Genomic DNA, 72,089 nt, shown 5'->3' with positions numbered 1-72,089 from the left:
TCCCTGTGACGTTGCTCCATCTCTTGATGTCGTTCAGCGTGATGGGTCTCATGTTGGCATAAGGTTTGGTTGAGTAGAGATAAGCGGTCTATCTCAGGGGCACCCTCTTCAAACATGTCTTCAGGATTCCTCCTGGGCTGAGCTATAATCGTTCATTAAGGCGCGGGAGTCCTTTATTTCATGCTGAAATTCCTCCTAGGCCTTTGCTTTACCCTTGTGACCTGCCATCCCAAGTGCAGTTCACCAGCCCCTTGTTACAGAAATGATGATATCTTGAGCTAGGGAGCTCGGATCATCAAAATTTTTGATTCAAATGAAAGCCCTTAATCCCCTCTATGAGGCTATGTAAAATATCTCTGACAGTAAATGATCAGGGCTTTGCTGTAATCACTTTTTGTGGGCTGACTGTGTAGGACTGCTGCCTGTCCCACAGTACCTCTGGGCACAAAAATGAGTGTATCTCCCAAACCGTAGGGCGGAATGGGGAGGTTTTTAGTTCAGATTGAAGGGGAGGATGCCTCTTTGAAAGAAGCTATAGATCCCTTTCTCAATCACACAAGAAGGCTTTGCTGTAATCAACTTTTGCGGGCTGACTGTGTAGGACTGTTGCCTGTCCCACAGTACCTCTGAGCACAAAACTGGGTGTATCTCCCAAACCGTAAGGAAAAATGGGGAGGTTTTTAGTTCACATCGAAGGGGAAGATGCCCTCTTTGAATGAAGCTATAGATCCCGCACTTGGTCACATAAGAAGGCTTTGCTGTAATCAACTTTTGTGAACTGACTGTGTAGGACTGACTGTCTACAATACCCTGCAAAGACTCCCTCAAGGAGTGTACCTTATCCCAATGGTGAGGGTCTTATCCCAGACATTCGGGGTCTCAAAGGTGGCTCTCAATGCCACATAAAGCCATGCATCTTTTGCATCCATAGTTCATTGTTGAGACCATTTTCATAATTGCATACCCTGCCCTTCTTGCATTGCATCCACCATACATTTCCAAGTGGTACATGACATTACCAATGCATGTAGAGGGCTATAGACTCAAATGGTCAGGGCTCGGGCTATTCCATAAAATGTACCTGCACCTGCAATAATTCTTTGGGCTCCAGATCACCGGGAGGTGGGCAAAGTTCCCCTCGGGCCGGGATGTGCACCCCTTCAGGGCCTTTGATGGCAAGGGGGGGCCACCCCTCTTTTGTCTTGCCACCTCGCCTGGCATCAGGCTTTTCCTCACCCGAAATATACATGGCAAAAATTTATTAATTAAACACCCAGCATGAGATGCATTTCAAGAATCCAAATTTTGGGCTTTTCATGAAGTGCATGGAATTGGAATGGGGAATAAGGATAGAGATCTTACTAGTAGTGACTCACTGCCTACTCACCCTTATACAATGGATTTTTAAATCAATTCTTGGCTCAGCCAATTCACAAGAAGATAAACCGGTTATGGATAAGCAAAATTATAATCTCAATGAAGCTTCAGCATGAGTAAAATCCATTCCAGTGCCATAAGATCAAAGGGAAATGACTGGGATTAATATTCAGCATGCATTCAATGTCTGGGACTCCTATTATCTACTTTGACTCATACATTCTCTCAAACAAGTGGATAGGATTCAATAAGAGGCTTAAATGGAGAGAATGAGAGCCAAGAATCGGTTACCTTGAGTCTTTTGGAGAAGAAGGCAGCCACTAATGCCACTTCAGTCCTTCTTGAGAGCTCCACTTTGATCCCGCATGCTCCATAGCTCCAAAATGGTTGTGCTCCGTCAAGAAAGGGTGAAGTCAAGCTTGGGAAAGGATGGCTTAGGACCTTCCCATGAAGAGCTCTTGCTGAAATTGAAGCTCTACTCCCATAGCCATGGCTGCCCACAAGTGCATGTCTTCAAATCTTGCTTCTAATCTTCTTCTCATGCTTCTTGATGGCTAAAATCTTGAGCTAGGCTTGAAGAGGGACTCATGGGGACCAAGAAAATACAAAAAACTTCAAGATTTCTGAGCTTGATGCCAAGGTTCCATGGCTGCCATGGAGTGCACCAGATCAGGGTTTCTTGAAGTGGAAAGGGGAGTCCAAGAGCTGAGGAGGAAGCCTTCAATGCTGCCCAAGAGGCTTGCCAAGAGCCAAGAGTGAGATCAGGGAGGAGAGGAGGGCTGGGGCGGTTGTCCAGCAGGCCAGGAAGCAGCTCGTTTTTTGCGTGCAAATTTTGGGGCTGCTCCTAGAGGCTCCAGGCAGGGTAGGCCAAGCTTGATGCTGCTCTAGATGTTGCTCCAGCTGAAGGGAAAGCACTGGGACCAGCCATTCTTGCTGAGGAAGAGGGGGAAGCAAGATTCGTGAGGTTCTTGGGCTGGAGGTTCCATGGCAGCTTGGAGGAAGGAGGAGAGAGAAGGTCTTCTTGAAAAGTAACTGAGATTTTGGCCTTCTCTAACTGTGCTACCCTCCTTTTTGCCCAAAACCCTAAAAAAAAACTTGCATGAAAATTAGTAACGACCTGTCAAATTTGTCTGCCTGCCTCCAGATGTGTCCATGGTTCTTGGGAAAGCTCCAAGAAAGGCTGCCATAGTCTTCAAGAGGGCTGACAGCCTGCCTGAGTACTCCTGTGTACCTTTGAAAGAGATGTAACTGGAGTTTCCTAACTATGGGAAACTGTGAGAGCCCTAAATCTATGGGAAAAGAGGAGGATCAAGGACAAAGCTCTGATACCACTTGTAATGAAAGAGACCTAACTGTCCTAACTAAGGGGAGGGAGAGAGAGAAGGACTGCAGAAGAAGAGGGAGAGGAAAGAGAAAGGTAAGAAGAAGAGAGAGAAAGAGGGAGAAAGGAAGAAGAAGAGGAAGAAGAACAAGAAGCCATGGAAGCTTGAGAAAGCGAAAAGAGAGTTTCTTGATAATTACTGTGATGCCTCAAAATACCCTCTTACACCTTATATACCGTCAATGTGACTGGTATGTTCCCATGCCCTGTTCCTGTGATCCTCGTTCATTGCATGCACAAACTTCTAGAATGTAAGAGTGGACTCTAATGAAAGATTGTGTATACCTGGAATAGCAAATAAACTCCAAAATACAGATCATCAAACAAATGAAACCCTCTTACCCTGTTATCACAATAGTGTTGAGATATCGAGCTCCACTCATGATATGCCAGGGTGACCGTTGTGCATTTATGTCACCGACTTGTCAGTTGCAGATGCGGTTGGTACACCGCCCATGAATAATAGCTACATGATAGCTATCCTTATCTACTCTAGTTCGTGGCTCAGTTAGTATGCCACCTTAGTTAGTTGAGTTTGGTTTGAGACCCATATATAGGGTTCTTCTATTTCCTTGTACTAGAGTTCTTTTGGCTTACACAACTAAGAAGAGGAAAATTGTTTTCAGCCTCCACCTGTGTGTGTATTCCCCCATTGTGCAAGCAAGAAAGCTACAAGTGAGACTCCTTCCTTCTCTCCCACAATCTTGACAAATAGAGACCCCAATGCCTATTTTCTTTTCTTTTCTTTATTTTTTCCTACCCTAATGCAAGGTCCAAATCACAAAGCAAACACTTGTGCTAATCCAACCTACTTTTCCAAATCCAAAAAACCAAAAACCTACTTGCTAAGGAGATCAAATACCTCTTCAAACTCCCTCGCTTCCTATCTATCTACCTCAAGCACCGGCTTGGGAAAAATGCTACTTCAATGCTTGATTCAAAGCATGCAAGCAATCAAGGCTTGAGTCCGTTGGTCCTGGCAATGAAACCAAAATGTAAAGGTGGTCAACTGCCAAGACCCATGGACCGCTTATTGTTTCAAGCATTCCAAGCCAAGAACTAATGGCTACCTTTCACATAGCCAACGTTCTATCCATCTTCGAGTGTAGTGAGCTTACCTCCATGCCCAATTGAGTTGCCTCCTCTCCCGAGCACTCCGGTAGCTCCACGATCCAAGTGCAAGCTTCAAGAAAGCTCCATCCTACAACTCCACGCTCCAAGATCCATTGGTGCGAGCAAGACAAAAGAAGAGAAGAGAAGAGAAGAAGAGAGGAGAAGATGGAGAGCTTCTCCACCACGGTCCCTCACCCTCACACACTCACTCCCTCACACTCTCACACTCCCTCTCTCAACCACAAGCTCAAGCAAGCAAGCAAGAAGAAGAAGAAGAAGAAGAAGAAGAAGAAGAGAGCTACTTTTGGTTACACACAAGAATGAGTTTCTCATTCACTTTTTAACTTTGTATACAAAACCCTAAATCCCTTTTGGGTGGTCATCCCCTTATTCCATTTGTTACATGGCCAGCCATGGCCCTTTTTCCCATTGTCCTCCTACCTTCCTAGCTTCCTTCCTATCGCCCATCTACCTTTACAATTTGCACAGGTGAGAGCATGATGCTCTTAAAATAAATCATGGTGCGCCTTGCACTCTTTTACAAAATTATTGACTTGCACTTTTTCTTGTGCGCCTTTCTCCTTGATTTAGGACTTTTCTGTACTTCTTGTGTTTCCAAATTCTTCTTGGCACACATTCGTCTTCCATTTCTCTTTTGCCTTGGCCTTGTCTTCTGCTTTAGATTTTTTGGATTCTCCACCTTATTTGTCTAAGGGTTAACATCTCCCTCTTAAGACATTCACCACTCCCTTCCACACTCGAAGCAATTAGTGCATTGCTCATGCTCAATGCAATTACCATACATTCAACTTAAGGCATTGCACTTGAGGCAAACCTCTAACTTTTCTCAAGGCAATCATGGTGCAGGCCCCATCTGCACCATCACCACCCCCAAATTTGCACTCTAGGTAATCCTACCACCTCCAGTCAAAGCAACTACTCTTGTAGCCTCCCTACTCATGACAAGTGCCCAACTACTCAAGGTATTCAAACACACCTCCCACCTCTCGAGGTAAACCTTGCATGACTAGACACTTGAGGCAATCATCATCTTTTGCCTCAAGCTAAGTTTCTTTACTTGAATAAGAAGAAAAGAAACACTTTCCTTTGCTTCCCAAATTAAAGAAAGTCATGAAGTGTGGCATGCGTGACTCTGCCAATTGCATCTCCTCTTGAGACACTTTATGTACTCTCCTCTCAATGCTTTGCACTTGAGGCAAAGATTTGCCTAACTTGAGGCAGCCTCAATTTTCACCACCAGCCCTTCTTGAGGTGATCTCACACCGAACACTTGAGATGGTTCCCATCCACTTAGCATGGTCATGCCCACTTGTACTCAAGGTACTTATATAGTGATCCCCCTCAAGGCACACTAGATCTCTCTTGCACCAAGGTAATCACTTGTAACCCAATTCAAGATAATGCCACATCACCTCTTGAAGCAATTCCTCCATTGACACTCTAGGCAGTGCCACATCAATACTCAAGGTAGTTGAAATGATCAATACACCCACCTCCCTTTGGTACAACCATTGCCACTGCTTTCCTCAACAAAACTACCCCCTCCTCAACATATAGAATACCACCACCAATGCTCGAAGCAATCACTAGCTCAAGCCAGTCCATTCAAACTATTGTTGCAAGCACAAAATATGTCCACCAAAAATGTATTAGAGAAATATATTTATTGCAATTCCAATGCCAAAGGACAAGTGAAGGAGATGAGATTTCTTTTAAAAAATGTTTCCAAGCTCATTTATGGATGCTGGAAATGTGCCCACCAGAAATGCAGACAAATGTGTTTGAAATCCTAATCTTGAAGGATAGGTGAAGGAGGTGACGTTTTTCTATATCCACCCAAAATGCTAACACACAATGTGCTCCATAGTTGATGTCTACCATGGCCCATATGTTACACTACTCTTGAGACATGTATCCCTCCTCTATGCAACATGGTGCCTTAGTACCCCATCCAACCTAGTCCCCCTTCTTGCCACCCCACCATGACCTCCCCCCCAAGCCCCTTGTCACTTTGGCAAATAATTTCCAATAGCTTACTATAATAACCATTAGTCTTGGATCATTTTTCTCTTCTTGGTCTTCCCTTTGCTCTTTCTACTCTTTTAGTTCTTTCTTCATGATATTTTCAAATTCACCCATAGCAAAAGGCATAGAGACTACTCTCAATTAGACCAATAGTTTTACTCTTCGATGTCCTTCGAGCTATTGACTTCGTTACTCTCATCTGTTTTTTGTTTGCTTTGTCGGATGTACATAAACCAATGGAGGATGAAAGGGAAGAGGAGGAAGAAAATAAAAGCTAAAATTTTGTTTTAGATGAAATGGATAAGGAAGAGGCATCAATATCTCAAATTGATTTCAAACCTAGGCATTTGTATGGATGGAGTGTGAGGTGTTTCCCTGGGTGAAAGAGGTATTGGGAAACTTGGATCATTTTCAAGCTCCACATTGAACGAAATGCATTTATGTGAATTTTACAATGGGGACAAATGCTGTTGGAGCTATTTTAATGAAAAAAGGGAAGTTTCTCAATATATATCGTCAGACTCTTTTGCAAGCATAGTGATGAGAAAGGTAGAGTTTTCAAGATCAAGAAGGTAGAGTTTTCAAGATCAAATGCACAGTATCTATCAATTGAACCACCAGCCTTGTGTGAGCCTTGTGCTTGAGTTTAAAAACTCATTTAGTACCAATAGCCTTCTTGCTAGTCAGTAACAACTATCTTAGGACAATTTTGTTGCATGTATAGCATCCCTTTCTTGCTCAACTACTTAGTCCACTACTGGAGGCAAAACATGATCAACCAAGGCTATGATCTGGGGTAGGTGGAGTACCAACAGCTTGTTGTAATACATTTATTTCTACATTTATAGTAGGATCGGATCCCAATACAAGTGGCAAAATACCCTCAAAGACATAACTAAACTCATAAGCGACTGATAGATGATTTTTGATGCCGAGAAGTGCTTAAAAGTAGCCAAAAATTACGAATATCAGGGGAAAAATAGACTTCGTTGAAGGCGGCGGTGGCAATCAGTACGATTTTAAGCGGCAAGTCCCTAAGGCACCAGTGCTTATTTTCATGGAAATCAAACGATGGCAGATGGTCGAGCTGGAGTGTTTCTAGATGTAAAATGACATCAGGAATCCAACGCAAGTCTCGGATCTCCGTTCCGAGGTCGTTTAATCTCCCAAATAATCCCCGCAAGGTTTGGGGTTGTGAAGTAGCTATTGGATCCGGAAACCAAGAAGAGTGTGACGGGGCCCAGCTTTGTAGATTTCGATGCCATGGAGCCACCCGTCCAGATGGATCTCGATTTTGATGTCATTTTCCCCCTCAAATCTGAAAAAACCATTTGATCGGAAGTGTGAATGCAAAAGCATAAACTAGATAAGTTGGTTTTGAGTTTTAAAGCTCTAATTAAAAGAGCTTAGCCAACAAATCCTCATGAAAATGAAATGATAGGGGGGGATAGTCAGTTTTTTGCACCCCCTCTTTTCTCCCAAAATGGTGATTTGCTGATCTGAAGATTGAAGAGGAATGCTCCTGGGCCTGGAATGCTTCTATCCTTTGCCCTCCATCGCTACCAACCGATCGAGAAATGATGCACTGAGTGAAGAGAACAAAGACTAGTCTTTCTCTCTCCTCCCTCTCTCTCCTACATAGAGGCTATTCATGTGCAAGAATTCAAGAAGATGGGCTGAAGAATGCTTGTCCGTTGTGTGATCTGATTGCTTCAAGATGAAGAGAAGGGAGGTTCAACGCTGAAGAATGGTTGTTGGTTGCTTTGTGGGCTACTCAGAATAATGATTAAAAAACCCGCAACACACGACACCCGTGTTACCATATTTCCGATCACGTTACCGCAGCACAGAGGAGCGGAAACTGGGAAGAAGGAAGAAGAGCAAAAAAGGCGCAAGAGCAAAAAAGGCGCCTTGGCTGGCAACCAATCCCTGAAAAATTCAAATATTCGGACACGACCCTCAAGAGGCTTCGGTGTTGGGCTACGGCAAAAGAGGAAAAGGTGCACCATTAAAATATGGGAGCACCCCCAAATCAGTGTAAAAGAGTGCTACGCTCGCTCCTGTGCAAAGTGTATGCATTAGTGGGAATAGGGTAAAATTAGAATGGTGGGAAATGGGAAAGAGGGCCTAGGCTACGACCGGCCATGTAAAAAAGGAAAAGGGGATGACCGCCCGGAAGGGATTTAGGGTTTTGTATATAAAGTTGAAAAATGAATGAGAAGCTCATTCTTTGGTGTGTGGCAAAAGGAGTCCTCTTCTTCTTCTCTTCTTCTCTCCTTCTTGCTTGTGTGTGCTCTTGAGAGAGGGAGTGTGAGAGTGTGAGGGAGTGAGTGTGTGTGAGGGTGAGGGATCAAGAGGGTGAAGCTCTTCACCATCTCCTCTCCTCTTCTTCTCTTCTCTTCCCTTCTCTTCTCTTGCGCGCGCGGCTATGGAGGATGGAGCTTGGAGATGGAGGAGGCTTGAGGATGCTTGCACTAGCATCTAGGATCGTGGAGCTACCGGAGTGCAAGAGAGAGGAGGGTATGCGATCGAGCATCAAGGTAAGCTCACTACACTCATAGGATCGACGACGCGTCGGCTAGGTGAGAGATAGCCATTAGAGCTCCTTGAAACGCTTGAAAGAATAAGCGGTCCGAGGGTCTTGGCGGTTGAGCGAAAGCTCCCACATTTTGGTTCCATTGCCGAGACCAACAGATTCAAGCTTGAGCACTTGCGCGCCTCACATCGAGCATCGAAGTAGGGTATTCATCCCTGAAACAGAGCTTGAGATAGGTAGGAAGTTGGGTGCTTTTAATCTTCGGAACAAGTAGTATTTTGGATATTTTGGTCGTTTGATGATTGAAAAGCATGGAGAATCTATTCCAGTTTTTTGCCTTCGATTTTTGTTCCATTTAGCGTAGGTTAGAGCTAGGAGATCGAACCGGAAAAGGGTAGGGTTCACTGTTTCAAAACAGGGGAAAAACAAGGAAAAAGTCATGCAAATGCACAAAATACTTGCTAGTGAGGACTAAGATCGACAAGAGAGGGATCAGGGGTGTCAACGCCACAGCTGGGAGGGCATATAAGAACCGGGAGGCCAAAAGAGAACTCATTTGTGCCATTTCAGTGTGAGAGAAAGAGAGAGAGAGAGCTAGAAAGCCCCAAGCCGTGTGATTCGATCGCAGCACTGACGCACTCACCAATCCATTCAGGTATATGAATCCCTCTCTCAAACCCCCTAGATGGTATCTGGAGGTTTGTGCTTGTAATGGTTGAGTAAATCATAAGAACCGGGCAAGATCGGCATCGCTTTGTTTTCGTCGCGCCGTTTTCGGCCCGTCCGAGCTATTGCTTCTAGGCTGAGACCCAGAATCGGCCTTCGGCCCCTTGCCATTCGGGCACTCATCCGGAACCCTAGTCGGCTTTGTGCCATTCGGCCCGTCCGAGCCAGAAGTTTTTGACCACGTGGCACATTCGGCCTTGTGCCATTCGGCCCGTCCGAGCGACCCATCCGAATTCCAAAATCAGAACTCGGCCACACCTGGGATTCGACCCTCGGCCAACTGCGGTTCTCGACCTGTCCGAATTAGCCTGTCCGAATCGGTCAAACCGGCCATTCGGCCCGTTCAAGTAAAAACTGTCCGAGCCAGAATTGGAGATTTGGCCCTTGACCCCATGCCATTCGGCCCGTTCGAGTGACCCACTCGGACCCTGCAATTCGGACCACTTGGTCCGAATGCAGCTTTTGTCAAAGTTGTCAGAAATTTGACCTGATCGGCAAACGCGCATTAGTGCAACTTGTTGAAACCCTTCGGGCGTTCAGAACTTGATTCTGGCACCCGGGATAAGAGAAATTGTAGTACACAGCCGCTTAGCGGTGGGCGGTAGACAGTTGAGGGATCCACGGACTAGAACACAAGCCGCTGAACCATGAAGACCTGATCGATCAGATGTGAACAAGGAAACAAACAAGGAACCCTAAACCCTGACTAAACGACCGGGAAATGGACCTACAAGCCTATCAGGCCAGAAACGAGCAAGAGTGAGTGGGGTGCCAAGGAATTGCTTGCTACACTCACATTGAATTTTGCACTTGAAGTACACTTAAGGAAACTGAAAGCCTGATTGGGCACAAGTGCACGAGGAACAACACACTCACCGAGTGGCGGTAAATTAAGAATTGTATTCAGTAATTAAGGGAAATCACTCAAATAAATCGCTCAAGGAACCCACCAATAGGAGAGGACCCAGGACGTAGACAGACACGTAAAGCATAGAAGAGAATCAAGCGAGGAGCGCCAACAACAAGGACCTATCACGACTAGTTAACCCGATCGACAGCGCAGCGAGGCCTAAGAATCCGACCATGACGGAGGAAGGCTCAGACCATCGGTTTACCGAGGAGCTCGATGTGAGCGCATTCCCAGATGCTATACAACAGATGGTGAGTAGTTACGATGCGCATGCCCGGTACGAGCACCGTGGCAAAACGGCAGATGCAATCATTGCAGACCTAGAGGAGGAGAGAAGGCTAGCCTGCAAGGCATTGCAAGGCATAGCTGAGTATAATAGGGATCAACAAGCCTGCATGGAGCTGCATGAGGTGCAGCGAGTCCTAAACTTGGCTGGCCGGAACCGAACGGACCAGGAAAGAGTACTAGAGGGAGACCTGACGTTGAGTGAGCTCCTCATGAAACGGCTACTCGATATAACACCACAGTAGAGCAGAGTGCCACTACACTAGCAACGTCGCTGCTTGCAGGGTTAGGGGCAAACCAATGCTCAAAGAGCCAGGCCAAAATACCAATTGTCGCCAAGCAACTCGACAAGTACCAGCCACATGATGATCCGTACAGCTTTGTCGAGCAGTTTGAGCAAGTTTGCGAAGCCAATGGCCTCAACGACCAGACTCAACGTTCGCAAGCATTCGGTAAGCGATAAGGGTAGGACGTGGTATACAAGCTTGGATGCCATAGAACGAGGCAACTTCAATAACCTCAAGGATCTCTTCGTCAAGAGATTTGCCGAGCCTGGATACTCCAACAACCTGCTAGTATGCTTGATGAACATCAAACAGAAGGAGAAGGAGGGCATCCGCAACTATGTGACCCACGTGAGAAGCCTCTTTAAAAGAATCCCATTAGACGAGCGACCGACTGACAGGGCAGTATCAACTGTATTCATCAGCAGAATTCAAGATGAGGAGTTATATAAGGCACTGGCAAGCAACTCAAGCTTGCAGCGAGATGTGGTGACGAGGGTTTTTGAGGAAGCCATTAGAGTCGATGACTAGCTAAAAGAGCGGAGCTCTAGGAGCTCAAATCTAGAAGAAACCAACCTGTGGAGTTTAGAGAGAACGCGAGCCTCTAGTGAGCGGTTGAACCCATCACCCCAAGATAAGGGGAAAGCCAGCGAGACAGACCAAGGCCTGGCGGAGGTCAAGATGGAATTAACCAAGATACAGGACATGCTGAGACAGCCAACGCGCCCGCACATCCAGTGCCTGTACTGTGGAGGAAACCACTTGCCGGCCGAGTGTCAAGACCCTAGGTCAAGACCTTGTGCCAACTGCGGGAGGTTCGGCCACCATGCCGCACAATGCAGACTACTAAGAAGGTTTCCATACTCGCAACCCTACGGCCAGCCTTATCTAGCTAACAGGCCGCAGCCATTCTTCGGAAGGGGAGCCCCATTGGCTCTACCCGCACCTAACGATATGAAACCCGCCATCCCTAGAATGGGCATAAATCCCACCGGCATTCCTAGACCGCCTGGTCTTTATGTGACCCACCCACCACAAGTGACGCTCTAGTTCATTACGTGGAGGAGCCAAATGATGAAGAGACCTACATGTACCCTTACATCTCGCATGACGACGAGGGTAATGCGGTCCTCATGGATTATCGACTCGTGCCGGTGATGGCGTTGGGAAGAGGACGGGGTAGAGGCCTAGGAGGGTAGCCACAAGATCCAGTCACTTGCTGGACTTGCGGACACCCTGGTCATGTCTCATCACATTGCCCTGAAAGAGAGCAGCAAAACAGGGACAAGGCTGATCAAAGATGCGCAGAGTGCAAAATCACCCATCTTTTCGTTGATTGCCCAAAGCGGAAGCCGTCCTCCAGCGCAGTTAATTTGCCATCCATCCCATTAGGGTTGTTTGGTGTCGAAAACCCCGATGGGGAGGCCACACCTATTCCCTTACGAGTTATGACCCGAGCCCAAACCAAGCAGGCCGGCATCTCTCTGCCAGGACCTAGCAACCTGGACGCAGCCTCAATAGGGAAGAAAAGCTGCAGGCGGAAAAAGAAGAGGTCGGATGCGAAGGTCGCATTGAAGACCGAGAGTGCTACAACTTTAACTGCTGGGAAGAAAGTCTCAGACGCAGAGGCAGAGACTTCAACCCCTAAGATAGCCGAAAAGGGAAGCGCTAAGATAGGGGAATACCCGCACCCCAAGCGACAATTGAAGGCCATAGAAAAGGTGAAGGAATGGGTGAGGGAGGCTCAACAGCACCTCAAAGATGCGAAACCCATCACGGAGGATGAGATTGATAATCTCTCCAGCATCAGCAAGCCAATGTCACTGCCTCAACCTAAGTCGGCTGAGGCTACTATGCCATAACCAGTGCCACTAAGACCAAGCCTAGACACAACAGAGCTGCAGATCAGCCAGGCCGTTGGCCTGGATAGTCTAGGTTAAAGGAGGGACGAGTATTTAGCAATCTCCTGACCATACTAGTGACCACCCCTGTAACATTTGGCTTGGGAGATCTGCTTAAGCAGCACCCTACCCTATGGCAACACCTTAGGCAGTGGGTTGAGGGCTCACAAGAGCAGATCACGGTAGACCCTCAAGACCAGGATGCAGAAACACAATTGCCCAGCCTCACGCTGCACTCTGTACCTAAATCTTTGCATATCAACGCCTTTTGGGAAGGCTCTGAGATGCACGCAGTCCTGCCGGTCCTAGCCCTGGGTGACGCAACAAGGAAGGGAATCATAGACACGGGAGCTGGGGTTAGTGTGCTTAGCCACGTGGTGCTACAAACTTGGGGAAACCCGCCTGTTGAAGCTGCTAGGTTTAACGTCATGCTAGCAAACAGTATGAGAGTGAAACCATTCGGGGTCCTGAAAAATTGGCCAGTGAAGATCGCAGGAGTCCAGTTCTCCGTTGACTTTATAGTCATGAAGGGAGTGGACTACGATGTCCTATTAGGCCGACCCTGGATGCACAACGCTAGAGTCATCGAAGATTGGGGTAACGGCTTGATCTTCCTTGGCAATAGAACTAACGCTGTATGAATAGAAATGGACACTTGGAAGACCTCACCAGTCGACCTGGACGCCATCTCTGCTATGCTCAAAGGGAACACTCAGGTCAGGAAGCCCTATGAGTCCTTGACCAAGTATATCCCATACCCAGAGGATGAGCGAGATTGGATGCACGTCCTTGCTACAATCGACCTGTTGTTCTCTGACCAGGAGGCATACAAGCAAGCCATCAAAACGGTCAACAAGGCAAATGGAACACTTCCTACGCCACTCTACATGATGGCAGCAAGCCCCCATGGAGGGCCTGAGCCTGTTACCTTCCAAGTGCCTTCCAACAGAAGGGAACTCCAAGGAATACTGGAGTACTTAATGGACCGGCTAGCGGGCAACTCAGCCGCCAACTTCAAGCCGCTCCAGGACCTCTTGGAGGAGTCCGAGTGGAAGTGGACTAGGGTGCACGAGCTGAACCTCAGGTATAACTGGGCCTTGGTCCCCGACCAACGAGACAAGGCAGAGCAAGCCTTGGGAGACGATGAGCAGTCGAGCGATAAAGATTCCAGTGATGAATACAAAGATTTCCAATCCTTCGGTGATGAAAGCGAGGGTGAAGTGGATACCATAGAGTACGACACTGAAGGACGAGAAATTGAGCAGATACGGGCAGACGCCAAGCCGCAGAAAAAACAGGCCATTAGAATGGACCAAGGAGTCATGTGTATGAAATGTGATCGTGCTTGGTTGGAATGCATAGGAGCCGTAGAACTTGAGCAAGCCGGCCTAGCCCAACCAGGAACGACATCAATGCTTAGAACTGAATCGCCATTTGAACTGCAGCCACCAGGGGAGACCACCTCTTCTAGTGAAAATGGAGGGATTAACTCTGAATCGGAAGTTACTTCTAATAGCGACCCAGAAATCCCTAGGCCACCCATGACCAGACGCACCAAGGGGGACTTACCTGTCCACCTGAGGCGCAGACGGTTGCGGCAGGATGAGGCAAAGCATCCCAAGGATGCATGATCAGAGGAACAAAGGAAGCCGCAAGACCTCCCTAAACGCTTCACTAAATTCAAAAAAGGGGATAGAGTAGTGGTTCTGCTAGGTGCCAAGCGCCAAGGGCAAACAAGCGAACCAATCAAAGGGCCAGCCAAGGTCAAGGAGGTAAACCTAGCCCTGGAAGGGGAAGTACCCCGACCAGTGTTCATTGCCGAGGACTTGACTATACTGAAGAAGAGTTCAGTCTTGTCGCTCTTTTGTGGGAATACATAGACGTATTTGCTTGGTCCTTAGATGAGCTAGGAGGGGTAGATCCGAGTGTTGTGACTCACAACACACCCATGACATCGGATGCAACGCCAGTCAAGCAGTGACCGTACCCCATGAATCCAAAGCACGCTCATGCTGTCAAGGAGAAAATCGACATACTGATGAGAGCTGGATTTATTTACGAAATTGAGCACACAGACTGGGTGTCACCCATAGTCATTGTGATGAAGAAAAACGGCAAGATTCGAGTGTGCGTCAATTACAAGAAGGTGAACGCTGCTACAAGAGAGACAACTACCCCTTGCCATACACTGAGCACATGCTTGAGAGAGTGGCAGGTAAGGAAGCCTACAGTTTCCTGGATGGCTTCTCAGGGTACAACCAGGTGCAAGTGCATCTTGCAGACAGGCACAAGACCGTCTTTGCCACTGAGTGGGGAGTTTTTGCGTACGTGGTCATACCCTTTGGGTTAACCAATGCCCCCGCCACCTTTCAACGCTTTATGTGCACCATATTCAAGGACATGCTTCACAAGGAGTTGGAGGTCTTTGTTGATGACCTATGTGTCCATTCGACCTGGATTGAACATCTACACAAACTCCGCACTGTCTTTGAATGGTGTCGCTTATATCGCCTCTCCCTGAACCCCTTGAAATTTCAGTTTTGGGTGAAGCACGGATGCATCTTAGGACACTGGTGTCGAAGAACGACATTGCCACAGACTTCTCGAAGGTCAGGGTTATCATTGACCTTCCACCCCCAAGCAATTACAAGGGATTTCAATGCTTCTTAGGTCACACAGGATACTATCGGCGGTTTGTACTGAACTACGCACTGATCGCTAGGCCGTTATACAAGCTACTAATCGTCTTCGAGTGGACCAAAGCATGCCAACAGGCGTACGAACAATTGAAAAAGGCTCTAACGACGGCACCGATTCTACGAGCCCCGGACTAGACCACTACCTTCCACGTACACATTGACGCCTCTAAGTTTGACATAGGAGCAGTGTTGTGCCAACCAGGTGAGCATAACTTGGACTACCCAGTGAGCTTCGCTAGCAGGCAACTCACTGAGACGGAGATGAATTATTCAACAACAGAAAGGGAGGGACTAGCCATGGTGTTTGCCGTGAAGAAATTCTGGCACTATCTACTGGCCACACCTTTCATTTTCTTCATGGACCATCAAGCCCTGCTCTACTTGGTAAACAAACCTTGTGCTACAGGACACATAGCTCGATGGCTCCTCCTGCTCCTAGAGTTCGATTTCTCCGTGGTGGTACGAAAGGGAAAACAGCATTACATGGCTGATCACATGTCCCGTATACCCACAGGAGAAGCAGCTGGACAAGGCATCATGGACGAGTTAGCTGACGCCCACTTATTCCACCTGTCCAGAGAGAGAGACCTATTTAAGGCTGATCTGACGCCATACTGGGCAGATGACATAGTCCAAGTGCTCGAGCACGGACTACCTGAGCGACCAATAGAAAATGCACGACTTAGGCGCTTGATATTGAACCTCCAGCCCTACCAGCTGATTGCAGGCCAACTCTATAGGTTGGGGCAAGATGGATTGCTGCGAAGGCGTGTGTGTGAACATGAGATGCACGATGTGCTCTCAGAAGCGCACAACAGCATTGCAAGGGGACACTTTAGCGGAGACACAATAGCACGGAAGGTGTTGCAGTCCCAACTACGGTGGCCCACACTTTTCCGCGATGCCAAGCAATTTGTCAAGCATTGTGACGAGTGCCAGTGGGCAAAAGTTCCGATTCGTAAGGATCAAATGGAGTTAACCCCAATTATTGCTCGTCAACCCTTCGAAAAATGGGGAATTGACTTCATAGGACCAATAAGCCCCGCAGCACAGTACTCGCAAGCCAAGTACATCATAGTGGCCATGGATTACCTCAGGAAATGGGCAGAGGCAAGAGCAACACAAAAAAACGATGCTAGAATGACTGCCAAGTTCTTATGGGAGCAAGTGATCTTGCGCTTTGGTTGCCCCATCGAACTGGTTAGCGGGCACACACTTTCAACGAAGTGATAGCACATCTCCTATCCACCTTTCTTATCATCCATCGCAAATCCCCGCCATTCTATCCTCAGGCTAATGGCCAGGCAGAATCGACTAAAAAAATTCTTATTAACATCCTGACTAAGGTGGTCTCAGCCTTGAGAAGCGACTGGGACAACAAGTTGATGGCAGCCTTGTGGGCCTACCGCACAGCTTATAAAACAGCCGTCGGTCAAACCCCCTTTAGGCTGACCTATGGCACTGAAGTAATTCTACCGGTAGAATTCTTTGTCCCTAGCCTGAGAATAGCACTCCAAGAATGATGGGAAGAGAAGGAAGCATGGACGCAATGCCTGACCGAGCTGGAACGCCTGTCAGAGACTCGTCTTCTAGCCACCCACGCGCTCATCTGCGAGAAGACTCGACAAAAGATGTGGTTTGACAAGCATGTCAAGCAGTGAGACTTCGAACAAGGAGATCTTGTTCTGCTATACGCAGTGAAAGGACACAAACAGAAGATGAAGTTCCGAGGACTAGGCCCTTTTAGGGTACGCATGATTGGTAGAACCGCGAATGTTGAGTTGGAAACACTTGACGGTGAAGGAGTAGGCTTTTTTAACAGCAGCCGCGTGAAGAAGTACTATCCTCCTTCCCATCCATTACATGAGCCACCCATGCTAGAAGCCCTGTTGAACGTCCGAATGGCAACTCTAACCGACCTTACGGATTAGGACGAGGAAGCAGTGGCACCGGCATATCTACGAATCACAGTCACAGCAGGCACGGTGTATTCTTTTGACGCCTTGATTGATGAAGGGGCCGACTACAACATCTTGTTGCATGACCATTGGACACGCATTGGTCAACCGACGCTACAGCCCACTAATGCCAACCTCACCCCGTTTGGGGGTGCTGCCTATTCACTCCTAGGGAAGTGCAAGGCACTCATTTCCATCGAGACTGAAAGTTTACTAGCCTTCTTCCATGTGTTGCCTAACACTAAAGAAGCCGCTAATGTGTCGCTATTGGGTCGCACCTTTAAGAAGCTAATGCACTGTAATGTGGATTACAACCCAAACCGCATTCATCTTGCCATCGGCGGCACCTGTATAGTAACGACCTTCAGCAAGGGCTGTCATGATTCCTCCACCATCATGACGCCACCGGTAGAAACCCCTAGGACCACGCCCCAGACCCAGTCTAAATGGGAGAAACCTGTGGCTTCGCGCCACGCACTCGACCCCAGGCCCAAATCCACCAAGAATGCTCACAAGGCCAAGGAGCCCAAACTTATGTGGGTGCCAAAAAGGCAGGAACTGCATTCGGGTACACCACCCAAACGGGACCCTAACCGCCAGAAACGTCAGTCGTTCCGGCCTAGGAGGCACTATAGACGCTATTGCCATAGACAAACAACCATGCTGCAATAGATTCGTAAGGATCTCTTGCGGACACAGGGATACTACGAGGGTAACCCGTGGATTTGGGTGCCTAAAAATGGCTAGCTAAAAAGCTCATCTACAAGTGATATCGCCCTAGAAAGGAAGGCTTGCACACAGGGTAACCAACACATAATCAGCATGCCATTGCCAGCAATGGCTAGTAAGCCTCAACTCATCTATCGACCAAAGCAAACGACACAAGCCTTAAACCTGCTTAATCCAGAGGGCTTAAAAAGCCCTATGACTGCTCACTCAGAACCCAGCCCAACCCCCAGGCCCCCAAAGCTTCTTGCAGCACCTCAATGTGCTTCTGCGTACAAAGCCCAACCTGTGACACCACGGAAGGAGTCACCATTGTCCAGTCCAGTTGCACCATCCCCACTAGCAGGTCTTAGACCCTTGTACATGGTCCGACCTTTCCTCTCCTTGGCTAACGACCTTGCTGTGACCTTTGCGGATGACTTAATAATCTGCATCAAAATGTTGGACGATACTTTCACCACATTCGCTAGAAGCTATGAGAGGCTAGACCTAGGCCTCCTTGACAGAACCCTTGCTTCGCAGGTTCGTGCATTACCATGCACATGGGAGGAATACGAACTTATAACTACTAAATCCCCCAAGATCGCTGCAGAACTCATAGCTAACCATGAAATCTCAAAGGAGCAAGTGGAGCTTAGATGCCTAGTCACTTCATATCGAAAGCCTCCCTGCTCTGTTTCCTGAACACGAGATGCACGAGCTCATGCAGATGGCAAGCTCGCCTTCACATTCTTACAGCAGTGGTTTGCTCTGCGAATCCAATGGGAGAAAAAAGGTTGCCGAATAATGACCAATGCTGAGGAACGCAGGGCAATTAAAACCATTGAATACGACCCCACTTATGTGGCACCCATCTTGTTTAGGGTTTTGGCCATCACCCGCAATCAGCAATTGGACGACCATGTGCTCGCCCACCCCTATATTGACCAACTCCTCACCAAAGAGGAATTACATGTCGCCAGCCGCCTTAATACTGGGGATCTCTTTCATGATGTCTTGACCTACATCTCCCAGGTCTCTATCCAACCGGATGCTCTCGATTGTCATGCACAAATGGAATACAACCCACGATTCTACATGTGGCTTCTTCACACGTAAATTCCTACCCCAACAGCACCAACGCCACCCTTTACCTCCCAATCCTAGGAAGGATTCTTCTATCAGCCAGAAGAAAGGTGGTATGTACGTGGGAAACCCGGTAAAAAGAAAAGTGGGAAATACGGTGGAAGGAATTAGATAGGAAATGAATAAAAAGGGGGTATGGTAAAGTAACAGTAGTGAAAGACATAAGCATTAGTATGAGAAAAATGGCTTCCAAAAATTCAGTTAAGAGTTTAAAAACAGCAAAGTGCTACATGGAAAACACTAACGGAAGTTATGAATTGTGGCAGGAGAAGAAAATGTCACAGCAAGACCGTGCCCATTGACTCCCATTCACTAATGAGGAAAGGGAGCTATATTGCATCCAATTGGAAAACCGCGGCTTCGGCCAGTTGAAGTTCCAAACCATCCACAACATCGGAGTCGTGATGACGAGGGAGGAGGCAGCCAGTGTTGAGATATCGAGCTCCACTCGTGATACGCCAGGGTGACCGTTGTGTATTTATGTCACCGACTTGTCAGTTGCAGATGCGGTTGGTACACCGCCCCTGAATAATAGCTACATGATAGCTATCCTTATCTACTCTAGTTCGTGGCTCAGTTAGTATGCCACCTTAGTTAGTTGAGTTTGGTTTGAGACCCATATATAGGGTTCTTCTATTTCTTTGTATGAGACTTCTTTTTGGCTTACACAACTAAGAAGAGGAAAACTGTTTTCAGCCTCCACCCTTGTATGTATTCCCCCATTGTGCAAGCAAGAAAGCTACAAGTGAGACTCCTTCCTTCTCTCCCACAATCTTGACATGGTATCAGAGCCTTGTTCGTGATAAGGAGCTCAAGAAAGCAAGCCAAGCTCGTGGTGTTCTGGTAAGAGGAGCAGTGTTGCTTTCATTTTCTGTTCTGGGAGCAGATCTCTGCAGGTAGCACAGCCGGAAAGTGCAGGAGTGCATTGTCTCAGGTTGAGACGCCCTTCGCGGTGAAGCAAGAGGGCAGTATATGTTGCGGGAAAGGGCTTTAGCCCTTGGCGACCTTGTTTTTTTTATTTGAGGCCATTTCGGGGCCAGTTTTGGAGGCGGAAGTTTTCTGCATGCACTCAGGAAAAGGCCCAGTTTTATGCTGTGCAGCCACTGTTCTACAGGTCGATGAATAGTTACTGTAAAAATTGCATTGTATGCTTGTGCGCAGAGACATTGGGAGTTACAGAATCATCCCTGTTGCCTGTTGATTCAAAATCGTCACTAGAAAGTGACTGTGTGGTCAAATACCACTTTCGCCAGTTTTACAGATTTTCCCTTGTGAGGGTGAAGCTGTGGTTTTTGCAGTGACAGAATTTTTTGCAGTCTTCTGTAATGGCATCTGATTCTCTTTCACAGATTGTCACTGAAAAGCTTGACAAGAACAACTTCCAAGCATGGAAGTTTAGAATGACGAATTTCCTTATGGAAAAAGGATATTGGGAATTTGTTGCAGGAAATGAAGAAGAACCAGTTCTTCCTGATGTTCCCAATCAACAGCAAATGCAGGCATTTAAAGCATGGCATGAGAGAGCCAAGAAAGTTATGTATTGGCTGTCTATCAGCATTTCAGACTCTATGATTGTGCATATTCAGGATGCAAGTACGCCAAAGGAGGCATGGGATACTTTGTCAAAAATGTATAGCACAAATACGCAAGCCAGGAAAATGCAGCTCAAGCAAGAGTTGCACAATGTGCAAAGAGAAAATATGAGCATCAACGACTACCACATGAAGGTGAAGAAGATTGCAGATGCACTTGCTTCCATTGGGTCACCAGTGGAAGATGATGATTTAGTTTTTGTGACCTTGAATGGTCTAGGAAAGGATTATGCACAGTTTCGGACATCCATTTCAGTTCGTGAAAGATTTCCTGATTTTGAGGAGTTGATTGCTCTTCTAATTTCTGAGGAACAGAGAAATGGTGGTGCATCTTCTTCAGGAGGAACTTCAAAAGAAGCTGTCTTCTACTCAAATGCTGGAAGAGGTAGAGGCAGAGGTAGAGGAGGCCGATTTGGAGGCCGTGGTAGAAATCAGAATATGCAGCAAACTCAAGAAAACCAGTCCTATGGAGGAGGACGTGGTAACTCTAGAGGCAGGGGGAGCCAAAGAGGTCGTGGTGGATGGCAAAGAGGTCAAAATGCAAATAGTAATGTTGAATGCTACTACTGTGGTAAAATGGGTCATATGGCTAAAGACTGCTATAAAAAGCAGAATGACATCATAAATGGAAAACTGCAACAAGGGAATTATGCATCTTCTAGCAGACAGGGTGATGACAGAAATGAGCATTTGTTCATGGTGCAGCACATGAACAATTCTGTGACAAATGCAGAAGAAAGCAACGATGTGTGGTATGTTGACTCAGGTGCATCAAACCACATGACAGGTCATGCAGAATGGATGGAGGATGCAAGGAAAATGGAAAAACCAGGATTTGTGGAGACTGGTGATGATACTGCACATCCGATTGTGCAGATTGGAAAAATTCCTTTGTCTATGCAGGATGGGAAAAAGAAATACATGTCCGATGTATTTCATGTCCCCAATATCACCAAGAATCTGGTTTTTGTTGGTCAAATGGTTGAATAGGGCTTGCAGGTCAGATTTAATCCTCATGGATGCTTTGTTGAGGATATGAAAAATAAAGGTCGCTTGATAGCAAAAGGAAAGAAGAAGGGCAGAATGTTTACGTTGGATGCAGACATGTCTGAATTGAGTGCAGCAATGTTTGCACATGGGACCGGTGTAGTTGCAGATATTGATATCTGGCATAAACGCATTGGTCATGTTAATGTACAGCAACTTAAATCAATGCAGGCCCAAAATATTGTTGCAGGATTGCCTAAATTCAAGGTTGCAGAAATGCATAAGGTATGTGAAGCCTGTCAGTTTGGAAAACAGGCAAGGAAACCATTTCCTAGACATGTTCAAGAGAGTAAGAAGCCATTGGAATTAATCCACTCTGATGTGTGGACTACTAAAGCTGCATCTCTTGGAGGCTGTCATTATTTTGTCAGTTTTATTGATGACTATAGCAGAAAAGTTTGGGTGTATTTTATGAAAAAGAAAAGTGAAGTTTTTGGTCATTTCAAAACTCTTAAAGCTATGGTTGAAAAAGAAACAGGCCTGCAAGTAAAATGCCTAAGGTTAGATGGAGGGGGAGAGTACCTCTCAAATGAGTTTGCAAGGTTCCTGCAGGAGCATGGCATAAAGCAGCAATATTCATGCAGTCATACCCCACAGCAAAATGGAATTGCAGAAAGAAAAAACAGACATATTGGAGAGGTGTCTCGTGCCATGCTCAATGAAAAAGACCTGCCAGATTTTTATTGGGCTGAAGCAGTTGCTACAGCAGTCTACATAATGAACAGGACTCCCACTGCAGCAATACATGGGATGACTCCAGAGGAGAGGTATACTAGTAGGAAACCAGATATTTCTCATTTGAAAATTTTTGGTTGCATTGCCTATGTACATGTGCCAGATGAGTTGAGATCCAAGTTGGATCCAAAAGCTGAGAAGTGCATCTTTATTGGTTACTCTCTGCAGCAAAAAGGGTATAGATGCTATAACCCTTCTACTCGTAAGTTTACAGTGAGCAGAGATGTTGTTTTTGATGAGATGAGTGGCTGGTATAAACCAGTAAATGTGATTGATGATGTAGATGCACAAAATGGTAATGCTGCACAGAATTCACAGCAGCAGTCACAAAATATTAGTGGACCTGGAGCGTCCTCTAGCAGTGGTTCACATTCTTCGCCATGGACAGGCAGATTGAGATCAGGAGAATCTTCTCAAAGTAATGTAGATAGTGGTATGCAGGTATCACGAAAAGGAAAAGAGAAGGTTGATCAGCCCATGTTTGATGTGAATGCAGGTCACTCTTATGTGGATGGTGAATCCAGTGGCTCAGAACAGAGCATTGATGATGAGTTGGGTATTCCTTCTATTGTTACACCTGGAGTAAGGAAGACCAGGGATGTTTTGAGAGCACCTGGGAGTGAACCCACTTTGCGCAGGTCTACCAGAGTTAGGTATCCTGTGGATAGGCTGAAATATGATGGATTTACAGCCATTCACTATGCATATATGGTCAAGGTGATACATGAACCAGAACCCACTTCTTTTGAGCAAGCCATGGGAAAAGAAAAATGGGAGAAAGCCATGGATGAAGAAATGGATGCCTTGGAAGCAAATGCTACATGGGAATTGGTACCTTTGCCTAAAGGTAAGAATGCAATTGGCTGTAAGTGGGTCTATAAGGTGAAGCACAATGCAGATGGTTCTGTGAACAGATACAAGGCAAGATTAGTAGTCAAGGGGTATGCACAAACATATGGCATTGACTATGAAGAAACATTCAGTCCGGTTGCAAGGATGGCAACCGTAAGAGCAGTCATTGCTATGGCTACATCAAAGGGATGGTCTTTACATCAAATGGATGTAAAGAATGCCTTCTTGCATGGTGATTTGCAAGAAGAGGTCTATATGGAGCAGCCACCAGGTTATGTGAAAGCTGTTCATCCTGAGTTTGTTTGCAGGTTGAAGAAAGCCTTGTATGGCTTGAAGCAAGCACCTAGAGCATGGTCTGACAAGATAGGACAGTATCTTGTCACTATTGGCTTTCAGATTTCCAAGGCAGATTTCTCACTTTATGTGAGAAAAACAGAGAAAGGTATTATGCTACTTGTCATTTATGTTGATGATTTGATTATGACAGGTGACAGTGATGAAGATATCCTTCATGTGAAAATGCTATTGAAGCAGAAGTTTGAGATGAAGGATTTGGGAGAGCTGTGTTATTTCTTGGGCATTGAGGTGATTAGATCACCAAGTGGGATACAGCTCTTGCAGAGGCAGTATGGATTGGACATGTTGTCCAAATATGGGATGACAGGCTCTAAGCCTATTTCAGTTCCTTTGGAGCAGAATGTGAAGCTGAGCGCAGATGCAGGTGAGCTTCTGGAAGACCCTACTATGTACAGATGCATAGTAGGAAGCTTGATTTATATGACTATTACCAGGCCAGATTTGAGCTATGCTGTTGGATTGGTAAGTCAGTTTATGCAGGCTCCAAGGAAACCGCATTTGGATGTGGCTAGACGCATACTCAGGTATGTGAAGTCCACATTGCAGTATGGACTATTTTATGAGACTGGGGTTCAGATACAGTTGCATGGATACACTGATGCTGATTGGGCTGGTAGCATTTCTGATAGACGATCTACCAGTGGATATGTGTTCTCTTTTGGGAGTGCTGCAGTCACTTGGAGTAGCAAGAAACAGCCTACAGTTACCTTGTCGAGCACAGAGGCTGAGTACAGGGGTGCAGCAATGGCTGCATGTGAGGTAGCTTGGTTGCATAAGCTACTTTATGATATGCATCAGTCTACAGATGGGCCAGTTGTCATTTATTGTGACAACATGAGTAGTATACACTTGGCAAATAACCCAGTCTATCATGCTAGAACAAAGCACATTGAGGTGCATTATCACTATGTGCGAGAGAGGGTTTTACTAGGTCTTGTTGATCTAGTTTATGTCAGCACAGAGGATCAGGTAGCTGACATATTCACGAAGGCATTGGGCGCAGAGAAGCTGCGCAATTTCAGAGACCTGCTTGGTGTGCAGGAATTGGGATTGAGCTCGAGGGGGAGTGTTGAGATATCGAGCTCCACTCGTGATACGCCAGGGTGACCGTTGTGTATTTATGTCACCGACTTATCAGTTGCAGATGCGGTTGGTACACCGCCCCTGAATAATAGCTACATGATAGCTATCCTTATCTACTCTAGTTCGTGGCTCAGTTAGTATGCCACCTTAGTTAGTTGAGTTTGGTTTGAGACCCATATATAGGGTTCTTCTATTTCTTTGTATGAGACTTCTTTTTGGCTTACACAACTAAGAAGAGGAAAACTGTTTTCAGCCTCCACCCTTGTGTGTATTCCCCCATTGTGCAAGCAAGAAAACTACAAGTGAGACTCCTTCCTTCTCTCCCACAATCTTGACAGCCAGAAGGGTGGTGGAACAGTGCAACCTGACAAAATATATTGAAAAATTCTCGCAGGAGCCTGATCACTTCAAATGCGTGGAATTCCTCAGGACATACAATTCGGACCAGGAAGCGGGCACTGTAACAGTAGACCGAGGAGAGGGCGCAAACAAGGTACCGGTCCGATTGGACCCAGTCCTGGTGGTAAAAGCTCTGGGATTGGCACCTAGGACAGAAAGGCAGCAAAAAAGGGATGTTTACGCCTTGCTAAAAATGAAGAAGGAAGAGGTACTTACAAACGATGGCGTAAGCATCCAAGACATCCCCGACACTGACGCCAGGCTGCAGGCCAAGTTGGTGCACGTGCTCTTCTCCAGCCAATGATACAACTCCTTAGTGCATCGGATTAGTGTGCCCATGTTGGAGAATGTAGCCCACACTCTAGATGAGGTGGATTGGAATGGCTACGTGCGGAAGACTATCGATCAAGCGGCCAAAGCACTAGCCCTGGGAAGTGCACCAACAGGAGCATATTCTCCTGCTTCTAAGGTGACGGAAAGGAAGAAAGCCTCCTCCAAGGCCTCTTTCATCGGCTACGGAGGAGTCTTAACTGCACTAATTCAGGAGGCAGTAAAGGCAGCACAAGAGCCGGAGGAGGGAGAAGGAGAAACGCCGGAGAAGTCGCCCCCTCGACAGAACAAAGACAGGTCCACCGACAGAACAGAAACAGAAGAAGAAGGGGAAGGAACAACTAGTAAGAGGGCAATCATGACAACAAAGAAAAAGGCGACGCAGGGGAAGAAAATGGGCGATGAAGGCAGGAAGAAAGAAAGGGAGGACTTCGAAAGGGCAAAGAAGGAGTCCCTGAAAGAAGCAAAAGAGAGAGAGAGGATGAAAAAGCAGGAGGAGCTGAGGGAAAGAGAGGAGTTACAGAAAGCCAAGGAGGTGTCCAAACAAGAAGCTGAAGCAGAGAAAAGGAGGGAAAAAGAAGGAGGAGCAGAAGAAAAGGCAGGAGGAAAGGAAGAGGAAAGCGGAGGAAGAAGAGGAGGAGCTGCGAAGGAAAGAGGAGGAGGACCTGGAGGAGGCCACACGACGGTCCATCGAACAGCAGTGCCAAGCGGACAAACTAAGGAACCTAAGCCCATGCAGAGAGGAGGGGCCTAGATCCAGCACACAGGTGCCAGAATTTGTGCCACCCCCAGTCTCCGAAGGCAAAGGCAAGGCCCCGCTTCATCCAATCCCTACCCTCCTGGTACCTCCCGCGGAACTCACCACCGTCACCCCCAGCATCCCCACTAGCGCTGATGTGTCGAATTTCATGGCATGGATGCAATATTTTATCAACAAAGAAATGGGCTAGGGGCAGAGCACAGAAACTATGGCCACAGGACAGAAAAGGCCAGCCGCAGATGTAGAGTCCAGGCAGGAATCCAAAAAGCAAAAAGTCGAAGCCTCCACCTCGCCTATTCACACAACGATGATGCCACCGGCTAATTATGACGAAAACGTCGTTGAGCTGCTCTCCCAGTTGGAGAGAGCAAAGGAGGAATGCAAAACAGCCGTGGCAGAGTTGGCAGCTGAGAAGGAAACCATGGCCGCCTTCCAGTTGGACAAGACAAGAATGGTAGCCTTGCAGCAGCGCAAAATTGCAGAGCTGAAACAGGAACTGAAGGCTAGGGATGAGAAGGAGGAACATTGGAGGCAGCTACTCGAGAATGAGACGCAAGAGTTAGTAAGCATGCAAAGAGGGCACAAGCTTCTTATAGGGCAGTATCAGGAGCTTGCTGTAAAAGCTGCTAAGGTGGATGCACTCAGGGAGGAGCTAAGTGCTAGGGACGAAGAAAGGCAACGAGGCATGGAGGAGTAGGAGGAGGAGCTCAAGCGCCTAACAGATCAGCTGACCTCGGAATGACAAGAACAAGAGAGGCTGGTCAGGGAACTAGAGGATTATGGACAGAAGATCATGATGTTGACCTTGAGACAAGGGGAAGGCCTGGAAGTGATGAACAAGAGGGCAGAGGAGGGGGCCGCGCATAACGAGAGGAGGGTGAAGACACTGGCACGCCGCCTTGCTTTAACAGAAAAAGAGAAAATCATTGCAGAGGGCAAGGCAGAGGCAGCCCAAGTGGCCTTCAGCGCTCAACATAAGATCTTCCTCGACACCATCTTGGATGCCACCCACACAGCACAAGGAGAGCCGCTGGAAGCAGTACAGAGGAAGCTTGGCATGGCGAGAAGAGCTCTACACGCTGGACTACAGATGCCACCGCTGCCAGCGGAGGTGAGGCTGAGTCTGGAGGAACAACGAAAATACCTGACGAGAGCCGGCCTAACCCCCCAGGAAATAGATGCCCTCGAGTTCGAGGAAGAAGCAGTACACGCAGAACGGCAAGGGGGAGAAACCAAGCTGGAAATCGATGTGAATCGCTTCAAGGAAGATGTGGTCCCGCAACCCCCCTCGCCACAGGCCCAAGATCCACCACAAGCAGACCCAGCTGCTGCAGAAAGAAAAGCCATCTCTAAAGAAAGGCAAAAAAAGCTGGTGGAGGAGGCCATACAAAAGCTGAGAGCCAAACCAGCCGTGCTATCATCCGCACCTCTCCCTCCATGCCCAGATGATCTCTCGGCGGGATTCCATGCAGAACTGGTGGTGTGGAAGGTGTAGGAACTAGCAAAGGAGCCATTCTCCTTCAGTTTCCTCCTACCCAACAGTCTGCGGAGGGTCTTGCCCCTCAAATTGATGGACGAGGTGATCGCAGTCAGTGGCCGGCTGGGGAAAAGATGGCTGGAAGAGTGCGAAAAGACCCTAACCTCTTGGGGCACTGAAGCAAACGACTACTGGCACGATAAAGTTTTTTAAATCCCCTACACTGTACAAAACTATAGGGACCAACCCCTGTGGAGGAGACGAGTATGCGACATAAGCATGCTCGCCTGGATGGCTTTTTGTAATACCCTGCCGTTCGAGCGGAATGACCCTACTTATATGGCGTACCCTCGAAGGGTAGGCGTAGATTTTGATGCCACCCTCCACAGGCGCTATGACTTCCTCGTCATTTATAACTCCACTGTAGCATCCTTCGACAACGCCCTTCTTTTTACCGCAGAAAGCCTAGACGAATCTATGATGCGCTTCCTTGCGGACTTTTCCTCATGCCCTGACCCCGCCTTCATAATCACTTGTAACTATCTTAGGCTACTTAGGCTACTCCTTAAGCAGGACTCGACTCCACAAGAGTGTGGCCTGCCTCCCCTATTCTTCGACCCTAATGCTATAGATAATTGTGCCATGGCTTGTCTCATGATGAGGGCTACCCTCCTCCCTTCTTTTTGCCTAGCCCTCCTAGAGGACATGAACGACAGCCAGTTCACTAGATGCAACCACCCCTTCCTCTCCACTACCTCCCTACATGTACGCATGAATCTAAAGAATTACATGCAGAATCGCCAATTTTTGAGCAAGTCTCTCTGCCCTTCTTCTCCTCCTCATTCCAACTAAGATACTTGGAAAAAAAAAAAGAAGCACCTAGGGATCTCCCTAGCCCCCTCCCCCACTTCACGCCTAGGGCACATCAAGGGCAAGACTTTCAGACCTGTCACCCTAAGGCTCGCACCGCACCACCAACGAAGCACAAGCTGGGTCCTCAAGTGTGGGACGTTACCAAGGGCTTTCCCAAGGTTAGACCCATCTCCCAATTCCACTGCCACGAGCACAACACTCTGCATGACAAGCAGCACACTCTTTAGGGAGGGCACAACTTTTCTTGCAGATTATATCGACTCTCAAGGGCTGGCTACACGTGGAAGACCGTCACCCCTGGCACCCCTTAAGGGCCCAAAGCGTTCTGGCCTCCAGCCAATCGCTTGGTGCTGATGGCCACTATGATCGAACCAGCCGAAGGAGAGTCCGCCATTGGCATAGATCTTGGACATGTATCGTCCAACGATCCATGCCCTGCGCCTCAAGATCCACGAATAGCTTATTGATTACACCGGCCTGAGGACCTGTCAAGATTGTGGGAGAGAAGGAAGGAGTCTCGCTCAAAGCTTTCTCGCTTGCACAATGGGGGAAGACACACAGAGATGGAGGCTGAAAACGTTTTTCTCTTCTTAGTTGTGTGTAAGCCAAAAAAACTCAAGTAACTAAAGTGGCATACTAACTGAGCCACGAACTAGAGTAGATAAGGATAGCTATCATGTGGCTATTATTCATGGGCGGTGTACCAACCGCATCTGCAACTGACAAGTCGGTGACATAAATACACAATGGTCACCCTGGCGTATCACGAGTGGAGCTCGATATCTCAACACTCCCCCTCGAGCTCAATCCCAATTCCTGCACACCAAGCAGGTCTCTGAACTTGCACAGCTTCTCTGCGCCCAATGCCTTCGTGAATATGTCAGCTACCTGATCCTCTGTGCTGACATAAACTAGATCAATAAGACCTAGTAAAACCCTCTCTCGCACATAGTGATAATGCACCTCAATGTGGTTTGTTCTAGCATGATAGACTGGGTTATTTGCCAAGTGTATACTACTCATGTTGTCACAATAAATGACAACTGGCCCATCTGTAGACTGATGCATATCATAAAGTAGCTTATGCAACCAAGCTACCTCACATGCAGCCATTGCTGCACCCCTGTACTCAGCCTCTGTGCTCGACAAGGCAACTGTAGGTTGTTTCTTGCTGCTCCAAGTGACTGCAGCACTCCCAAAAGAGAACACATATCCACTGGTAGATCGTCTATCAGAAATACTACCAGCCCAATCAGCATCAGTGTATCCATGCAACTGTATCTGAACCCCAGTCTCATAAAATAGTCCATACTGCAATGTGGACTTCACATACCTGAGTATGCGTCTAGCCGCATCCAAATGTGGTTTCCTTGGAGCCTGCATAAACTGACTTACCAGTCCAACAGCATAGCTCAAATCTGGCCTGGTAATAGTCATATAAATCAAACTTCCTACTATGCGTCTGTACATAGTAGGGTCTTCTAGAAGCTCACCTGCATCTGTGCTCAGCTTCATATTCTGCTCCAAAGGAACTGAAATAGGCTTACAGCCTGTCATCCCATATTTGGACAGCATGTCCAATCCATACTGCCTCTGCAAAAGCTGTATCCCACTTGGTGATCTAATCACCTCAATGCCCAAGAAATAACGCAGCTCTCCCAAATCCTTCATCTCAAACTTCTGCTTCAATAGCATTTTCACATGAATAATATCTTCATCACTGTCACCTGTCATAATCAAATCATCAACATAAATGACAAGTAGCATGATACCTTTCTCTGTTTTTCTCACATAAAGTGAGAAATCTACCTTGGAAATCTGAAAGCCAATAGTGACAAGATACTGTCCTATCTTGTCAGACCATGCTCTAGGTGCTTGCTTCAATCCACACAAGGCTTTCTTCAACCTGCAAACAAACTCAGGATGAACAGCATGCACATAACCTAGTGGCTGCTCCATATAGACCTCTTCTTGCAAATCACCATGCAAGAAGGCATTCTTTACATCCATCTGATGTAAAGACCATCCCTTTGATGCAGCCAAAGCGATGACTGCTCTTACAGTTGCCATCCTTGCAACTGGACTGAATGTTTCTTCATAGTCAATGCCATATGTTTGTGCATACCCCTTGACTACTAATCTTGCCTTGTATCTGTTCACGGAACCATCTGCATTGTGCTTCACCTTATAAACCCACTTACAGCCAATTGCATTCTTACCTTTAGGCAAAGGTACTAACTCCCATGTAGCATTTGCTTCCAAGGCATCCATTTCTTCATCCATGGCTTTCTCCCATTTTTCTTTTCCCATAGCTTGCTCAAAAGAAGTGGGTTCTGGTTCCTGTATCACCTTCACCATATATGCATAGTGAGTGGCTGTAAATCCATCATATTTCAGCCTATCCACAGGATACCTAGTTCTCGTAGACCTGCGCAAAGTAGGTTCACTCCCAGGTGCTCTCAAAACATCCATGGTCTTCCTTACTCCAGGTGTAACAATAGAAGGAATACCCAACTCATCATCAATGCTGTGTTCTGAGCCACTGGATTCACCATCCACATAAGAGTGACCTGCATTCACATCAAACATGGGCTGATCAACCTTCTCTTTTCCTTTTCGTGATACCTGCATACCACTATCTACATTACTTTGAGAAGATTCTCTTGATCTCAATCTGCCTGTCCATGGCGAAGAATGTGAACCAATACTAGAGGACGCTCCAGGTCCACTAATATTTTGTGACTGCTGCTGTGAATTTTGTGCAGCATTACCATTTTGTGCATCTACATCATCAATCACATTTACTGGTTTATACCAACTACTCATCTCATCAAAAACAACATCTCTGCTCACTGTAAACTTACGAGTAGAAGGGTTATAGCATCTATACCCTTTTTGCTGCAGAGAGTAACCAATAAAGATGCACTTCTCAGCTTTTGGATCCAACTTGGATCTCAACTCATCTGGCACATGTACATAGGCAATGCAACCAAAAATCTTCAAATGAGAAATATCTGGTTTCCTACCAGTATACCTCTCCTCTGGAGTCATCCCATGTATTGCTGCAGTGGGAGTCCTGTTCATTATATAGACTGCTGTAGCAACTGCTTCAGCCCAATAAAAATCTGGCAAGTCTTTTTCATTGAGCATGGCACGAGATACCTCTCCAATATGCCTGTTTTTCCTTTCTGCAATTCCATTTTGTTGTGGGGTATAACTGCATGAATATTGCTGCTTTATGCCATGCTCCTGCAAGAACTTTGCAAACTCATTTGAGAGGTACTCTCCCCCTCCATCTGACCTTAGGCATTTTATTTGCAGACCTGTTTCTTTTTCAGCCATAGCTTTAAGGGTTTTGAAATGCCCAAAAACTTCACTTTTCTTTTTCATAAAATACACCCAAACTTTTCTGCTATAGTCATCAATAAACGTGACAAAATAATGACAGCCTCCAAGAGATGCAGCTTTCGTAGTCCACACATCAGAGTGGATTAATTCCAATGGCTTCTTACTCTCTTGAACATGTCTAGGAAATGGTTTCCTTGCCTGTTTTCCAAACTGACAGGCTTCACATACCTTATGCATTTCTGTAACCTTGAATTTTGGCAAACCTGCAACAATATTTTGGGCCTGCATTGATTTAAGTCGCTGTACATTAACATGACCAATGCGTTTATGCCAGATATCAATATCTGCAACTACACCGGTCCCATGTGCAAACATTGCTGCACTCAATTCAGACATGTCTGCATCCAGTGTAAACATTTTGCCCTTCTTCTTTCCTTTTGCTATCAAGCGACCTTTATTTTTCATATCCTCAACAAAGCATCCATGAGGATTAAATCTGACCTGCAAGCCCTGCTCAACCATTTGACCGACAGAAACCAGATTCTTGGTGATATTCGGGGCATGAAATACATCGGACAAGTATTTCTTTTTTCCATCCTGCATAGACAATGGAATTTTTCCAATCTGCACAATAGGATGTGCAGTATCATCACCAGTCTCCACAAATCCTGGTTTTTCCATTTCCCTTGCATCCTCCATCCATTCTGCATGACCTGTCATGTGGTTTGATGCACCTGAGTCAACATACCATACATCATTTCTTTCTTTTGCACTTGTCACAGAATTGTTCATGTGCTGCACCATGAACAAATGCTCATTTCTGTCATCACCCTGTCTGCTAGAAGATGCATAATTCCCTTGTTGCAGTTTTCCATTCATGATGTCATTCTGCTTTTTATAGCAGTCTTTAGCCATATGACCCATTTTACCACAATAGTAGCATTCAACATTACTGTTTGCATTTTGGCCTCTTTGCCATCCACCACGACCTCTTTGGCTCCCCCTGCCTCTAGAGTTACCACGTCCTCCTCCATAGGACTGGTTTTCTTGAGTTTGCTGCATACTCTGATTTCTACCACGGCCTCCAAATCGGCCTCCTCTACCTCTACCTCTACCTCTTCCAGCATTTGAGTAGAAGACAGCTTCTTTTGAAGTTCCTCCTGAAGAAGATGCACCACCATTTCTCTGCTCCTCAGAAATTAGAAGAGCAATCAACTCCTCAAAATCAGGAAATCTTTCACGAACTGAAATGGATGTCCGAAACTGTGCATAATCCTTTCCTAGACCATTCAAGGTCACGGAAACTAAATCATCATCCTCCACTGGCGACCCAATGGAAGCAAGTGCATCTGCAATCTTCTTCACCTTCATGTGGTAGTCGTTGATGCTCATACTTTCTCTCTGCACATTATGCAACTCTTGCTTGAGCTGCATTTTCCTGGCTTGCGTATTTGTGCTATACATTTTTGACAAAGTATCCCATGCCTCCTTTGGCGTACTTGCATCCTGAATATGCACAATCATAGAGTCCGAAATACTGATAGACAGCCAGTACATAACTTTCCTGGCTCTCTCATGCCATGCTTTGAATGCCTGCATTTGCTGTTGATTGGGAACATCAGGAAGAATTGGTTCTTCTTCATTTCCTGCAACAAATTCCCAATATCCTTTTCTCATAAGGAAATTCGTCATTCTAAACTTCCATGCTTGGAAGTTGTTCTTGTCAAGTTTTTCAGTGACAATCTGGGAAAGAGAATCAGATGCCATTACAGAAGACTGCAAAAAATTCTGTCACTGCAAAAACCACAGCTTCACCCTCACAAGGGAAAAACTGCAAAACTGGCGAAAGTGGTATTTGACCACACAGTCACTTCCTAGTGACGATTTTGCATAAACAGGAACCAAGGATGATTCTGTAGCCCAATGTCTTTGCACACAAGCATACGATGCAATTTCTGTGGTAACTTTTCACCAACCTGTAGAGCAGTGGTCGCAAAGCATAAAACAGGGCTTTCTTCTGAGTGCGTGCAGAAAACTTCCGCCTCCAAAACAGGCCCCGAAATGGCCTCAAATCAAAAAAACAGGGTCGCCAAGGGCTGAAGCCCTTTCCTGCAGTATATACTACCCTCTTGCTTCACCGCGAAGGGCGTCTCAACCTGAGACAATGCACTCCTGCGATTTTCGGTTGTGCTGCCTGCACAGATCTGCTCCCAAAACAGAAAATGAAAGCAACACTGCTCCTCTTACCAGAACACCGCGAGCTTGGCTTGCTTTCTTGAGCTCCTTACCACGAACAAGGCTCTGATACCATGTCAAGATTGTGGGAGAGAAGGAAGGAGTCTCGCTCAAAGCTTTCTCGCTTGCACAATGGGGGAAGACACACAGAGATGGAGGCTGAAAACGTTTTTCTCTTCTTAGTTGTGTGTAAGCCAAAAAAACTCAAGTAACTAAAGTGGCATACTAACTGAGCCACGAACTAGAGTAGATAAGGATAGCTATCATGTGGCTATTATTCATGGGCGGTGTACCAACCGCATCTGCAACTGACAAGTCGGTGACATAAATACACAATGGTCACCCTGGCGTATCACGAGTGGAGCTCGATATCTCAACAGGACCTTCAGATCCAAGGCACAAATCTTCAATCAAAGCCACGGGGTTCAACCCAAACTGAGTTCAAGGAATTTTTACCAGAATAAATTTCCCCACACCATCATTGCATTGCTTCAAGCGCTTCTCCTACTCACAAGACGACTGGCCACAACCGTGTGACAGATGCTGAGTGTCTCCATGGAGCTTACCATACGCCGGACTCGCTCTGGGTCATCATCCCTAACCACCCACCTACCTGTTCCACCTACCAGCCGACCTAACGTGCCCCCTTGTCCCACCGCAGTGCCATGGGACTGGCACTTGGCTAGGAGGGGGGTAAATGTTACCATGTTTCCGATCATATTACCGCAGCACAGAGGAGCGAAAACTAGGAAGAAGGAAGAAGAGCAAAAAAGGCGCCTTGACTGGCAACCAATCCTTGAAAAAATCAAATATTCGGACACGACCCTCAAGAGGCTTCGGTGTTGGGCCACGGCAATAAAAGAGGAAAAGGCACACCATTAAAATATGGGAGCGCCCCCAAATCTGTGTAAAAGAGTGCCAGGCTCGCTCCTATGCAAAGTGTATGCATTAGTGGGAATAGGCTAAAATTAGAATGGTGGGAAATGGGAAAGAGGGCCTAGGCTACGGCCGGCCATGTAAAAAAGGAAAAGGGGATGACCGCCCGGAAGGGATTTAGGGTTTTATATATAAAGTTGAAAAATGAATGAGAAGCTCATTCTTTGGTGTGTGGCAAAAGGAGTCCTCTTCTTCTTCTCTTCTTCTCTCCTTCTTGCTTGTGTGTGCTCTTGAGAGAGGGAGTGTGAGAGTGTGAGGGAGTGAGTGTGTGTGAGGGTGAGGGATCAAGAGGGTAAAGCTCTTCACCATCTCCTCTCCTCTTCTTCTCTTCTCTTCCCTTCTCTTCTCTTGCGCATGCGGCTATGGAGGATGGAACTTGGAGATGGAGGAGGCTTGAGGATGCTTGCGCTAGCATCTAGGATCGTGGAGCTACCGGAGTGCAAGAGAGAGGAGGGTATGCGATCGAGCATCAAGGTAAGCTCACTACACTCGTAGGATCGACGGCGCGTCGGCTAGGTGAGAGATAGCTATTAGAGCTCGCTTGAAACGCTTGAAATAATAAGCGGTCCGAGGGTCTTGGCAGTTGAGCGAAAGCTCCCACAACGTAGTATGCTTCAATGTTACAAAGAAATTTGATTGTTTTTGTTGTTTCATGGTCCAAATGTTGTTCATATGCAATGAAATTTTGTTTGAGCCTTGTTTACATCATGATGGAGGGCTGGAATTACAGAAATACAGAACCCGTAATGATTTAAAGTCGTTATTAATTCTCTAAAACCCGTAAAATGGCATTTTTTAGTGAAAATTCGTGGTCTTTTTGGGTTTTGAGTTGGAGAAAAGTGATGAAAATGGAATAAAACCAGAGAAAATGTTAAGTCTCAGTCAAAACAATGAGCCAATACAAATAAATCAAAAAATATCTATTTTTCATGAATAATAAATAGAAAAAAATAGTAAAAATTTGGAAAATTTGGATTTTTCGCGCTTAAAAAATATTAAAAAAATAAGATTTATGTGTGTGAATGTTTGGAAAAATTAAAGCATGAGTTCAAGCCTGAGTTTGTCCTTGTCTTTTATGTTATAGTCCGTGTTTATTGCTTTTTATATACAAAAATAATACAAAACAACCATTTACACCTATGCATCGTAGCAACACCTAAACGGTGAGAGGGGAAGGAAGTTTGTACGACGATCTAATTACTGAAAAGATAAAAAATTTGATTTCCCTCTGATCCAAGAAAATCACAAAAAAATATTTGTCTAACACTTTGTTGATTTTTTGTACATTTGGAGGTTTGAAATAAAGAAGAGGGTGGGAACAACCTCTTGGAAAATCCATGAAATCACTGGATGGAAATATTTCATGGACCAGTTTACCAAGGGGGGTGAAGAGTAAAGATCAATGGAGGAAGGTGAAGGGAAAATGTGTAATGTGAAAAGGAAAGACATGAAATGGATTTGGAGCCATCCAAAGGGCATGTGAGGCTCATAATGTCATGGCTTTGGAGCCCTATGATAATTCAAACAAATGGGACCCTTTTTGGAAGCATTAGTGAAAGAAAAATAGGGCACATGATTTTGTAAGATTTTTTAAAAATACTTCCACTCCGATCCAAAAAAAAAATTCAATGAAAGTTGTAGTGCGTGAGCTGAAGTTTTGGCTGGTATTCTTTTATAATTGTTTGAAGCTACGAGTCGAGAGATATGACCGAAATGGTGGACGCCAACTTTTTCCAACTGCGGTGGAGACACCTCCCAATTTTATACACACCCCCACTTTCTTCCGCACACTTAATACTTCCATAAAACATCATTCATTAGACTCCCAACCATTTTCCCTCTCTTCTCCTCTCTCTCAAGCTAATAAACCATTAGAATTCCCCTCCTAAATCACCCTCAAATCATCCTTAATTGTAGTAGTAATGTATGAATTCTCACTACTCTCTCTCCATTATTACTAGATATGATCTTATTTTATGAAGATTCTCTATATTTTTTTTATAGGAGAGCTCTTGGACTCAAGCTATGGGGGGGAGAATAGAGACAAGTCATCTATGATGGAACTTGATTAAGTACAAAATTGGTCAACAAAACATCTAGATGGAGCTTCCACATTGGTGGAACTGCCTTAATGCAGCTTTGGTGGTGTTAATTCCTATTCTCTCTTAACCTCCTCCCTAAACACCCTCAAGGCCTATATAAAGAGGTCTCCTCCTTTGTAATTTGCAAGAGAGAGCCAAGAGGCCTTCTTCAACCCTATTGAGCCTTCCCCATTCTCTCTCATGAGCTTATGTAGTTCATTCCCTTACTATAGCTTATGCATGCTCTACAGTGTAACAAGCCCATGCTATTGGTGTCCATATTGTGTATATTGGTTATGTCTTGAGGGTTCTCCATCTCTTGTGCCCTCTTAAGTTTTATTGATTCATCTATTTTTTGTAGTTTTCTCTCTCTCTCTGTCTCTCTCTCTCTCTTAGTTTTCCTCTCTTCTCCCTCACAAGCTCCTCTCCCTCTTGCATAGCATCCTAGTCCACTCTTCTATGACTAGGTGGTGCCCTTACCTCATTCACTTTGTGGCTCATAGTATAGAATCTACCATACCAAATTTCCTTTTTCACCTCTTTGTGCATAGAATTTAAGGATCGTTCCATGATTAAATAGAGGTGACTAGTAGCACGGAAGTTTCAGTGCTAGTCCCTAAAGCAGCGCAGTACATAACGCCTAGTTAAGATTCATGAAAGGGCTATTTTCTGCACCTCACATAGCTGGTTTTTAATCGTAAAATGGTTATGCACAATTATCATACACCTTGCATCAAGCAAGCCATGTGGTATCTCCTGGAATGCATTAGACTTATTTGAAAAACTTTGACCAACGCTGAGAGGACAGGAAACCTAAGCTGTAGGGTTAGACGGGTGTTTCCATTGGGAAAAGTTTTGTGAGGCAAATTAAAATCTCTTGGAATGCTGAATTATGAAATACTGGAGTTTTTACAAATATATATGTGTTAGTGATGCATCTTGGGGCTAATCCCTGAGGTGTAGGAGAGTCGCAGTGGAGCCATGGCAGTCAGCCGAGAGGTGCTTCCCTATGTGTATATTAGGAGGCATTATGCCTATATGTTGTGGGATCTCCCTCTGAGGAGATGGGAAGGTGAACGTTGGACTACATATTAGATACAGACGCAAAATAGTTATAAGCATTTAGTGCAAAGTGAGTTTTAGATGCTCTTGGCCAAGAATTTAGAGTTGAGTGTTGATGAAGGGCTGACGACACTTTTGTTGGAGTCTTCAATACTTGCAATTGAAAACCTCTCATATGTGGTCTCTCCCTGGGGTAATGCTAGTCTTCTTATCATGCACAAGATGTAGTTTGATTAGTTTGGAAGACAAGTTGAACTCTAAGCAAGCTGAGAGTAATGTCCTACACTTGAGGACCCAAACTATGTATAGATCATGCTGCAGATATTATGTGAGTGCATGTGCATACTTAGAAAATTACATAGGTAGAATATTGCTAGTCCGGTTCCTCGTAGCAATGCATGGATGAAGAAAGGGTTCAATGGGGCAGGAAAAATTATTGTTGTTGAGGAGAAGTACACTTGAAGTCTTCTTGAGATAGCATTTGTGATTTTGACAACATGATGTAGCATAACTGAGCTCATTGATGCTGAGATTAGATTGTGGAGGCCGAGATTAGATTTGTGATTGGGTAGTGGGGGCCTTCAATGTCGATGGTTGATCGCCATTGTTGAGTATACCTGAGAATAGAAAAAGGAAGTGCACTACATGGAGGCGTGCCTACCTCAATGTGTAGTATTGCATGGTGTTCATTTAGTGAAACTTGGAGTTGGGTCGATGAGCCTCAGGTAAGCCTGTGGTGTTGTCCCACACTTGAGGACCCAGTTTGAGTATAGGGGAGGTGTTGTGGGTGTCACTTAGGGAGATAGATCTAACCATAGACGAGCACAAACTCCCTAGGTGTGTCCCACCCTTGATGTGCCCAAAGTGTAAAGTGGGGGAACAGGAAGGGCTAGGGGGTTAGGCACGGAGCCAGCTAACCAAGGCCACCAAACATGCCTAACCTGAGGACCCCTAGGTGCAGTTTTTGTGGCACTCTAATATACATGGAAAAGCTCATGGTTCATTTCCTTTTTCTTTGTGTGGGTCTTTGTTTGTTTTCTCTTTTCTATTTTTTTTTTGCGAGATGCATTGGGAGGGGGAATGCTAAACATCATCCTGATGCTCTACAATAGTTACATTCTGAGGGGGCCTAAGATATTTACTAAGGAATGCATGGCTTGGCATGGAGCCCTTTTCTCTTTTGACTGTACTTATTGTAGCCACGGAGGGGGCTTGGTTCCTGCCCTCGTTTTTTCTTTCATTGATCCGATTTAAAGTTATGCCCTTCTTCGTGGACTAGCTCCAGTGGCTCTTGTTGAGGCGATTGAATTTGCTATTTTGGCTCCCCAAACCCCTAACAAGGAGAGTTCCTATGAGGTTCAGCCAGTTGAGATTAAGGGAGCACATTCCTCCTCCACTCCTAGGCCAGTGTTAGCCTTAGGTGTCATGGCATGGAGTCAATGTTGCAGAGCAATTTGCTTGCTTGTAGGCTAAATCTTTAATTCAATCTTCATTAGAGTAATCTCCTCCTCCCTTTTTCCTTAGTAGTAATTCTTCCTCCTCTTCTTGCATTTTCTTGCGATCTTCTTCTAATCTCTTTGATTCCTCCTCCACAGTTTTTTTTGTCATTGAAGCTCCTCGAAAATTCTGTGCACTTGTTGTAATCGACTGCGTGGACGACCTTCTCTCCATACTTCTGTAGACTGCACTAGTCCAAGAGTTGTTTTGTGGTGGCTGGCTCCTCCATAATGGTGTCTTTAAGGTTTAGCTTAAGCTTGAATGTAAACTGGTTGAAACCCCTTGTTTTTAACATCAAGCGATACTTTGCTTGCTCTTTTGCCATGAATGGGAGCTTGCCACCTTAATCTTGCATCGGATGTAGAGTCTGGCCAAGAAAGAGAGAGTAGCCAATGACTATGCTTTGAGCCATGCTCAAATGCAATGTGTGCTTTCTATAGAGGTGACTTTCTCTTCCAGTAGCGGGGCTTCTGTCGTCATGGCTTTTTGTTCTTAGTATTTATGTTGCTTTCTCCAAAATGGTTCTTTGTGGGGTTGGTGGTCTTGTGGTGACTTGGACATTGAACACTTTTGTACAGAGACTTGTGTCATCCTGCATTCACTTGGCAACTCGTGAGAGTACATGCAAGTCATTTTCTTCAACCACCATAATGAACATGTGCAACTCAAAGAGACATCACTTATTTGAATCCCATGGAGTTGACTTAGATGCATATCACTTGCACTTGATTATCATTGCTTGTGTGTGTATTGGCTTTGTTTGTTTGTTTGTTTTTTTGGGTGTTATCTATACACAATCACAAAACACATTGTTTATTTATATACACATTTATAAATCCATGTCACTTCATGAAGATAAAAACCAATTGTAGAACTCAGGATTGTACTGGAGTGTGGCACATACATCTATTATTCGTGGGAGCCTACTCAATAACAACATATATTTTGCAACATCGAGTAGCATGGTACCTTGTCCAAGTCTATTGGCTAGCTTCGGCTAAGTCCATACCCTAAACGACAGTTAGTACTCGAAAGGAAGTTGGCGCCACATAGGTTTGGTCTCTTTGAGACCGCCATTTGGCCAATCCCTCCTTTGAGACTATCATAATCTAGGCTCCATGTTTGGCCATGGTAGCACAGTTTTCAAACCAATATTTTTCAAATTGGCTTCGACCCTCTAATTGTCACTTTAGTTGCTCTATCTCTAAGAGATTTGGTTGGCAAAGCGCTTTGTTGAATGTCCACAGTTAAGCGTAGTTTCGGCCTCCTCGTCTTAGAGATGAGTTGCATGTGTTCATGTAGGAGCTTGTCATAGTGCTCATTAAGATATTCTTGCTCCTTGCAGGATAGCAGATATGGCAAATATTCCTCAAGCTACTCCCTAGGAAATGTGCCCATGTCCGCAAGGACATAAACACGTGCGAATAATTTGAGTTTAGCATCCAAGTCAGTCAAGCACTTTGTGACACTTCTATGTTCTATGAAGGCTTGCTCGATTGCTATCTCATGCAAGGTTTTGGGAGTTTCCCCACGTTTTAGCATAGCTAGGGGCTATGTCTAGATGAGCAAGATTGGTCAATGCTAGGATTGCTTATGTCCTCAAGGTTTTCATGTTTCTCTTGAGGCTTTGCTGCTCTTGTGTCATGGTTCTCCTCGAATGTGACTGGTATAGTTTTGTTAGCCTGTTGTGACCATGTTGTATTCACTCTTGATTGGTCAATGCAAGTTCTGTTGTTGGTGGATTGAGTGTTGCAAGCAACTATTGATGGTAATGGTTGCTTTGACTTATCAAAACAACACACAGATGTGTCTGGGGTTTCATCACTGCTAGGAGAGATGGAAATGGGTACATTCATGGGTGGACTTGATGCTTTATTCCTCAGCTCTTTAGCACTCTTGGTCTCAATCTTCATAGCGTTTACAGCCACTTGCAACAACTACTGTTGTTTTCATTGTTTTCTCCTCTTTTTCTTGGGAAATTGAGGTGTATCCTTTAAAGATTTAGGACCCTGAACTAGGTCAACCGTTGATGTGCTTAGTTGGGCCTGAGCATTCTCTTTCTCTAGTGTGTCCTCATGGAACATAATTGTGGCCTACTGAACAACCTCGCTAGGTTGTGAGGATACAACTGCCTCTCTTTGTGGAGAGTCTAACTCTTTAGCCAAATCTCTTTTGTTTAGCCCCTCATATGTTTGCACTGGCAGTTGCTCTTGGTCGGGTGTCTGCTCTAGACTCTTGTCCTTACTACCCCCATTGGAACATGTCTCCATTGCTTCTCATCAGTGTCAGTGTTGTGTTTAGAGTTGTTTTTCTCTTGCTCAGGAGGTTTGGGTGTCTCTAGTGTAGAACCAAGAGATAGTTTAGGATTTTTGTCATGTAAGCTTGGACAAAACCAACTGAAGAAGTCAAGGTTGTATTGATGGGAAGCATAGAGATCTAGGATTGCCGGGTTTTGAGTGAGGAAAATGGCATATGTGCTAACATCAAGTACTATGCTCCCTACTCCTAGCCTACTAGCCACATGTAGAACTTCTTCCAGAAGCAGTTTATCATACAAGGGATGTTTTTGGATAGTGGTAGAAAGCTGGACCTCATAGACCATTTCCAACACTCTTAATGAGGTCAGGGAAATGTACGTGGGATCATGTATTGATGTCCAAAGGGATTTCCTTTTTTTCTCAGTGAGTGTCATTGATTGGTGGCCAATTTTGGTTGCCAAACTCTGGTTGGAGCACCATTTCTGCACAAAGTTACCTTGTCCTTTCCCTTTTCATTTGATTGCTTTGAGCTTTTCCTTGTTTATCTCTCATTGAGTAGTATAGAGTGAGGGTATCAAGTGCAATTCTCTAGCTGTGGCCTTTGGGATGTCCTTTATGACTTCCTTAGCAATAACTACATAGCTGGAGCAAACATGTTGTTGCTCGTCCCAGGTCAGTGGTTCGGCTATGAGATTTGTGTGCTCTGGTGTTGGCCTTCCAATGTCCACATTGTTGAGACTTCAAGCTCATTTGTGTGACTGATAGAGTCTTAGCTGTGTCCAGCTGCATGAGCAAGTGTGGGACATTGAGATATATGGATTATGGAATAATGAAGAATATAGTGAGTGAGAGCATACGACTTCTCTCTGTTTCTCCAACCCTTCTCTCTATCTCTCTCTCTCTTCTAACATGGTATCAGAGCGTGGTTTTGGCTGAGAATAGGCATAATTTGGAGCTAAATATGGACTACAGTCAATAGCAATCTCAAGTAAGAGGTATGTAGCTGAGATATCTTCTCATTAGGGCCTGTGAGGCATTCAAGGGAGTCCACAATGTTGACTATTGAATAGTTAAGCACAAACCAAAGAAAACACGAGTGCTTCTGGTATTCCTGATCAACGTGGACACCAATGTGGGAAATTGGAATTAGCGTGGACTTTAGTGTAACCAGTTTGGAGCAGCAAGACATTAGCGTGGACTACATAAAGTGCACCTGGTTCCTAGTTCATAGCATGGTCTGAATGCAGAGATGGCACCTATTCTCTCTCCTATTTACCAATGTGGATAGCAATAGCTAAATTGTGATAATGCTTGATTGTATCTTGAGGTCTCCTAAAGAGGAGCTAATATCATAAGATAATGTACTTGGGTATGCTTGTTGAAGTTAGGGCCAAGCAAGGGCAAATTTGTGTTTCTTGGGTTGATTTGACACCTAGTTCAGAAGTAATCCACATCTGCAATGTATGAGTTATCTGATTCTTGGTGAGTGGTGAAACTACAATTCTTGTCAAGCAAGAATGCTTGAGTGGTATGTCCCTTACATTGACGAAGGTCATGGATTGAAATGCATATGCTTCAGAGCTAAATCTGAACTGGAGTTTTCATGGTACAATGTCTTGGGAGCATAAGGCACTAGTTCATTGAGTTCTTGGGGATGGGATTGAGAGCCCATGTTTTTTTACTTGAATGCTAAGTCAGTGATTAGGCTGTGAGCTGTAACAACATGCTTGCTTGAAGTTTATGAATCATCCTGAGGGCGGAATACCTTCTAAGAATACACTGTTTGCATCCTGGAGATAGTACTTGTGTTGTCTCCAATGTATGGGCAGCATTACTATCAATAAATCAAGCTTCTCTTTGTCTACATTGGGTATATGTGTCAACAGTTGGTTGGCATCATTGCAAGCATGTTAGAGCTTGATGGTTACAATTCAGGAGAGTGACATGATCAGAATCTGAAAGGTCCATCCATATTCAGTGATTAATGCAAAAAGGAATAGACCTTGGAAGTTGAGCACAAATATTGTTGGCATTGAATTTGTCATGCAACTTATGTGGTTGAATATTTAGGCAAACAAATTGAAGGAATAGTTGCATGTCTAATGCTGTAAGGAAGTCTGGACAAGTTGTTTTTTACTGAAAATAGCTCACTGCAGCATGCCTGAATGCTACTATATGATTATGCCTTGGTATTTGAGTTGCTATGAGCACAAATTATGAAACAAGGTTGTGCTGAATATTGAAATTTTCTGCAATTTCAGATTGTTGAAAGTTCTTTTCTTACATGAATATGAGAAGCTTGTGTTACTATTATGATCACAATGCTTAAGTGTTGATGCTCAACTAAGAATATACATGTTGGAACATGTTTGGACAAGTTTGGAAGCTTACATAATGTGTATATTGCAGTGAATTTACTGCTAAAAACAAGAGGACTGAAACTGTCCTAAATATATAGTGAATAGAATAATTGTTCTAAGCAAAGTGTTGTTGAAAATTGTCATTGAATTGGAAGGCTGAAACTGATCAGTCAAAAAGCCTTGGTTTGCAGGGAGTCAGTCAGAGTTTGCAATATGGCAAATGCAGACAGAATGGACAATATAGCCCAGATAGTGGGGGAAAATATTGATAGCAATAATTATGCCATATGGAAGTTCCGCATGGAGAATTTCCTAATAAGGAAAAGGATATTGGGACTTGTGACAAGTGTTGAAGCTGAATCTGAAATTCCAGAGAGGAATCCTACAACTGATCAAAGATGAGCGCACCGAGCTTGGTTGGAAAGAGCTCGCAAGGTGCTACACTTGCTATCTTTGTGTATCTCAGATGCTATGGTAATGCAGATCATGAACTACAAGTCACCAGTAGACACATGGAGCATATTGATCAAGTACTATGGCACAACTACCAGTGCCAAGAAGATATAGTTAAAGCAAAAATTCAACAACATGGAGAGAAAAGGCAAATCTATACAGGATTATGTCACAGAGATTAAGACTATTGTGGATCAGCTGGGCATCCATTGGCACACAGGTTGAGGATGAAGACATAGTTGCAGTGACATTAAATGATTTGGGATTTGAATATAAGTCATTTGATACTTCCATCTTTGTGTGGGCTGAAATGTTGGATTTCAATGAGCTGGTTCCATTGCTTATCCATGAAGAGGTTAAACTTGGATTGGTTACAGGTTTTAGCTCCCTAATATGTTACCTCGTTCGTCTTTTGTCTAATCAGGCTTTACAACTCAGCGGTTTTCGCCTAGGTCTCTGGGTCTAGCAACTGCCTACTTCTAGCTGCTAAGCGGCTGCGCCCTACGATTTTGCCTATTCCGTGTGCCAGAATCAAGTTCTCAGCATCCTAAGGGCTTTCAACAGTTTGCGTTGCTGAGTTCTAGCCAGGTCAAGTCAAATTTCTAAAAATTTGGTAAAAATCTACACTCGGCCCAACTGGTCCGAATTGTAGGGTCCGAGTGGGTCACTCGGACGGGCCGAGGCGCATGGGCCGAGGGCCGAATTCGGGACTTGGACAGGGTGGGCTCGAACAGGCCGAGGGGCGGACTCGGACAAAGTCACTCGGACAGATTGGCTCGGACGGGCCGAGTGGTCAATTCGGACAAGGTCGCTCGAACGGGTCGAGGCAATTGGGCCGAGGGAAGTGGGCCGAGGGTCGAGTTTGACACGTGGAAAAGGGCCGAATTGGTCCACAGTCCAAATGCTCTACTCGGACGGGCCGAATAGGTTTGGGCCGAGTGGGCCAATTAGGGTTTGGGCCGAGTGGGTTGAGCAAAATATGGTCGAGGGCCGATTCTGGGACTCGGCCCAGAAGTGACCGTTCGGAGAGGCCGAGTGCGGCGCACGTCAACAGTGCGAGTTTGATTTCGATCGTTTCTTGTGATTTACTCAATCGTATCAAGCAAAAACTTCCAGATCCTACCTAAGGGGATAAGGGAAGGGATTCATATATCTGGATAGAGTGGTGGGTGATCGAATCGAATCAGGCAATAGCTCTCTCTCTCTTTCTCTCTCTCTCTCTCTCTCTCTCTCTCTCTCTCTCTCTCTCACTGAAAAGGTTGCAAATGAGCTCTCCCTTGGTCTCTTGGCTCTTATACCCCTTCCGGGTATGGTGTTGGTGCCCCCAATCACTCACTTGCCGATCTTAGGCATCACAAGCGAGCTTTTTTCCATTTTTGCATGATTTTTGCCCTTTTTGCAACAATAAACCCTACCCTTCTCCGGTGCGATTTCCTAATCCTAACCTACTCTAAATGCAACAAGAATCGAAAGCAAAACACTGAAATGATTTCTCCATGTTTCCCAATCATCAAACAAACAAAATAACCCAAAATACTTACTTGTTTTGAAGATCAAAAACACCCAAACTTCCTACCTATCTCAAGCTCCGTTTCGGGGATGAATCCCTTACTTCGATGCTCAATATGAGGCCCGCAAGTGCTCAAGCTTGAATCCATTGGTCCCGGAAATGGAACCAAAATGTGGGAGCTTTCGCTCAACTGCCAAGACCCACGGACCGCTTATTGTTTCAAGCATTCCAAGCGAGCTCTAATGGCTATCTCTCACCTAGCCGACGCTCCGTCGATCCTACGAGTGTAGTGAGCTTACCTTAATGCCGATATGAGTTGCCTCCTCTCTCACACACACCGGTAGCTCCACGATCCTAGATGCAAGCTCAAGCATCCTCAAGACTCCTCCACCTCCAATCTCCATCCTCCATAGCCGTGCGCGCAAGAAGAGAGAAGAGAAGAGAAGAAGAGAAGAGGAGATGGTGAAGAGCTTCACCCTCTTGATCCCTCACTCTCACACACTCACTCCCTCACACTCGCTCTCTCAAGAGCACACACAAGCAAGAAGATGAGAAGGAGAGAAGAAGAAGAAGACTCTTGTTGCCACACACCAAAATAATGAGCTCTTATTCACTTTTTGAACTTTATATATACAAACCCTAAAATCCCATGGGCACCCATCCCTTTTTTACATGACCGGCCATTGTGGCAAGGTCCTTTTTCCATTTCCCTCTTCTAGCCTTATGTCTCTAGCCTACATCCATATAATATTTTACAATCGGCACAAGAGGGAGCCTGGCGCTCTTTTACAAGAGTTTTCCGAGTTTTTTGAGGCGCCTTTTCATTTAAAGTTGCGCTTTTTGCCCTGGTTCATCTTTAGAGGCCGCCTGCATGTCTTTGCTCTTTTTCTATCTTCCTTTTTCTTTTTCCTTCATTTTTCTACCATCTTGACTTGGGGTTGACAAAGACCTTGGGTATGGCATGGAATAGCATGGATAGAGAGGGAAGAGATCCCAACAGAAAACATAAAAACATTGCAACATTTAAATATTAGATAAGGGTGTATACATGATTGTACACATAAGATATGCGTAGGGATGCATCCCTACACTTAAAACTTTTCGAACTCGTTTTGGTAATTAGCAGGGACCTAACACTTGACAACAAACCAAACCCTTGCATCCCCACACTTAAACATGATATGAACATATAAATGCAAAGAGTAGGATTAGAAACACTTAGCCCACTCAATAAATAGTTGATGTGCGCAGTGTGTTTGAGTCATCTGTAGGAGGTATCACAACTCACCACACCATGCTTTGATCATGGCAAGGACTATGTAGAATACCCAGGGAGGAGGACACATTGTTGATGAAAACCAATAAAGGTATTGATGATGAAGAAAAAAACACTTAGCTCAATAATCATTCAGATGAGAATAAGAGATCAAGCCTTGCCCCCTAACTTACATCACTCAAAGAAGAATTGAAGGGAACCCATAACTTACTCCAGATTTAGAAATCAATAAGAGAGATAGCTCAGAGGGAGTATACTAGTGTGCACAGTTAATGGTGCATCAGTGGTCTCACCCCATCTAGCATAAGTGCGAGCAAGAAGAATTGAAGGGAACCCATATCTTACTCCAGATTTAGAAATCAACAAGAGAGATAGCTCAGAGGGAGTATACTAGTGTGCACATTTAATGGTGCATCAGTGGTCTCACCCCATCTAGCATAAGTGCGAGCAAGAAGGCCACGAAGTCTTGTAGTGCAGTGCACATAGAGTGACATGTCCTATTGTGGTAACAAAGGCTGGCCCATCTGTACAGAGAGAAACATGAACCTATCCTTGCCCCTTCATTAAATAAAGGAAGGACTGCTCATGATCCACTACCCCTCTACCGTATGCTCTATTGATAGATATAGGAGGCCAATCCAGTTCTTCACACACATTAAGGTAATCCTTTTGAATACCTTGTGTGCAATTGATGGTGCAATAGTGCATCTCGCCGTGTGCCACTACACAGTGTGAGAAGAAAGCCAAAGAGCCTTATAAAGTTGTAGACAAAAATAGATTATGCTTTGTGCATTGGAGGCCCAACCCATGCATGCAATGCTCCATTCACATATATTGCCTCTCATTTGAATTGAAGGGAAAAAGGCAACTCACTCACTCCACCCTCTATCACATGCTATGTTTGATGAATACAAAGGGAAGCCCATACTCACATTCCCATCTGGCTAGAGTGAAAGCTCACAACACTCAAGGGGTTGTTGATGATGATTGTCTTCGTCTTGTCCATAATACTAAACAGCTGCTAATGAGGAGGCATGCCCATGGAGGTAGCCAATAAATCAAAAACTTGGATTAGATATGGGAGACTTCATTTGTTGTAGGAGTTGGATACTCTACAAAATTACATGACACAATGCCCCAAGGGAGGTGGCTTTGAAATTAGATTTTGAAAATTTCAATTGATGAACTAGCTAATTTAGACTGCAAGTTGTCTCTCCACCTTTTCCACATGTAACTTCCTATCCAAGGTTGTTTGTGACTTTTTTTTGGAGTGAGGCCTCTTATGACATGGAATTTATTCATTTTCTCCAATAACATTTTATTTATTTTTTCTTTGCTTTTTTTCTTCCTACTCCCAAGGGTGTTTCCAATTTTCTAGAAGAGTAGGTCAGTATGGCAAGGACCAAAACTCTTTTCTTCCATAACCTTTTAAAAAGACCAATATTCAGAACCATCCTACCACATCTATTAGATTGGAAGGAAAAGAAAGAGAATACGGGAAGGAATTGGAATAGAGGATACAAAAGAAATCATTTGCTTTATCAACAAAATCCAAATGATGATGACTATTAGAAGTAGCATAAGTAGTATTAAGAAGTGATGCTAAAGGAGGAAAGGGATTGTCCACTATGATTGTCAAGATTCCCAGGGAGGGTATTACTTCTTTAAGCAATAGTCATTGATTAAGAAGGAATTATTAGAGGTCTCTATAGCTTGGATCTAAAGAAATTTGTTAGGATTGATTGCAAGTACCTTGTAAGGGTCCATCTAGTATTGTCAGAGCTTTCTAGGGAACTTTCCAAAGCACAAATTGTAGAAAAGGACAAGATCACCTTCTTTGAATTCTTTTTGTTTGATGAAGCACTCATAGTAAACTTTGCAGCAGGCCTGTGTTACTTTCTATACATTGTAAGGCCATCCTACAAGTCTCATCCAAACATTCTAAGTGCACGAGATGTCTTTGGAAGGACTCTGCATCTCCCAACCGCTCTTTAATAGCCACTTGTAGAGAGAGTAGTTCTAATTCAACAAGAAACACGACTTTTGTGCCATATACCAACTAGAAAGCTATCTATCTTGTTGTGGCCTTATGGAAGGATCTATATGTGTAGAGGGCTTCTATAAGTCAATCATCCCAATGACAGCGATGTGTAGTAATTGTTCTTGTCAAGATTGAACAGAGGATGCGTTTGGGGACTTTGACTTGGCTGTTGGCTTTGGTGTAGTAGGGTGTGGACTTAGGATGGCAGATTTTCTAGATCTCTAGTAGCTCTTCCATGATTTTATTTAGAAAGTGAGTGCCTTTGTCACACTAACAAGCTCTAAGGGAATGCCAAAGCGGATGATAATGTTCTTGTATAGGAGCAAAGCCACACTGTTGCCATCATCACACTTAGGAGCTTTGGCTTTACACCACTTCGTCATATAATCAATACATACCAGAATGTATTTGTTTTATTTCCTTTTGGTTGGAGGGTCGATAGGGCCCATGAAATCAATGCCCCACTTCTCAAATGTCTTTAAGGGAAGGATAGGCTACAGTGGCATGGCACTACTTTTGGTAGGCTTTCCCATCTATTGATAAGCATCACAAAGCTTATAGTAATCATAGACATCTCAATGGAGGGATGGCCACCAGTATCCTATGAGCAAAGCCTTCTTGGCCATCACTTCTCCTGCAAACTATCCACCACATGGCTCATCATGGCATGCTTTAACCAAGATCCTCATCTCATCTCTTGCAACATATCTCTCCAACACTTCATCTCTACCTTTGTTGTACAAAGTGTTGCCTAGCAAGGTGTAGGGGGATGATACTAACATAAGCGTCTTCCTCTCTTTGCTAGATATGCTAGGAGGATACTGTTGCATAGCCAAGAGGTTAGCAATATCTGCATGCCATGGAGTCACAATCTCTACTAGAAATAGAGATGTATCAGGAAGGTCGGGATCATCTTGCTTCCCTTCCTCACTCTGAAGGGATTCGTTATACATGAATGAGCTTAGCTTAATTTCTTATTTTTATATGGAGAATCTCATGAAGGACAGTGAAACAATGCAAGCACTACAATTAAAGGAAAAAGAGAAAATTGAATTTGATAAAACTTGTACACAATGTGTGCACTAGTCTCACCAAACTAGGTTCCAAATTAATGACTCTAGTAGAGGAAAGACAACCCGTATGTAAATCCTTGCATAACCGAACTTACATAGTTCCACTTTCCCTAAGAATAATCATGAATGTGTGGAATATTGAATTATCTTATCCAATCCTATAGCATCCTTGAGTGAATAAGCTGCACATAAAGGAGAAATTACAGATTTCTAGCCAATTGGGCCAAGAAAATGTAATATTTGACCTCATTGCATATATACTATTGTTTACAAAAGCTCTACAACTCATCAATTCTTATGCTACACTCCATTACAACCCCAACTTCCACAAGTTGTTTATTCTTAGACAGAGTGATTTTGTATCATAGCTTATGCATAACTAAAAAATTCATTAAATTTTTTGTGTAAAATAGAAAATTTTCCATAAAAAATGAGCAGACAATAAGAGCAATAGCCCTAAAATTCTTGAAAACATTGCAATATTTTTCATGCAAAAGGAGGGAGCAATCAACTACTAAACAATGTTGAAATTGGTAAGTGGTACCAGTTAAACTCAATTTTTATAAATTATTGTGCACTTTAACTTGACTAGGTGTACTCTTGATTATTTATCAGGTGAATGAAGACAACAAGGTGAAAATTGATACACTTCAGATTAACATGAATATCAAGGAAGTAACCAGTCAACAATCCCCTTTTCACATTCCTTGTGCCCTTATAGGGATCCACATTAATATTAAGAACTGTAACCTCACCACATTGTGCTTATTTTATACACTCTTAGTAGAGCCTCTCTTAATCTCCATCATATTTAGAATGCTCATAAAGAAATCATCTAGATTACATTGGATTCTTGACTCATCATGTCCATTTTCACATTCACCTTATTCTCTTTTATTCTCAATTCCTTTCTTCTCTAGGTTTCTTTCTTTTTCCATAGATAACCCCTCACAATGCTTTAAGAATTTCACATTAAAAAATATGAGTGGCTCACTATCTTTAACCCTTGATACACAATGAGTTTCATAATATGCATCTCCAACACTTCCCTTAATATGAAGTAGGGTACTTGACACTCCTTGATACACAATGAGTTTCTTAAGATGCATCTCCAATACTTCCCTTATCAAGTAGGGTACTTGACACTCCTTTGACTCTCTCTTTTATCTCCTTACAGTACGAATGTAAGATAAGATATTTATTGGCTAGAATCTGATTTAATATTAGATTCATCATATTCCTTTTTTCCTCATCTGCAAAATTGTCATTATCCTCTCCCTCACTCTTATATTCCTCATTATCATAATCTTCTACTGGCTTCCTTGTAGTCATATCAAATTTCTTGGGCAATCCTCATTGATTTAAAAAAAATTATGGTCCCTTTTTCCTAGTCTTCTATAGCTTCTACTTTTCTAAGCCATGATCTTTCTACAAATTAAAGGAAATGTTGCTAACCTAGATGGCATCACATGGAAATTAATCTTCATTGGAGTATTGTAGATGTCAACTTCTACGTCTTGTATGATCCCTATACATTCTATCTGAGCATGATTAGCCAACCTTATGTGGAAATTGATCCTTTAATCATATGGATATCAAACTTCTCTATACAAGCTTGTGTAATTATACATTCTTGTGCTCATCCATTTGTATAGATCTATCTAATATCTTCTATGTTGTGTGACCATAATTCTAGAGAATGAAAATAATAGAAAGGTCCACCTATGCTAATGTTTCAGTGGTATATATATGGAACACCAATTTCTTGTCTTCATGAGACATTTAGTTACCTTACTAATATATTAGGGAGTCTTTATAAGATTTTTAGGAGTAGAAATGGATTCTGAAATAGTATGAGTATCTAGGATTAAGTTCTAATGACTAAATCAAAGCTTTGAGTGAATATAAATACATGTGAGGACTGATCTTGAGTGGTACAAGTTGTCCAAGTCAAAAAATATCAAAAAGGGAAGTGCTTATAGAAAGGCAACGTTAATGACTATTTTGGGGGTACTATTCTAATTTTTCTTGCATTGGCTTTCTTATTTGATCTATTCTCTTTGCTTTGTGTACATGGATACCCTAGTCGGAGTTCATACAACAAAGTTATGGCTGAAAGAAATTTCAACTAGGCTTAAGGCCTACACAAAAAACAAAGTCAAGGAAAGCATTTAACTAAACAAGGACAAGATTGGTTGATGCTTTTGGGATACATGAAGAAGGATGATCAGACATGAATTAAACAAGCTTTAGGTATCAAATATATGGTTCAAGCTACATGATGAATATGTAACCATAATCAAGTGTCATGTATATGGTTCTAGTTGCATGATGAAATATGTAGCTTGAATCAATGAAAATATAAGGTATTTGAGTATTGCTTTTTGATTCTAAGTGTGTTTATTTTTATCTTCTCTTCTTTCTCTTTTTGAGCTCTCACAACCAAAGACAAAGTCTTTCTGGCCACATATGTGTCAAAACCTTTTTAATATCTTTAGTGAACCCAACATGGAACCGGTCAAGGTGGGGATTCAGATATGGAATTCCAAATGGATATGGATGTGATTTATAAAGGGTATGTGATGCAAATGATTCAAATATTTGTAACAAATAACAACATATAATCAATAACAAGAAGCCATAGAAACTAGAGAAAGGATGGAGGATTTCATGATAGAGGTGTTTTACTAGATTGCAAATCAATTGGATCAATTTGATGAGTGGGATATTAAAAAATATCTCAAATTCTATGATAGGGAGATGAAACCATAAGGTGCTCTAAATGATCAAAGAATGGTATATTTTGAATGGATTGTAAAAAGAAAAATTAAAATGCATGTTCAAGATACACAGTTGAAACATGGTTTAACCTAGGACAATTTCAATTGTGCTCTTAGAAAAGAATATTATGAGCTAGATCTAGAGCAAGATGATAATCTAGAGATTGATCAAGTTGAACTTATGAAATTTTTATTGCTTCTTTGGATGATGTTTAGGGTGCTAAAGATGCAAATGTCTTCTTTGATATATTGAGTGATGCTTTAGATGTGTTGTTTCACAAATGCTTTGACCATGATTACTGATGATACAAATGTATGGATTATAGATGTACATGCTACATTGACTATGGATGCTAGTGATGATTTAAGTAAGGATGCATATGAAATATTGTCTAAGAATGCAAAAATTATATTATGTAAGGGTACATAAAATATGTATGTTTTATATGATGATGCATATATATTGTCTATTGATGCTTTGATAATGAATGCAGATGGTATATTTACTAAGGATGCAAAGGATGCAGATGGTATATTTACTAAGGATGCAAAGGATGCAGATGCTTTGAATATGGATACAAATGTTACATGATCTATGAAAATAGATGATTTATTGACTAAGAATACACAAGAATGCTTTATGTGCTAATGTAGATGTGCTATCTACCAATACTTTGATGATGAATGCACATAGTACATTTACTAAGGATATAGAGGATGCAGATACTTTGAGTGTGGATACATATGTTACATTACTTGTGAAAGAAAATGATATATGAATGATATAATTTTTGAGAATATAGAATATATGCATGCTTTGTTTGATGATGCTAATAAGATGGTTGTAGATGTTATCCAAATGGTATCACCATTTATGATTGATCTTATTACAAATATATCAAAAAGCATGGAAGAATATAAAAAGAAAAAGGTTGCACAATATTGAAGATATGCATACTAGTACATCTGATGAACTTTCTTTGTATATAGTTGTAAAGGGATTATGTGATATGAGTAAGGGTTTCTTAGACTTAATATAGTTAGAGGAGAATGATATTGAGCTTATGTCTAAGCAATTATTGACATGGTTCTAGAAGATTTTCGATAATATTTGTCTTCTTTGTGGATGCATAGAGAAGGCTACAAAGTTAGAGAGGGTGAAGATACTTCACTTGTGTTTCTGCTTATGTTGTAGAGTATGGATATATGCATGTTAGAATCTTGGGTATGTAGAAATAACACGATGCAGTGGACAGAATTTGAGCAAGAAGTAGAGAACACACAATAAAGATAAGAATAGAAATTTCTTTAATTTCAAATGAAATGATATAAAGATGGCTCTATCCACCTGTGTGCTGCCATTGTGAAGCTTAGATAGTGTTCTAGACAAATGATAGGCAGAGAGCTTAAGGCTAGTTGTAAGAACTCTAATTAGGTGAAAGATAGATGGATGATGGCTTTGAAGGGGTCTTCCTTTTTTAGTATGGGAAGGTAGTCTAGTCGGCCTATCTGTCCATATTATGAACCTTCCCTAGTCAGCCAAGGAATATTCCCTTTATCATTGGGCAAGGCCAAGGAGGGCGCTACCCCTAGACCCCCATCCATCGAGTTGCTACCAGCATAACTACTCTATATAGCCCAAAGGCTAGATCCACAAAGGTCATCTTTTTGCCATTTGGTCACATAAACCTCTTTTGAAATATGAGTCAAGACCCAACCAATGTCCATGCTTACACATGGCTTCTCCTCATAATGGGGGCCTTACAACTCAGAGCACCACGGATCATTGGTGGCATCTTACGAGGGTGAGGCATTGAGCATATATAATAGGATAGAATGCTTTTATGTGGATGATGATGGGCCAAAAGTGAATCTATTGTATGGGACACAAGCATTTGAGTAGATCATAAAAGATATGTGGGTATACCCAATGCTATATTATGATCTAGGATGATCTATAGGTTATGATATTCTTCAAAAATATAATGGATTCACTATGTTGTTTGACCAAGTGGATCTGAAGATTTCTTGTAGCATGACGCATATGGATATATACTATTTGAGTTGCATGATCTTTTCATGTTGTATGATGAGGTAGTAACTGGATTAAGTGCATGCTCGTGAGGGAGATAGGTAGTTTGGTTTAGGATGTAGGTGGAGCCATGATGATCATGACCTAAATGAGATGACTATTTTGATTTTTGATCCTAGAGATGGTAGTATGTTTGTGTGTATGGAATTTTGGGTACTTACTATTTGGTATCTTGATATAGGAGGGTGGCATAGTGTGGCACATGCCAGAGGATGTGTAGGTTTATTGGGGATGGATATCATGTGACTATAGTCTAGAGGATAGAAATAATAAAAAGCTCTATTTACACTAGTATTTCACTGCTATGCATATGGAACACTAATCACTTGTCTTCATGAGGTGTGTATTCACTTTGTCAACATATTAAGGATTTTGAAATAAGATTTTCAAGGAGTAGAACTAGACTCTCAATTAGTTTGAGTATTTTCGATTAAGTTCTAATGACTTAGTTAGAATTTTGTTGATCTAAGTACATATAAGAACTTATTTTACGTGATAAAAATCATCCAATTTGAAAAATATCAAAACGTGATTTTTTATGAAAAAGAAATTTTTACCATTATTCTAGAAGATTTTTGTAATTCACCTATGTAGGCTTGTTGATTAGGTCTATTCGATTTGTTTTGAGTGCCTATATGATCCTATTGGAAGTTCGTACAACAAAGTTATGCCTAAAACAAATTGTAGCTAGGTTCAAGACCTACACAAAAAACAAACTCAGGAAAAGTATTGAAGTAAACAAGAGACTGGTTGATGCTTTTGCGGTGCATGAAGAGGACTAACATGGTTTAAGTTTCATGATGAAATATATAACCCAAATCGGGTATTGGATATATGGTTTCAATTGTGTGATTAAAAATATAACCTAAATCAATTAAAAAATAAGAGACTTGACTATTACTTTTTGATCTCAATGTGTTTTTCTTGATCTTATTTTCTTTCTCTTTTTGAACTATCTAGCTAGAGACTCGACATCCATATATATATGAAACAACCTTTTTGACATCTAGATGACTCTATTTAGAGTTATTATGACAAAGCGAGAGGCAAATTTAAAGACACACATTACAAGATTTTATGGCTTTTCAAGTAGATCCACAAAGGTGATTTTGGCATAAAATGAAGATTTCATCCTAAAAGTGGTTTAATATGTAGAGTGTTTAAGGCACAAGGTGTGGGGCATTTTAAAGCTCAAGATAAAGCACAACACAAAATCAAGTCTACATGTAGTGGAGAAGTGCCAAATCATGTGTTGCTCATTATTTCCAAACGTTTGAGGTGTATTTTTGTGTCAATAGACTTTAATTCATATGGAAATGTGGTGTGGGTATAGTGAAGGAGACCCAAATTGGCCAAGATTTGAAGGGTTGTGGACCAATTTTAAGGGACATAGCCAAAGGAGGAAAATACATGCATCTTTGAGGAAGAGGAATTGTGCGGAGAGAAGATAGAGGGAAAAAAGTGGCCACCATTTTTCAATGATGTTTTTTTATCAATGTGCATAGCCCACACGCTATCCAACACTTGTGAATGCATAGGCATAGCCTTCTCATCAAGCCATATGCAACGATACCAATCTTGTACATTGACTCAAAGAAATGGCAATTTTGAACTTCTAATCTTTATGTATCCTACAAGAATTTAGTATTTCTCTCTCTTCCTCTACCCACAACATGCTTATTCTTATTAGAGAGGGGAAAGGGGAGTGTGAGCATGAGAGATAAATGGGATGTGATGAAGATTGATTGTGACATACGGTTAAATCATGTGGGAGTTTTCCAAGAGAGTCAATGGCCTTGGTTTTTCCATGAGGCAACACACACGTTACAAGAGCTGGAAGTGATGCTATGTTTTAGGCTAGAGAGAAACATAACACCCAAGGACCAATTGAGAAAGCAAGGAGGGATGGTGAATAATTAAGGGTTCTACAAAGGTGTAATCAAAAGGGAAAACTTCTTGAGACGTTAAATTTATTGTGCCTGTGATAGCTCAATGGTTGTCTATCTTATCTTTCTCACACAAAACTTTTGTACATAAATATGAATTTCAATGTCACAACGTCACACACAAATCGCAATCTCCAATCTTACAACTTTCCAACCATAGAAGAGAATCCATCCAAAAGAACAAAGAAACATCTATGTGGTTCCTCAACAAACTTGTGTTTATGTGATCACACAATATTATGCAAGATCAAGTTAACAATCAACCCTTTATTTAGGAGCACAAGAACCTTTACAATTTGACAAGAAGACAATTGAACACATAATGATAGGATTGAATCACCCTCATGAAATATTAAGATCCACACAAAAACCTCATAAAACTTCAAAGGACTTTTAAATGAAAGCTTTGAATTGCCAAACCCAAGACAATATTTATAGTAAAACCATAAGTCATGCGAACATGAGGAACTTCTTATCACAATCAAGCAACATGAGTTAGTTGGTAAAATTTTATATCAAGTTTGCCACATGCATCTAACTCAAGGTCTTCATAACATTTTCAAGTTTGGTCAAAACTTTAATAATTTGAACATATAAGAGAAAAAAAATTGATTTTTATTTAGTGATGTTTAACTCCAAACGACCCTTGAAATTCACAAAGCTCTCGTCTTTGAATGATTTTCAACAACATGGGATATGAACCTTTAAGCAAGGACTGAAATTACCTTAACAACTTTGAGATCCACAAGCCTTAGAACTCATGTATGGAAACGTTCTTGGTTCTTCATTAAAGCTTTTTCACAAATTGTTAGGACAAACTCAATAGGAGACATTATGAAAAATTTCATTAGAGAACCTAGCACAAACATTGAAAGGTGTGCACAAAGCTTAAATTAGTCCTTACTCAAGCAAACTCTACACAAATTATTTTCAAGGTTTAGACCTTAGGACAAAAAAGCTCCAAATTTTTATCATATCAAGCAAAAATATGTTTTAAAATTTTGGTGTTCATAGCCTTTGCATTTCACAATAAAAGTCCCTTACACAAAATGTTATCAAGTGCTTTTGGGAAAGAAAGACCAAGCACAAGAATAAAAGCTTGAAAGAACAAGTCTTTGATTTCTAAATTCAAGGAAAAGAAGCCAAATGGTAGAAAGCACAAGTAGTACTTTTCTTGATATCTCCCTCCTTAGATGAAAACTTGTATAGAAGATGATGGATGCTTCTTGAAAGGATAGTCTTCTTCAAAATATGTGTTTTTTTGAATTAAAAATTATTCCATCACTTTTGGGAATTGTGACCACCTTGGAATCTTTGCCCAATGATTGATGATGAAGTACCTTTGAAAAATGTGATGGAACATGGCGGCAACACCTCAAGCTCATAGAGGGGTGTTTGTCTTCTTTTTTCCCACTTCACTCCTCTCTCTTTCTCACATCAAACCAATCAACTCGAACATCTCACTATTTGTTATGTGAAAAAAATCCAAGCCCATATCACAAAGAAGGAGATCTTTTTATAGTGTTTCTCTCCCTCTTCTTTCATGGTAAAGTACCACTTATCATCCATATAAGTACTTTCCCTCTGAAGTCAGCATACACAACTTCTCTTTCTTTTTTGCATTTTCTTCTTTTAAAAATCCAAATGTATTCAACCTTTTGGATAACACCCTTCCCTCTTTTCCAAAGATCATGAACCATATTAATGTGAGCCCAATGTGAGACATTTCCACTAAGCTTTTGATACATCAAGGTAATTTTGAGAGTCCAACAAAAACTTTTACAAAGAAGAGGGCTACTCTTGCTTAGGGAGGTAGATGACAAAGTGGCATGAGGGGATTGTACTCGAGATGGTGTTGTTGCAGATATACATCCATGTGAGTCCAAAGGGGAGACTCCAAAATGTGATAGTGGATGATCTTGATTGTGAGATTCTCTAGATAAATGACATCAAGTCAAATTTGTTGTAGCAGTTAATCCCCTTTGAAAGTAATCAGAATGAGATGGACCTAAACTCCTTTCACTTTGAGCTTGTATCGGGATTCAGTATTGAGGAGAGCATGGATCAAATGCTAGCCTTTGAGGGAGAGGACCCTCGGGGATGTCAATCATAGATATATGTATGTATTAGGTGGGTTCAACATAAGTTAGGTTTTGTTAATGGAAAATTCATAGATAAGGATATTTATAAATAGGCCTCGACAAACACACATGATATAGAGGGTATACATATAATGAATTACTTGGGAGAGGACCTCGGATTGAGTCAGGAGGGCCTAGAGTTGGGTGATGCTAGCCAACTTCATAATAACAAAGTTGCACACGCAAGTGTTTTCAGAGAGTGGGTTGTCTAGATGAGGATTTTCGTCTCCCTGATCTTGACTTGGGTCATTCAGGTTGGGGGGTTTGAGCATCACGCTCAGGTGTGGCCAGCTTCATTAAAGGAACATGGGATTTTTTCATCATCTCCTCCGCCACTCCAGCCATCGCTTCTTCTAGGATCTACCGCAAGAAGAGTCGGATTCTATCTTCTAGTCCCACCAGCTTAGGTCAAGCATCTCTTATTGAAGCATGTCCATCCACTCCTTTGCTTCTATATGCCATTGCTCTAGTGCCTTATAGTGTTCCACCATGAGCTACCACTTAGGGTCGTTGGAACTAGTGCCCATGGAGAAGTGGAAGAAATTTGAAGCTAGGGTCTTGAGTAAAGTGTTCTCCTCACTCACGGCAATGATAGGCTTCTCCATAGTGACCTATTTACCTTTACCAATTGGCCATGTGCACTTGGCCTTTTCGTCGAGGTCACTGGGTGGATGATTGAAAAGGTCTAGAGTGTGGGTAGTTTGGTCCAAGGTAGACTGACAAGTTTGAACATGGATCTAAGCCTGATGCAGAGTGGGAGTGAGAGGGGACAGAATTGGCAGAGATAATTTTGACTTGCTATGATGGAAGAGGTGGAGGGGCCAAATTTGGTGGGTGAGCAAGGGAAGTGGTCTGGGCATCATCATCTCGCTCATCTAGTTTGTCATAGAGATGTGGGAGCTAGGAGTAGGAATCAACATGGAAGCCCAAAAATCTTTGCACGTTCCACTTCATAGTCATGATGGAGCTCCTTAATGATATGTATCAATGGATAATCTATAATGATAAGTCAAGATGTGCATGTTAATAGATTACTCACTGAAAGCATCAATGAGATGAACACAATGGAGTAAGACAACCATGATCTTAACATCCAATATGGGGAGACAAACACACAATTGAATGAGCTTCAGAAGATCGATGAAAAGTTGACAAATGAGTACAAGCACAAGAGAAAACCAATCATAGAGCCGAGTGAGAAGAGTGGACAATGGAAACAACATCTCAAAGCTTGCAATAATTCCCAATAAGAAGCTTTAGATGAATAGCATCTTGGATCACCCATTCACAAGATCTATGAAGGCAAGCACATTGGAATGTGCTTTGAATAACCCTAATTTCAAGACTTTGAAGGAAAAGGTTGTAGATTCCACTTTGAAGAATGTTTCAAATCAAACTAGATTATAGTGGATTATCAAATAGGTGAAGCTTGATAGGGTTAATGTCACTTTAATGAATAGAACTTTGAGTTATGATGAATGGTTGAGATGTTAAGCTCAATAGGAGCTGTTACTTATATATATATATATATATATAGCTTTAGGCACTCCACCTATGTCACCAAGTCTTGTTGTTGATGTTGGTGCTTGGTCAAGAATCTATTGATGAAGTTCAAAGATTGGTGGGCCATCTCCTAGCTCAATTCAAGGAAGGATGATGAAAAGCAGCTAGGATAAGTTGGTAGGAAGGGGCATGGCCATAGGGGAGGTGCCATGTGGACTAGTGAGAGTAGAAGTGTTAAGGAGGGGCTTGGAATCATCAGGGGACTCCTCCTCTACTAGGTGTTTATGCCTGTTCGATTTAAGGAGAGTGAGTTTGGCAGAGAGGCCAATGGCAGAGCTAGATTTTTTGGGGGGACTAAGGTTGGAGGAGTTCCTATATTGGTGGATCCTCCACTACAATATTCGATCTTTTTTGGGGACTTGGTCTTCACCGCTCTATAGGGTGGGGTTCTACTCTTGTTAGAGTACCTAGAAGCTTTCCTTAGTGTCATTGGCAAGGTTGGGGTGGGATATGCTGCAGCTCCTATCTCTAGATGAGGTTGGAAAAAAAATTCTGCCTTAGAAGAAAGTGGGAGGGTAGGGTTGACAAGGCCCAGTGGAGGAAAGAGTAGGGTGAAGTGTTAGTCACATATTGCCATGATGGTTCTGACTCTGGATTGCCTCTACTAGAGAGGCATTTGGCCACCATGGCATTGCAGTCCAAGAGTGCATGCGCCCAAGAAATAATACTATCAAGGGGGAGAAGAAAAGAACAACTACCTTGCATGAGATGTTGAAGACCTTAGCCTATAGGCGAAGGGCCTAAGGCAGGAATATCAAGGCGTCAACATTGTTCTTGTGGTCATCAACCTATGCTCCTTGTTGGTGATGGGGCCAAAGTGGGCCTCCATGGTGGCAGTAGGGAGGGATGGTGGGTCTTGTTCGCCATTCACAAGGAAGTGGAGCATTCTCTATAATCTCTTCATGGAGAGCTTGTATGTGTTGCCCTGAATGTGCATAGTGGACGTAGTGATTAGCTGCTCCAAAATTGATTGTATGTCATGGTAGATAGGGGTACATCTCCATGGGAGGTTGGCAAACTAGGTGAGTTGTAGGGACTCTAGCCATTCTAGAGTATTGAAAAGCACAATATGACTGACTAGTTTAACCTCCTTGATGGTAAGGTAGGAGAACACCATGGTAGAGAGAAGAAAAGGGTGCAAGAGACATAAAGGGAAAAAGAGATGAAGAAGAGATATGCACAAATGTTGGGTGCAAAAAGAGGGTGTTGAAGAAGAGATTCTTCCTTAAGTGATGGTGTGTTTGAGGAAAAAAGACGTTGGCCAATGCATGTGCACCATATCAACAAGATAGACCATCAGAAAATATGATGAGGGTGGATATTTTGAGATGCTAGGGAACCGTCGGCCACATTTGTTAATAAGTAGGTTTAGAAAATGAGTGCACCTCAGCATAGATGGGGGCTTCTACGAGCCATTCGATATGGAGGCAGGCAACCAGTGGACACGGAATGCTAGAATTTGATGGGGAAGTGGAAACAAGAGAATCCATTGTGATTGAAAATGGAGAGTGGAGGTTGTTACCATGATAGTGGCATAGTCTAAATCTGTTGATAGGCTGCTTCAGTAGGAGCTTGCCCTGTAAATCTGTCAAATAGAATGAATTAGTGTCGAAATCATAAAAGACCTAGATATGACTGCTCCACTAGAAATTGAGCTTGCAGGGAAGTTTTTCCATCCAAGTCTTAAAGACCACGATGAGTTGGCCTTTTGGAATAGTGGTTTCTTGGATAGCCAGTCTACTTGGTGTTTATGCTAGGCTTGGACCTTGGATAGAATGTACATGTTGATATCTAGTCTTCTTCTAATTGGGTCTATGGATTTGATCTAGACTGGTATTGAGTCTTTGAGAACGAGTCAATCTTTCACCTACAAGTCAACAAGGCTACAAATTCCAAGGTGATAGTAGCTTTCAGAGCAAAGGAAAGCTTGTAGGGAGTCATACTAGTGATGGCTTTGAAGGATGTTTGGAAAGCCCATACTATTATGTGAAGCTTAGTGTCCTAATCTTTTCTATTCTAATCTAGCAAGTTGGTTAATATTTTACACAAGACTTTGTTGGTGGACTCAGCTAAGCCATTAACTTATGGGTAGTAAGGAGACAATTTCTTATGTATAATGAGAAAGAATGAGTTGAGCTCCTTGATTACCTTATTTAAGAAATATGTACCTCTATTACTTATGAGTTTGATTGGAATGCTATATCTTGTGAAGATATCCTTAAAAAGGCATTTGGCAACTAAATTCATTATGTTTTCCAATAGGGCCCTTGATTCGATCTATTTGGTGTAATAATCCATTGCCATTAAAGATATAATTGTTTCTTATTTATGTCATAGTTGCAGAGATGGGATGGATAAAGTCTAGTTCCCACCTAGAAAGGTTTCAAAGACAAGATTGGTCAGAGTGGCAAGCAGTCTCTAGCTCTAGGTTGGCCCAGTCTTTGACATGAATCATAGAGCTAGACCCACTTGTGGACATTTCCATGTATGGTTTGCCACCATAATCATGCTTGCTAGATTCTACGAGTTGTAACTTCAATAGCAAAGTGGCCGTTGGCAATGCCTTGATGGGCTTCCTCCACGACAATGGATTTCTCCATAGGAAGAACCACTCTTTACATTACTTCGTCCAAGTGGAAGACATTCAAGATTGATGTATTTATCCAATATTTATCAAGTGCTACCAATTGAGTTACTTATTATAGAGAATATTGTTACACTATTATTTTGTTATAGACGACATGTCAATTTAATCTTCGTTCCTTTTCATGTTGTTACATTGATTAAGAGCCAATATGAAATATCTTGTTATATTTAAAGATTATTTTTCATATTTTGGGGATTTAAGTATGTTGAAGTTTCTTGAAGTCCATTGACAAAAAAAATGGACTAATCATACTCAAGTCCAAACATCGTCAGGAGAAATATGGACTCAAAGATGATCCTCTAGTTTTCGAGTTAGTGACATTTTAACAAGAGATTTTAGAAGGAATTAACCCTAATTAATGTTGAGCCATGTGGGTACATGGTAATTGTTCCATAATAACTACTCATTAGAGCCAAAAATTCTTCAAAAATGCACTTTTATTAATCACAGGATTAAGAAAATGGCCAAAGAGAGTTTACCACGTGTGCAAGAATATGATATTAGTGTCTCCTCTTTTCTAGAGATAGTAGAGTCTATTTCGTGATTCTCTCCTCATTTTTAGCCAAAATATCCAAAGTATGACATGTTTTGGCAGTCCGAAGTCCTTATTTACTTATAAAATCAGATAAAAGACATGATAAACATGATGTGATGTTAATATTAACTTTTTTGAAAGTTGAGAACTTTTAATATTCTTTTTGGTATCCAATATATTTTAATTAGTCTTTTTAGTCTATTCATCTTTCTTAGTGAGCTTCTTTGTCTATGAATTCAATTTGTGTGTGGCATCCAAAAGACGCCATTCTCATTTAGTAAACTCTTGTACCATCTATAGCTAGAAGTTGATAGAAATTGGGAGTAAAAAACCTTTAGCATAAACGATCGGGCTATCATAATACCCTCTTGCAAGGGCTCTCACAAGGTGAAAAGAATAAAATGAGAGGATATAAAATATCACTGGAAGGGACATATCATTGCTTTCAAAATTATGCTTGAAGGGTGGTTTGTCAAAGTGTTTACATAGCCAAGGATATGCACTTGCCTCCAAACGAACGTGTTTCCTAGCTGCAAACACATTGTACATATTTAGTTAATAATGTACGTAATATTTTTTTCATTTAAGCAAGTACTAAATTTAACAAATTCTTGGTTTTAGACATATTTTCATCAAGTACTGAATGGCAACCTATGGAAAGCTTGAATAGAACCTTCCATGGGATTTATTAGTTGTTTGTAGAAATTATCTATGCTGATTAGACTGTGGGTTCTTTTAGTAGTGAGGAAATGGTTTTTATATATTATGTACAGTATGTGATTCACTCTAGAGTAGGTACATATGGACATATCGAGGATTTGCCATTATCAAATCTTTCATCTCTAAATTGGGAGATTCCTAAATACAGCAATGATGCACAGTTTTAAATTCAAAATATGTCAGGATATTCAAAAGTCCATGACGGCTAGAAAGATCTCAAGAAGAATATGCCTATCATGGTTTACACCCTTTCATATCTTTTTGGCGTGCTTCAAAATAGCACATTTACAAAGGACAAATGTATATTGACTAAGTAGAGATTTTGCAAAAGAGAAACTGGTCAACATTATAAGAAGGCTTTGGAAATCTAGAGAGTATGACAATAAGGGCAATACCATGAGGTGTATTGTATGCCCCCAACCCTTGTCTTTGTCTTAAAACATTGCATGAGAAACTCTCACTTTGGTCTTTGATTATAGGAGATATAAACTTAAACTAGGCATTTGGATTTCCTTGGATTCTAATACAGATTGTGTGTATTTTAAACTTAAGATGCAAGGTATAGCACATGAAGAAGAAAAAGAGGTAAATATTACTTCCAATTGGAGTCTAAAAGATGTAAGGGATACCTTGAAGCTACTAGATAATGCATCCTCTAGATATAAGTTCAAAGGCAATGGTAAAACAATTGGGAAAAGTGATGAACACTCTTTCTCTTGTATGAGTTATTTGCCTCCCACAATTGTAAGTTTTGAGCCATAAATATGAGAATAATTATTACATTTACATAGGATGGAAAGATTTTCATGAAATCAAGAGTTATAAAATTGAAGTGAAAATATACAAGGATACAAAACAATAAAGGAGATTCCTTCAAGTTTTTGTTTGCATCTATTTATCTTCTTCTATCTGCAATACCTTCTCACTCTTTGACATTGTAACTTCTTCATCTCTTTTTGCAAAAATCTCTAGTCTCCTCACAAGGGCTTTTTTCTTTGATTGTTGGAAAATTTTGACTTTGACAGATACTCTCATCTCTTCAGGGTTAATAGAAGATGGATGAAACTTCATAGGAGAAAGTGTTGCCATTCCTTTCTTTTTGAAGTTGTCCTTGCTAGTATTTTCATATGACTTGCCATTGACCTTGCCCTTACTCTTAGTTGAAAATTTTTGTGGAGGGGAGTTGGGATTGGTGTGATTGTCCTATCCAAAATCAACTCAATATATCGCTCGCTTATCCACCACATATATGTGTCATGGTAATCTTAACACTCTAAGAAAAAAATGTAACAAGTTAGTAAACTAAAAAATGATTCCTAAAAAAATAGATAATATGAAAGAGACTTACATTCACCCCATCTATCTTCAGTATCTTTGAATCTATTGTTGTGCAAACATTTGACATCACTCTCCATCCACAAGTATGTGTATCACTTTTGCAATGGTACTTCTTGTTGAAGAAAAATATATGGTTTTTCAGGATTTGCAATATCCTCATATGTGGTATCCAAGAAGGTAGTCATGAGTTGGCGAGCACTGCAAATGGAAACATTTAACAAGAGGAAGAGGAAATCAGGAGACTATAATAAGAGGTAGAGGAGAATATAAGAAGACTTGTTGCCACACAACAGATGGTGTGCTTCGAGTGGTAGTAGGGAGCATGGTATTGTCTTGTTGGATCTAATTTGATTGTCCATGTTAGAGTTGAGCTTGACAAAGAGGCATCATACATGTCTTTCCAATTTCATATGAATGGTGGAATGCCTTTTCTAGATAGGGTAACATACCCTTCTAAGTAGCCAATAAAGAAAAAGCTAGGGACATTAGGCTCAATGATGACTAAAGCCTCAAGGTACAAAACCCCTAAGTCTAATACTAAAAGTCATAGCCCACACCAACAAGGAAGGCACATCTAATGAGTCTTTAATGGACATTGACTTTGCTCCTCAAGATATTATCTCCTTATATGATTATATTTGAAAAAATAGAAGTGCCGTATAAAAATTTGTTATAGTCTTAAACAAATCTATATAAAGAAGTTATATGATGGATTGTATATACACTATTCATTCTATAACAAAGGACACATTGCATACATGTATGCATGCATGCATGCATGGATGCATGTATGTATGTACAAAAGATAAAGTATATAAATTATTTGTCCTATTAGATAGCCTATCATTCTATGCATAATTTAGAATATATTTCATAAATGTTATATTAATATTACACATAGGATAACTTATCATCTACAATGGATAACATGTAGCATTTGTTCCTTAGGTTGTTATACATGATATTATATATATATATATATATATATATATATAGAGAGAGAGAGAGAGATATATATATATATATATATATATATTATTATTATTATTTTGTTTTAATAGCGTTTGGTGTATGGTGGGGTTGGGGAGAATATAATTTTTCATTTTACGCTTAGGCAACCACTTCGACTTTTTTGGTTGCCCCGAGCCCCCTCTCTCTCTCTCTCTCTCTCTCTCTCACATACACACACTCTCTCTCATCTTGACATACTCTGCGCTCGATGGCGTTGTCTACAATCTCAATCTGTTTTTACTCCCTTTGCCATCACTTTAGCGACTATCGGGAGATCATCGCCAAAACCATATGATGCTACATGCCTAATAACAAAGTTTTTTGGCGTTTTCTAAACGAGGCCATGGATCCATTCGATAGCATTGACCACTACTGTTGATCAGGATCAATATGATGCTTCTCTCTTCCACCAATCATGGCATGTGCGATGTCAAGGATGTGTACGTGGAGGTAGGGCAGGTGGTACAAGTGGATTATATAAGACGGAGACAATGGAGTAGCAGAAGGCGAGATACTTTGATCTCTCTCTCTCTCTCTCTCTCTCGCTTTGATGTTTCAAAGAAGGTGAGGATATAATCACTTTGATGTAATTACTTTGACGATTTGAAGAAGGCGAGGATATAATCGCTTTCATGACCATTAAAAGGAAAATATATAATCCATGTGATAGAAAGACTGAGGATGCATCCTGATAGGATGCACTATAGCAATTGATGGAATCTCATTTGTACTATAGTGCAACTTTGCTTCCCTCGATAGCACAACAACCTTGCTTCCCTCGCTTCTTTCCCACGCATAGTATTTTTTTAAAACTCATCTTTCTAGATAAAAAATCACTAGGCTACTTATTTCTTTCCCACGCATAGTATTTTTTTAAAACTCATCTTTCTAGATAAAAAATCACTAGGCTACTTATTGGCGACTTATTGCACGAAGCTCTCATCCTTTTTACAGTGAAAAAACTTGTGTGGAGTTATCCTGAATAGCATTATGAAAGGAACAAACTTGCTATTCGTGCACAAGAAATGCTAGGCTGCTTCAGCAACTTTGCGCCACTACTAAGCACACATTGACTTTTGGTTTCCTCATTTTTCTCCTGTCTCTATGTTTCTTACCTCCCTTTCTCCCTATCTCTCTTCTCTCTCTCTTCTCACACACCTCTCTCTCTCTCTCTCTCTCTCTCTCTCTCAATTTTTTCTTTTCTCTCACTCTTTTCTCTACAAGAATGAGCATGCTAGTATAAAGCTATTAGATTAGGTTATATTATAAATATTTTATACAAAATGGTATTGAAGCTAACTTGTAATTTTAATATAGCAATTACTAAAGCATTATATACAAAGTGAAGTGCTTTATATTATTATATGCAAAATATCTCGTATAATAGCAGAATGTTTTGATAGGCGCACCATGATCTATTAAATTATTGCCATGCACATTGATCAATATAAAGTCTTGAAGAGCTTTACCTATCATGTGTGTTGATAATTCAAGCATTATAAATGTAGTATAGGCTATGATATAGAAAATGATTATATAGTAGAGGTGTTATGTTGAAAGAGTAATGCTTATATAGTAGGGATTATATATCAACATACACATACTAGGTATCAAGTACTCCAAATGATGTAGAACCTCTATTTGAGATCATTATAATTTATGATTACCTTCTTGGAAGATGGATCATGAAACGATATCCCTTAGACAAAGTTGAATATCCAATGAATAACTTTCAAACCAGGAGGATCAAGTTTTCTTAGTATCTTTGGGTGCATGAATATAAGCAATACATCGAAAAGTTTGAAAATATAAAATAGAAGGAGGTCGGCATGGGGAGTCCACCTTATAGAATATGTAAGATACTACGTGAGTTCAAAAGAAAGGGTATTATATTTAGTAAAACTTACATAATTATATTAAAAAAATAGATTTTAAATTACAATTTGAAAAAATTTCGTAAGTTTAGTAAAGTAAAAGGGATCATTTTAAGCCCTTATAGCATGCAAAGAAAGGGTATTTCTTAATATCCTTTGAACGCACGTTATATAGATGATTTCTTATAGATGGACTCCTCGGGGTTGTATGAAGATGATTTTGCGCAAATATTGTTGTTAAGATTGTTTCAACCCAGAAACATCGAGATAAGCGAGAATGAATGAGCATACATTACATGGCATTGAGAATAGTCTTGTTTTTACATTTAGCAGTACCATTTTGTTGAGAGTAGGGAACCGTATATTCATGATGAACACCCTGATTATTACAATAATCATCAAAATCATTTGAAATGTATTCTCCACCATTATCACTACTACGAAGTTTCTTAATATAGTGGTGTATCTTGAGAAGTCATCAATAAAAGAATTCATGAAATACCGATATTAAGATTTTGATGGAGGAAAAGGTCCACAAATATCAGTGTGAATAAGATGAGGCAAATCTCTAGAATGAATTGTATTGGAAATGGAAAAGGGTTTGCGAAAATAGTTTCCAAGTGTACAATACTCACAAACACCCATATGAGGATGAGCTTTGAATTTTCTACCTTGAACAAGGTCACGACGATAAAGATCCACAAGCTTAGAAAAATTAGAGTGAACAAAGCAATGATGCCATATTTTGTTGTTAAGATTGCGAGGAGCTATAACAACATTTGCAATATCTTCATTTAAAGATAACTAAAAAAGATTACCATTTTTAGGAGCAAGAGTTGGCCATCTTTCTCAATGCAATACTTCTTATGGTCAAAATTGACAAATAGACCAAGATCCACAAGTCTTGCAATTAAAAGAACATTCCTTTGCAGATCTGGGACATGTAAAACTTTATACAAAATTCTTCCTAAAGAAAGAGTATCGAGATATAAATCACATATACCTTTGACTTGACAGGTTGTGCCATCAGCAAGATAAACCAATTTCTTGACAATAATAGAATGATAATTATGTAACCATTGGGACTGATATGTCATGTTTCCCATAGCACCAAAGTAAATAATAAAAAGAGATCCATTGGGACTGATATGTCATGTTTCCCGGAGAGAGAATAACTCAAACAATTTGCTTCTTTAGTAGTATTGTCATGCATAGCAACATATGCTCTATTACGATCTAAAACAAAACGCCTCTTGAAACATAGAAGGGTTGGATGATCACTCTTTTTGCAGTAGTCATAAGGAGAATATGTGGTTGTTTATTTGTACTACCATATTCTTCATCATATTGTTTTGCCCAGCAATCATATGTAGTATGACCATATCTATTCCAATAAGAACAATGTTTGTTAGGAAACTTAAGATGAGAGAAGTTACCACCACGATGATTGCTACGTGTAAAGCATGGAAAGGGATACCTTTGAGAAAGTAAAGCTTGGTTGATTTTTTTTGACTATGTGTCCTCTTGTGAGATCATAACTGTTTCTTAATTTATGTATCTTCGTTCATATCATTGTGAATATTTAATCAAAGATATACAAGCTTGATCAAAATTGATCCCATCTTTGTTAGATAATATGGTAAAAATATTATCACAAGCAGGATCGTTTACAATGTAGAACATGTGTTACCAATTGCTTTTGTGAAATAGCATCACTTACAATAGCAGTAAGCTGATTGATAATGTTCTTAAATGATTCGATATGTGTTGTCATAGAAGTTTCAATGTTATATTGCAACTCAGTGAGCTGACTACCAAGATAAAATATTTATGTAATAGATTTCTTCTCAAAATTTGCTATGAAATACTCCCATATAGCTTGTGTGGTTGAAAAATTACATATATCTAGCATAAGAGATTCTTGAAGAGCAAAAAGAATATACCGATGAGCTGCTTTGTCACATCTGACCCATCATTATAAACAATTTGACATTCTTCAAAGATAGGTCAATTACAAGGGTATTATCATGAGCCTAATCAATTGGTTGAGGTAGACATTTATAATTACCAAGAACAATATCATGCAAGTCACTGCCTTCAAGAATTAGTAGCATCTTTACTTTCCACCCAATGAATTCTTGTCCTTGAAAGTAAGGGACATAACGTTGTCTCCATAAGGAAATCCATTGACTATTATAGAATTTGACATAGGTGGCTAAGAAAATACGTATAATATGAGATCACAGAATCTACATACCATATACAAAATGATGATGAAAGTGCAGCACAACAAATCATATGCAGAAGCTATGCTATAAGGAAAGACATTTAGTATAAAATGTATACTCTAAAAGAAAGAGACCCAAGATAGACAAAACATAGGCAAGAATAAAGAAACCCAAAATAGAAAAAAGTGTGAGAGAAGAAATCCGTCCAACATAGACGAGAAATATGAACAACACTCAAAATGTTATTGCTTTAATTTTGGGCCAAGAATAGATAATGATTTGACTAATTTTGGCAAAAATGTAGAAACAAAAGAGTGACTAATTGTGATGAAACCTATGTCGTAGAGGTCTACACTAAAATCTATTATCATGTTTGTTTTCCTATTTCAAGTGCAGTTTACTTGAATTGACATAACCTCTGACATTGAACCCCAAATTAAGCATGAATTTGATAGGAAGAAAGCTTGTGAGCACATTACAAAAACTAGTTTTCTTGAGAAATGTGTTTCCTT

Source organism: Lygodium microphyllum, chromosome 11 (assembly GCF_053477565.2).
Source record: "Lygodium microphyllum isolate KBCC chromosome 11, Lygodium_microphyllum_v1.1.10, whole genome shotgun sequence".
Taxonomy (NCBI): domain Eukaryota; kingdom Viridiplantae; phylum Streptophyta; class Polypodiopsida; order Schizaeales; family Lygodiaceae; genus Lygodium; species Lygodium microphyllum.
The sequence above is the reverse complement of the archived record's forward strand: the minus strand, read 5'-3'. Positions refer to the sequence as shown.